Source organism: Lathyrus oleraceus, chromosome 6, assembly GCF_024323335.1.
Source record: "Lathyrus oleraceus cultivar Zhongwan6 chromosome 6, CAAS_Psat_ZW6_1.0, whole genome shotgun sequence".
In the NCBI taxonomy this organism is placed as follows: domain Eukaryota; kingdom Viridiplantae; phylum Streptophyta; class Magnoliopsida; order Fabales; family Fabaceae; genus Lathyrus; species Lathyrus oleraceus.
In genome coordinates, this window is record NC_066584.1 from 123,926,990 (window position 1) to 123,999,078 (window position 72,089).

General features: G+C 36.9%; 3 protein-coding genes across 6 annotated transcripts; 1 reads left to right on the forward strand and 2 right to left on the reverse strand.

Annotated features, from left to right (window-relative positions):
• The first annotated feature begins 12,054 nt into the window (after positions 1 to 12,054).
• On the forward strand, positions 12,055 to 13,108 carry LOC127096160 (auxin-induced protein 15A). The gene has a single exon (XM_051034769.1). It carries the CDS (start codon positions 12,365 to 12,367, stop codon positions 12,740 to 12,742), a length of 378 nt encoding a protein of 125 aa, XP_050890726.1. The 5' UTR covers positions 12,055 to 12,364; the 3' UTR covers positions 12,743 to 13,108.
• A 1,526-nt stretch (positions 13,109 to 14,634) lies between these two features.
• Positions 14,635 to 18,295, reverse strand: LOC127096158 (probable 3-deoxy-D-manno-octulosonic acid transferase, mitochondrial). Of its 4 annotated transcripts, none has more exons than XM_051034767.1 (11): positions 17,897 to 18,295; positions 17,720 to 17,765; positions 17,353 to 17,473; positions 16,953 to 17,014; positions 16,794 to 16,872; positions 16,446 to 16,562; positions 16,022 to 16,119; positions 15,552 to 15,642; positions 15,204 to 15,323; positions 15,055 to 15,125; positions 14,635 to 14,968 (listed from the first exon to the last, which is right to left on the reverse strand). In XM_051034767.1, the coding sequence occupies exons 1-11, from the start codon at positions 18,181 to 18,183 to the stop codon at positions 14,744 to 14,746; spliced, it is 1,317 nt and encodes a 438-aa protein (XP_050890724.1). In that variant the 5' UTR covers positions 18,184 to 18,295; the 3' UTR covers positions 14,635 to 14,743. The 4 variants fall into 4 exon arrangements, with proteins under 4 accessions (XP_050890724.1, XP_050890722.1, XP_050890725.1 ...); XM_051034765.1 differs by having other exon boundaries at positions 16,953 to 17,072; positions 17,351 to 17,473; XM_051034768.1 differs by lacking the exon at positions 17,720 to 17,765 and adding an exon at positions 17,766 to 17,808 and having other exon boundaries at positions 17,897 to 18,293.
• A 41,458-nt stretch (positions 18,296 to 59,753) lies between these two features.
• On the reverse strand, positions 59,754 to 61,831 carry LOC127097163 (protein PSK SIMULATOR 1). The gene is made up of 2 exons (XM_051035676.1): positions 61,666 to 61,831; positions 59,754 to 61,578 (listed from the first exon to the last, which is right to left on the reverse strand). The coding sequence occupies exon 2, from the start codon at positions 61,555 to 61,557 to the stop codon at positions 59,959 to 59,961; it is 1,599 nt and encodes a 532-aa protein (XP_050891633.1). The 5' UTR covers positions 61,558 to 61,578; positions 61,666 to 61,831; the 3' UTR covers positions 59,754 to 59,958.
• Positions 61,832 to 72,089: the final 10,258 nt, after the last annotated feature.

Below are 72,089 nucleotides of genomic sequence, written 5' to 3' on the forward strand. Positions count from 1 at the left end.
CCTTTTCCATGAATATCACCAATTTCAAACTTGTAAAGATCCATGGAGTCTCTCCATTTGCGGGCTACCATTCTATTAAATAAATTTGAGCCTTTATCCAATTCTTTGCACTCTTATTTGTTTCTGTTTAACAAATGTTTGCATGTTTTAACTGGTGAATACCATTGTTTTAAACGAATAAAGTTTTATAAATTGTTTTAAACAAAATGAACATTCACAATGGCTGAAAGGATAGTTGAAACGTCTTCAGTGCTTTCCCAAGGATAGAACGATTTCCAAAAAGGTAAGACATTTATTCACATTCTGGCATGTTTATATCCTCTTCATCAGCTTTCTTGTTGTCTCCTCAGCAGGAAGTCGTCTGGAGCAATTGGTGGAGGGTCAGTTTCTTTTTCCATCCCCAGCATGTCACGTGTGGACGAAGGATTCATTTCCGACTCCCACATCCAAGGCAGTTTCCTTTGAGAATTGCATACAGTTTATCCCCTGCAGGGTTGCTTGACCGGAGTTTGATAATTTTTATCCCCTCCGTGTTTGAATATTTCTCCTAAATATTGAGAGATTCTGAGGAAGATGTGTTGTTTCCTTCCCCAGCGGAGCAAACTGTTATTGTTATCCCCTTTGTTTTGATTGATGGGTATCTGTTTGGCATTTGCTCCCCACGGAACTTCACATCATTCCTTGCTAAGTTCCCTAGTAGAGTTCCTTCTATGACGGATCTTATTGATTTTTAGCCATTTGTTCCCGAGAATTGACAAGAAACCCCTGGCGGTTGGAAGTTGTGACTTTGCCTATCCCCAGAGATGATCGGTGTCTTCCGGTATTTGATTGGCCCCACCAGCGATGAGCTCTCCAGTAGGCCTTGCCCTTCATTTTGAGATGTTGTGCCGGATGTCTATTCTTGATTCTTGGACCTGTTTGTGTTAGATATGTTTGTTTGTCAGCATTAATCATACCCAAATCATGCATATACATTCATAGTTATAGCATTCAGATATTCATGTTGCATTCTTTGCCATATATCCTTGCTTATTATCTTCTGCTATTGGTGAAATATTCTTCCCCAAGCAGATGTTTGTGTCTGATCTCTCCATTTAGAGTCAGCCTCATAGGCAGAAAGTGTCTAGTTTTCCTTCTTTCTTCCCCACTGAGTTAAATCCTCGTGGATGGTTATTGTTTCAGTTTCCACCCCAATTATGTATTGGGATGGAATTATTCCCCCTAAGTTATATCCTCATTGGGTTGAGTCTTGTTTAACTGTGTCTTTCTAGTTTTTTCCTAGACTTACTCCTTTCTTGTTATCCCCTGCAGTTCCTTGTGGTTTAGTTGTTCAATTGCTCAGTAACCAGTAATTGTTCATCCTTTCCTCAGCGGATCTTGTGGCCTTCTACCCAGTAACCGGTAGTTGTAAGTCCTATTTCTGTGGTTTTCTACCCAGTAACCGGTAAATGTAATACCCTCTTTGTTGGTTATCTTTACCCAGTAGCTGGTACGGATATTCCTTCGTTTTTTAGTATACCACCCAGTAACCGGTGATATATCTCCTGGATGATTGCTCTTGTCAAGCAATTTATCCCTTGCGAGTCATCTTTCATTTACCCTTGATTGGTAATGATTGTTTCTCCTTCTGATTGGTCATCATTTTATACCCAGTAACCGGTATCCTGATGTCCTTTCTTTTCAGTCGATTTATCCTTTATTAACCCAGTAACCGGTTGTGGATAATCTTCCATGCGATATTGTTATGACGGTAATATATCTCATGCGCTCTTCAGTCGAAGTCTTTTTCTTCCCCAATTGAGTAAGATTCGTATTTCCTTATGGAATCGAATGTCCATCCTGTAAGTCGAGTTTGCTTTTTCAGCCCTCCTTTCGGATGATGAGTGTTTTGGATTTATTCCCAATTCACGCCTGGTTGGTCACCTATTATATGCCTAGTAACTGGTATCCCTGGTGTTCCTTCCTTCTGCTCCTTATTATGACTTTTGTCCCCTGTGGAGTCAGATTTTCCTGAGTCGAGATGTGCCTTTTGGGTCCTCCTCAGATGTTTCGGACGATTGATATCTCTCACCCTTATATCGGTCTTAGATATTCTTTCTCCTTGAGCGTGTTGTTCTCTCACCCAGTAACCGGTGCTTTGACAATATGTCCCCCTTTGAGTTTATTACCCAGTATCCGATAATATCTCGTTGTTTCTTTCTCAGCTGAGTCCTTTGTGGACATCCCCGTCTGAGTCCGGATTTTTTTATCCGATGTATCCTTTGTGGATAGTTCCCCTGTATTGGCATATTCCCCAATACATGCATCTTTGCGTCAGCCCGAGTCTTTCCACCGATTTATTTTCGTGGAATCTTTTCGTGTCTCCCAGCAAGTCTTCAAGTCGTGACCTGCTCACGCATTTTACCTTATTTCCCTCCAGAGTCTCTGTCTCCTTAGTGAGTGCGTTACTCCTATTGGATTTTTCAGTTTCTTCTGATTTCTTTTCCTTTGTGGCAATTATTCACCACGAAGATTTTATTTTGCATACATACATTTGCATCATGAGGCCTCTTAGGGACCAAAATTCGTCTCTTTGTTATTATTTAAGCCCATTCTATCTCGTCGAGACGAAGATTTTAACCTTCATATCTCCGTATAGAATGACCTTAAATAGGGGAATCTGTAAGACCCTAATTTTGACCCTAAGATCCCTCATGGCATCATACCATTGCTCAGTGCATTGCCTCAAGGATCATAGCATGTTTGGCTCCTTAACCCTAGGGTTGGGACTTGTGTGAGTGGTTTGAGGCCACCAAGCATGCTTGTATTGTATATTATTGCTTTTCTTATTTTGATTACTAACCAAAAGCACAAAAATATGTCACTAACTCTTTTTGTTTTGAAGCTCAAGTGATCATGTGTTCCAAAACTCCTAGGAGGCTCCTAAGCTCAATGAAGTGGCTAGATGAAGATGAGAACAAGCATGACAATGGTCCATAAAGCTCTTAATCAGCATATATGCCTCCCAAGTATCTCAATTTTCCAATTTGATCAAGATAACCCAAAGGGCTTGAGGATTGTTTCCCAAGGAAACCCTAATTCAACTATGCTTTAATTGTGCCTTGATCATGAAGTAACCTCAACCCATGATCAAATTTAATCAAGGGAAGCTCTTTCATTCATTATTTTATGCATATATGAGCCTATATGAGGCCCCTCAATCATTTATTCATCAAGATTGGAAGTTTGGCCTTGAAAAGTTGACCAATCAAGTCATCTGACTAAACTGAAGATCACTGAGATACAACTTTTTATGTGTTTCTCAATCGATGATGACCCCAAGATAAAACTTGTTCTTAAGAACCATATGAACAACTTTCATGTTCATCCAAAATCCATTTGAAACTTGGAAGGTCATCATTCATTTCAAAACATTATAGGTCATTTTGACTAAAACCCTAATTTTGGGTCAACTTCCCAAGGACCTAACTTCCTTAATTTTTATGATTTTGAGGTGATACCAAATTCATTGGAAATCTTAAGATTTATAATTCAAATGTTATGTTGGACAAAATTTCATAATCCTAAAAGAAATACATGTGGTAATACAAAACATTATAGGTCACTTTGGACCTAAGTCATTGAATTTGAAAAATGCCCAACTTCAAATTCCCATAACTTTCTCATGAAAAATCCAAATGATGCAAAATTTGAGTCTAAATTGATAATGTTGAAAATATCTACAACTTTTATGTTGGGGGGTTTTTCATTTGAAGCTTGCATCATTGAAACAGAAGGGCTTGAAGAGGCTTGCTTTTGGTGAAAATTTTCAAAGGTGACTTAAACATGTTTTGTACCCAAACTTTCATAGCCAGTTTTCATTAAGTTCCAAACTCCAAAAGAATTTTTTCCCAACATGACTTTTGTTCCTTATTTCAAGGGCTTTCTAACCATTACTCACATTAATTTTTTGGACTTTCCATGTGTGAGTTACGAAGAGCTCTTTCTTCATGTTCATTTTGATATTTTATGGTGAAAACTTGAAATGCAAGTTGTTTCAGTCCAATGCACACGACCAAATGGTGTTCTCATGATCTCAGCAAACTTTTGCATCCACCTTTGGGCTTTGCACGCGCCTGTACAAGCCCATGCACCAAAATTCAAATGGCCATGCACATGAAAGAAGCGTGGGAATCAGCCACATCCAGCTATAAATAGAGGTGCCTTGAGCTTCATTGAAAAACCAAGTGGAGATCTGAATTGCTGCTGAATTGAAATCCCAACCCTCACTAAAGGAATTTTCAGTTTTCTCTTTCTCTTTCAAGCTTGAAATTCAACATCATTAGTTGATTTTCAAAGCTCAATTCTTTAATCTAGCATCACCATCACACTTCCAGAGCAAAAGCAAATCAAGAGCTTGAAGGATTCGTGGCATTTGAAGCTTCATTTCAGAGGTAGAACCTCAAACTTTTTTGATCTAGATCTTGCAATACAATGTGATTTTCTTTGGTTTGTGTTGTTTTCTGAAGTCCTCTCACATGAGGCAGGCCAGTGGTGGTCTTAATTGTTCAAATCGTGCCATTTCAGTTCACACACCATGATTTTCAAGCTCACATTTCTCTCTAAATAGGAATGGTGAGGATGATCCATGGTTATAGTGGTGATGTACATTACCTCAGCTTCATTTTGATGTCTCCATTTTTCATTTTCATTGCAATTTATTTTCCTGCGCGTGGTGGCCGGAGATTGTTGGATCACCAGAGAAGAAGGTGTTTTCCACCGCCTGCACCACGTGTGCATCTTCAGAACCATTGGATCATGCTTCCACGTTATAATCCTGGTCGTTCCATGTGTTTACTTCTTTTAAATCATTGTGTAACGCGTTTGACCAGGGCATACCATGTATCCGCGCCTTAGAGTTGTTGATCCCTTGCCACGTCAATTAATGAAATGATCTGATGGCGCTGGATTTTTCTATTATTCTTATTTTCTTTTAATTCAGTTATTTTCTTTTATTTTCAAAAATTCAAAAATATTTTATTTGAATTCACAAAAATATGAGACCAATGCCAAAAAAATTCTTGAAAAATCTAGTTTCATATTTTGATTTTTAATTATTTTTGTGACTTCATTTAATATTTTTTGTGAATTATTTGATTTTTAATACATTTAATTCATTTTTAATTACTTTCTGATATTTGAAAAATCCAAAAATATTTTCCTAACACCTATGGATCATGATAAGTCAATGAAAAATAGTCTCATCAATTTCTTATTTTATTTGAGATTTATTTGAGATTTTAATTCATATTGTGTTATTTTTCATTGTTTTTAATTGTTTTTAAATAGTTTCTGATTTCAAAAATTGTTGAGAAAATTTGTCAAAGTTTGTTTGACCATGTTAGACCTATGAGAATTTAATTGGACTTGTTAAAGTTGATTTGAATTAAATTTGAGGTTTGACCATATTTTGTTTATTTTATTTTGCATTTATTTTTTAATTCAAAAATTACCAAAAAAATATGTTTGACTTGTTGACTTGTGATCTTCATTTCTCTTCTGTTCGACATTGATTGATGATGACTTGGTTCACTTTTGACCAATTGAGCTTGATACTTGAATTCTCTTTCCATCCCTTTCATCTTCATCCCATTCTTTTCCTCATTTGGCCAATGAGTTAATGTCTTATGGTTGGTCTTGACAAATGAGAGGTTTAACCTTCTTTGATCTAAACCAAACTCAACTTGATCCAAGATCAAGTGAGTTGTTTTGTGTCCAAGATAGGTTGCTTCTTGGTCAAGCAAAAAACCTAAAGTCCATACAAGGCCCTTCCCCTTTTGTTTTGGCATGGCAAGTTTGTGGAGCTTGGCTTACTAGTCATGATCTCTAACTTGTGTTTATTTGCCTATAGTTTTATTGACCGGCCTCAGGTAGGTGTGACTACTACATTAGTCCACTTACGATTGCTTAACATATCGCTACATTGTCTTATGACAAGCTAACATAACTCCACTAATTACTAACTTTAATTTGAGCTTTTAATTTTTTGCCCTTTACTTTAATGCAACTTATTTCTTGCTCATTTATTCATATTGCTTTTTATTTTGCTCACTTGAGCACGGATCTTATGTTTATGTCATTTTCCTTTTGCTCATTTGAGCTCATTATTGTATATAAATATATTGTTGTCTTGTGATTGTTTTGTCTTTGTCTTGTGTGAACCTAATGCAAAAAGGAGAAAGGACTTAGAATTAGGACATACCCATGCTTAAAGGAGTTCAAGAGCAACTAGGCCTCATGCCTTTAGAATGCTAAATTTGTTGAAGAGCAACTAGGCCCCATGCCTTTAGAATGCTAAATTTCAAAGTTGACTTCAAAGGACTTCCTTTCTGAAACTTATTCTTTGTCCATTCCTCTTATTGTGTTGTGAACTTTTTGATGTTTGCTCTTGTGTGATAGGGATTCCATCTTGAGATAGTAAAGAGGACCATTGTCATGAATAGCCAAGTTAAAAGAGACAAGCCAAATGGAGATCCTAGGATCTTGAATCTAAATTGTTTGATTGCTTGATTGTGTGCTAAGTCCAAAGGAAAGGAGCATCTTGAATCATCTCTATGATTTCAAGAAAAGGGACTCCAAGGGTTTTACCTTCTCTCTTATATTTGTATGCTTTAGGACTATCCATTCTCTTCTTCTCCTCACTCTAACCCAAGCCAAAAGCTCTTCTTGCAAACTTTGACATTGCTTTTCAAACTAGAAACCTAGGCCTTATGCCTTTGATTTTTTCAAAAAAAAAATCATAAATACTCATTTGTGAATAAATCTTAATCCAACTTTGACTTCATTTTGTAAATAAATCTAACTTGTGAATATAACTCACTTCAAGTTATTTTTTGTGGTTCCAATGGCCACTTTATTAAAACCTTTTCATAAACATTAGTCATAGGTTTGAGTTATCATAGTGGTTGATATAAATTTCACCTTATCCTTAGTGATTGGATTATAAGTCTTTCATACTTATTATAGGATTAACCCCTCACTAGTATGTTAAAGCTCTCCTCACATGGTGGATTGTTGGTTTAGGTTGAGTTTTCTCCCTTTGATAACAAAAGACTTTAAGGCTTTTGATCAAATCAATTCACCGATCTTTGTGATTTTTACCCCGAACTACGAGGTTTTGATCCTACCTTTGTGATGGTACGTGGGCAATGGGTTCATCCATTCAAACAACAAAATTTGTACATATAATCTATTCTCTTCTCATCCCTCCAATCTTTTGCACATATTTTCACAAATACCAACCTACAACACATATTTGCAAAAAGGGTCCCCTTAGAGTACTAAGGATGTTTTTGATGCGCAAAACCTTCCTATTTCATAACCAACCCCCTTACCCAGATCTCTGACATTTTTATTAGTTTTTGATTTGATAAAACTTCATACTTGACTTTTGTTCGCTTTTTAGCCTTTCCTTTGGACAAATAAAAGTGCGGTGGCGACTCAAATTGTATGTTTACTTTTGGTTTAGTCAATAAACCTAAAGGTAACGAAAACCCCACTACAACAAGGTATCCTTAGTCCTAGGTGATATCTACTGCAGAGTAAGCTTATGAAAACCTTACCAATGGCAGTCCAGCCTAATTGATAACCATACAACAATCTCGATTGGTCCGAAAGAGAAAGCATTAAACACATCAAAAGATTACCGTAAAATAATATTATAAACGCAATTGTAAACTCATAGCCATTATAATTCTAAATCAAGGACACCCCCTAGCATTGGGGGATTTAGCTACTCATATTATTCAAAACAAATTCAGGATAAAAGATACACATTACAAGTAATTGGATGACTTGGATCTTCAATCGCTTTCGCTCATGAAAACCTTCCGCTCTCCGAATTCCTTGATCTCTGTAATCCTTGCTTGCCTGAAAATGTTGTGTTCGCCTCGTTTCAAGATGATCGTAACTCTTGTAGAAACTTTCCTAATACAGTGAAAAATCCCTAAGCAAAAGATGGAAATCTCCAAAACGTCCCTGCAGCTCAAGCCCGGTGAAAGGCCCAAAAATGAGAAAAATATGTGTCTGGGATGACACAGATGGTTGTGTCATCTCTCTGCCTTGCCTGACACGCCCAAGACGCTCTACCACGCCCTCCAGTTGACCTGATACGGGTCGTGTCAGGCTTCTGTCTTGGTCTTCCTGGGTTGATTTGCCTTCTGCCTGACACGGCCCGTGTCAGGTGACACGGCCCGTGTCAGGTGACACGGGTGGCCATGTCAGGCCTCCTATGCTGAATATTTTTCTTTCCTCAACTGCTGGAACTTCTCATTGTCTCGCATCAAATCCCTTGGATCTTCTACCTGAACCTGGAGGACAAAAACACAGATAACCGACGCATAAAATCGCGAAAACATAAACTAAAATTGACAATTAATAAAAATGCTCAAATAACTTACACAAATGAAAATTGACTTTAAAAGTACCATAATGCGTGCACAGTGTCTCAAAATTCTTGATTTCTTGTCGGATAAGCAACGAAAACATAGTGAAAATGGTGGTTGATCAGTTTCCAAGATCACTTGCTCCTATTAAACACATCTTTGATCTCGTCTCTAAGGTGGGGACTACCCGAATACTTCGAGACAACGAAGAAGAACGGTTTAAAGGTCAAAGCTTTAGTCACAATCCTGAACTTGACTCCATATCTTGTAGCAAGGATTTGGGGACAACTATTTTGAATCGGCTAAAAGGCCCAACAAGACTGACCCAATACGGGAGGATCCAATTCAATACACTCTCATATTAAATCGATGGACATGTGAACTCTCTTAAGGAGGAAGCATATCGAAGTCAAGCCAGTTGTTCATCTTAAGTCATTAGATCCAATTCAACAGTCTTCCACAATCCACATCACGCCAACAGGAAGCAGTTTTAACCACCAACAATATACAAGTTTGTCTACTCACTATATTACAAATACAATTTCATTAATTCTTACAAAATTATACTTCTCTAACCTCATTGACTTTAGCATTATCAAAGACCTACACCACCGTATCAGAAAGTTTTACATGAACACGTCAACAATCTTTTGTTCCACTCCAAAATAAATTTTAATAAAATTCAAATTTACAGCTAGGTTAACTCAAGATGGATAGATAGAATTGTACTATGTTACAAGAGTTAAGTCAGGATGTTAACAAACTTGATTGAAAGTGCCACCCAAAGTTGATAAAAACAGACATATGATTAGTGATTCTTTACTGAACATGATGCAATATGTTAGATTGTCGGTCTTATTTTAGGAGGCATCATCGTATTATCGTTAACACGTGAACACACATGACAAAAGAGCCGCACACTAACTAGTACATATCGCTGGAATTAGTCCTATTTCCGTATCATTTCTACCAGATTTTGCCATTCAAATTTTCTTATTTTATGCTAAGACACGATAACAATTTGTCACTATTCAACAAATTATTCACCAAAAGAAGAAAACAACCATTGTCATTTAGCACAAATTTGATAATTTGAATGTATGTAGCCATAGAAACATCATCATTATGAACAATGAACTAATCAAGTCCTCACAGTTAATAGGCTTAAAATAGATCAAAGATATCTATGTTAGTTCAAAATAGCATAGAAGCCAAAGATATGCTGTCGGTGCAAAGAGCTATTACATGTTCATCATTAAAAATATTTAACTCACAATTGTTACATCATTGTTAATGTTTTGAATATACTTATGAAATATATAATCAAAATTATATAAAAATAAACTGACAACAAATTACACCGCTATCGGTTACATCATCAAAATTATTTAATTTTTACTTTAGCTATTAACAAAGTTATGTTTGTAAATATGGGTGAAATATTGTCTTTAAAACAACCCAGTTAATAATTATGTAAATACAAAAATACATATTTAAATTTGCGACATCCATCCACTTATTCATGTTTGGAAATGTGATATTTCAACAACTAAACTATATATATATATATATATATATATATATATATATATATATATATATATATATATATATATATATATATATATATATATATATTTGGTTGTGATACATCATAATATAAAACTTTTTAATGTTAAGTATGATAATTAGTCTTAACATTTAATCTATTCTATAAAATGCAAGACGACAATAACAAAATTTTATTGTATTAAATAAAATCAGTTATATGAATCAACTTTTGCCATAATATTCTATTCTCGATTATGCTTTTATATAATTGTTATTCTTGAGATCATTCTTAATAATCTTTCTTAATTTTTTTAGATCTTTCTATACCACTAACTATTTGACCACTCTCTATCTGATTTACTCTCCTTACCACATAATTTAAAGATTTTCTTTCACAGTCAAATGACTGAAGTCTATTTTCTATCATTTTTTTACTAAGATGTTATTCCAACACTTTCTAATATTATCATTTTTAATCTTATCATGTCTAATTTTATCATACATTTAATACAACGTTATCATCTATGTTACGTTTACTTTATTCTCATGTTGATTCTTAAGCGTCCAACATTTTATTCCATATAACATCGCAGATCTTATTCAATAAAAGTTTTCTTTGATTTAATCAATCACATAAAATTTATGAAATCCTCCTTTATTTACTAACTAATCATATTACCAAAAAGAAGAAACAAATGTATTTTTAATTGGATAAGACCAACCTTTTTTATGAAACTAAGTACCCTATAAATCCTAGCTTTGGTAAAAAAAAGTTGATTTGTGGAACACTGTAGTACAAACTTTTTTGTTTTTGGCAAACCTAACTAAATATAGAAAATGGAAAGAATTTTGAATATAAATTTAAATAGAAGTGCTAAACACGCTAAACTCGTAGGAAATATTTGTTTTTACCCGCACTTTAGTGTGAAACGGGTTAAGAAATTGGGTCTGCACCTTCTAAAGTATTTGTCCTGTCAAGTCTCATTTTTCTTTTTAAATTTTATATTTTTATTAAGGTGCAGTGACCGTAGATCCGTCATATCACACCCTCGCTTTTTGTGCAAGACGGACCAAGATTTTAGGTCGGTATTCTCAACTACGTTCATCTTTATTTTTGAGATTTTTTATAAAGATAGATCTAAACGAGCCAAGCATGTCCCTTGACCACCTCTAAATTTAAGTATAAGGAATAAAAATAACTACACAGGAGAAAAATTGTCTACGAGATAATATATAACTTTGTTTTTTATAAAACAATACTGAAAAAAAAATGGAATTTATAATTTTAAAAGTGTGATTTTTATGCCCATAACTTTGATGGTTTTAATAAGCTTTATTTTTTTCCCTTGCATAAATTGTTTCTCTTTTTCTCTAAAAATCAGGTATCAAAATTGTAAAACTAATCTTTCAAATTGAGAGAATAGACCTCTGAAAAAATAAGCTAAAAATATTCTTTACCATTTCATCCATAGACTCTTATCATGGGTATTTCTAAAGTGGTGAAGTACCGGTACCGAATAAGCATTTGTACCGGATACCGGATACTCGTATCGTATTCGTCGTTCTTATTTTTTCTCATTATTCTCTCATTATTCTGCTTTGAATGAAATCTCAAATATCAATATAGTATATTGATGTGTTTTAATTTTTTTGTTATTGTATCTTTAACATTATTTTTGTTTTTTTTTCAATTTTTAATATTTGTTATGAACCTAACAAATTAGTTCTCTACTCATACATTTTATAGAATGTTACCTTGATTTTTTTGAAAATGTTGTATCCTGTACCAGTACCCGTATCGGATACCGTACCCGTACCTATGCAGCTCTAAGATCAACTAAGATGGTTTAACAGCATCATTGCTCTTTTTTTATTTGATTACTCCTTATTCAAAACTAATAATATACACACAAAAAAACTATCAAAATAATAAGCAACATTTATCATTTCAAAAAAGAAAGAAAAAACTGAACATAACATAACGATGAAACCAAGTTTGCCAAATAAAAATGTAATTAAACCTAAAAAGTTGATCAAATTTAATTAAGTTACGAAAAAGATAATAAACAACCAACGCACACTCTTGTACCTACATCCTTTTCATTTCATTAAATGCATATTAAAGGTATAGAAATATAATGAAAAATGGAACTAACATGTAACACCATGGAACAAAAAGGACAACATCAAACTACCATACCCAACCTTTGTCAAAAAACGTTACGGATTCAGTTAAGTCGTTTTCCAAACCATACAAAGTGTCTCAAAACTTGTCAGATGAAAAATAAAGTGCTTAATATAAGAGTGTAGACTGTATCAAGTTGTGCAGAGTATAATCCACTACCAAGAACCTCTTCCTCAATATTAATAACACTACAGCTGAAAAAAATATGGCATGCATGTGGCGCAAGAATGCCTGCAGTGGGAAGAAACCACCATCAGATGTGCCGAGAGGTCACTTGGCTGTGACAGTAGGAGAGGCGAACAGGAGGTTTGTGATAAGAACTGACTACCTGAATCATCCAGTTCTTCAGCAACTGCTAGACCAAGCATATGAAGGATATGGATTTAACAAGAGTGGTCCTCTGGCTATACCTTGTGATGAGTTCCTATTTGAAGATATTCTTCATTCACTTGGAGGAGGGACACACACACGCCGATCCTCTTCGCATGTGCTTACAAAAAAGCTAGATTTGTGCTTTTCCAAAGACTCAGTACCACTACTTGAAGCTTTTGACAGCAAAAGGAGCAATAGCTACAAGCATTAACAGTAACCGAAGAGAACAGCTTTCTCCATCACTGTCCTCGGTTGTTTACATTCACTATTGTCCAAGACTAGTTCTTAACAGGCATGTTATATTTTCCAAAATGATGTCATGTCAGATTGTCCAGATGCAATATCTGCTACCTACCTATCTACCTACCTGTTTTTCTTCTGTAGATTAATGTCTGCACTCGTGTGTGCAGCGTGTGTAATTCCCATTCTTCTGTAGATTAATTTCTGCGCTCGTGTGTGTAGCGTGTGTAATTCCCATGTACCTGAATATGTAATGATGCATGTATCTATTTTTAACTGAGACGCTATATGACACAGTCTCTGATGATGCATTAATACAATTAAGTTATGGTTTGAAGCAGTAGAATGATATTTTTAAGCTGAAAAAGGAAGAGAGAAGTATTTGAACATTAAAAAGCAAGCAAGGTCATAAGTTGTTTTAAGAATAATAAAGATTAATAAATCAACAGACGGCTATGTCCCAAGAGTTCAATTTGATTTTTAGTTTCAATCAAACTAGGTTGCAGCCAGCCAGCCAAGTTCAATTTTGAAAGGTTAAGATATGACAGATTATGCAAGTGGCAATCCTCTAGCAAGGAGTTCACAAAACTCAAAGCCACATAGGAAAACATTACATACTATTAGAATTGTAGTTGAGCCTAACTCAAACTTATAAGACCAGTATGTAAAAAGAGAATTGTCTCCACTTATAATATACACCGTCACGCCAACACTATATCGTTTGTAAAGTGAGGATTATCTTCACTTATAAATATATTCATACTACATCACATTTGATGTGGGACTCTTAACACACACCTTCACGCTAACACTAATGGATTTGGTGCATGGATATAAATGGGAAGCCCGATAGCAGAATCCTGATAAAACTAGTTTGTAAAGTGAGGATTGTCTTCACTTATAAACATATTTAGACTATATCACATTCGATGTGGGACTCTTAACACAAACCCTCATGTCCAACACTATTGACTTTGGTGTGTGGATATAGATGGTGAGTAGTCCAATTGCAGAATCTTGATAACAGGTAGTCCAATGGATCTCAACTTTATAAAACTAACTTGTAAGGTGAAGATTGTACATATGTTTAAGTCATATCTTATTTGATGTGAGACTCTTAACATATACATACCATAGGGCTTTTGAGAAATCCTCGTGTATTTGTGCTAAAGTTCCCAAATTGGAGATGATTGTTGTTCAGCTCATAAACTTGATGTATTTAACTTACCACAGTCAGCACAAAATAACTACTCCCACCGGTCTCAAATATAAGCAAAAGTTGGTCGGACCAAAAACATCAATTTTTTTTTACCAACATATGCTTATATTTGAGACTGGAAGGAGTACTTCATCACAATTTCATAACAATGTGATAAGTATTTAAACACATGGAGAACCTTTCTTTGAAAGCTACTCTAAAGGGGGCAGAACCACGTCACTTAAATAATCTACTGAGCATCTCATACAAATCGAAATGGGACTTGGATATCCAATGATACCTAAGTTCCACCATAGCACCTCCCCTGAGAGTTGACATTCCGTTGCATTCTAAGTTGCTTTACTCGGCCTTCCGTAGATAGCCTCTTTTGAGCTAGCAACAATCAGCTCTGGTACCAATTGATAAGTATTTGTGCACTTGGGAAACCTTCCCTTCAAAGTCAGCTATCAAAGGGGAAGAAACGAGCTACGTAAATACTTTATAGAGGATCCCATACTACTAAACGAGGGATTTGGGAACCCCATGATACCAAAATCCCTACACTCATCAAGCTTGCAAACGCAAATCTTCGTAACTAACAAAATGTTAAAGGAGGAGTAAGAAAGCAATAAAGTTTAGAGTTAAATTGACTAATGGCGGCACCATTATGCTAAACTGAATTTTACTTTCAATTTATTAAGAAAACAGACTACCATTACAGGGAAATGGGATAGATATTTGTGCATACTTCTATCGCAAGTTAAATGCTCAGAGTTATGAAGTTTCACTTTTCATAGTCTTAGCTATGATATTAGGAGGCTTCATCTCAGTAAACAATCTACTAAAAATATGAAAATTTAACAAACTCCATATATTTGTAACAATGTCATTGGACAACATACAAATTGCTTCCTTTGCAGCTCTACGACGAGCTTCAAGAAGTGTTGTATCTGTGAATAGCTCAATTAGAGATTTTTCTAGCTCCTGTTTTCCAGAAACCTACAAGCGACAAAAGATAACAGTTTAAGAAGAATTGTTTCATGGTGTTGAGCAACTTCGATTAGCAAATGAGACATCTTTCCCACCTGAAGAACTGACAGAGGATTTGTTTGTTGCATTTCCAGTACCATGTGGGAGAAATGGCCAACATGGCGACCTGAAATCAATTGAGTTTCAGCCACTAAAATACTGTGTTGAGATTTATAAGAACTACAAAAAAGGTCAAATCTTGCACCTGTCAGAATAGCACAGCCAGCTGCTGCAGCTTCTGAGATATTATGGCCAGACAAACCAGGGAGGAATGAACCCCCAATTACAGCTATTGGTGTTAATGTGTACAACTGTCTTAATTCACCTGTTAAACAAGTTGGACGACAGTATATGTCAGGCCTGATATCCATAATAAAAAAAGACAATTTCATTTTCCATAATACATCATGTTCAACGAAAAACATGAGTAAAACATGCTGTCAGCTACCATAGACATACAAACTCTCCCACTCTAGAAATAATGAGGCCTATGTTCCCAGACGTACATAAGACCGTTTTAATTTCATGTCACTGAAAAGAAAAGAATTTTTACCCAAAGTGTCCACCACATAAATATTTGTTTCTGGCTTTAACCTCTCGTGTTGTGACCTCAGAACTACATTATGTCCTTCTTTCTCCAATTTCTGCACTACACCAAGAAAAAGCATAAGGAGTTCCAGAGGCGATAAAAGAACAGGTCATCAAAAAAGGGAGTGATTTTTGCGTGAGCACCAATTCTTATATATGACTAAAGAGAACATTTACAGATAATACAAGTGTATCAATTCCAAACACAATGATTTAAAAATATAATAATTCCTTGGAATTTCATTTCATAAGTAGACAATAGTGAAGTCTTATTTTATCAGTGAAAATATGAAGAAAGGGACCCTTATATTATATTGAGAATGATAGAGAGTGCATAAACAGTTAACAGAAGTCTGTATTGGGAGGAGAGAACAAGACATAAAAGCAGTTATAACAAAGAAGTTTTGAAGGGAAAAGATATAATCAAAAACTGACTTTGGCAATCTCTCGTCCATGCTGTGGATGCCGAGGAACAATAATAGTCACAATATCAGTTTGCAGCTGCATAAGGACAGTGTGAACTCCTAATATTACTGCGGAGAAAACAAAATGAGAGTAAGGAGATGTGCATTCTTAAGAGGAGATGGCAGATACAATGTAAGAAACATGTAACATCTTTCCTGCCTTCAGAGTAAATATACAACCTGATATGATGACTAATTTGACAAAACAAGTGCAAATTATTTCAAAGAAACTCTAAGGACAATCAAACCGCAAATGTGATGTCAACTTTTCTAAATCAAGAATGTCTCTCTCAATGTTTATATCGATCAAAATAATCAGGTATTTCAATGGACTCGAAGGAACAAACGTGTGTTTACAGCATAATGATGGAAGTATAGATGAAGAATGTACTAACTTTCTTCTTCTCCCCTATGAATGGAAGAAGCCATCCAAACCTGCTTGTGAGAAAGTTGTAGTCTTAGATTTTCTGTATTTCTTTTGCCACATTCATTGACTGCAATGTCTTCAATTACTGAATGAAGAGAGTGATAAGACCGGATTAGCACACAGACCATTTTATCACTTTGAGGGGGGGGGGGGGGGGGAAATCAACAATCCATGAAAAAATATGATAGTAATCATTTGCAACTAGTTGTGCTTGAAAAGTTGAAATTTCAATAAAGCAATCAAGAGAGAAAAAGAACACAAGAATGTGATATACATTCAATTTCAGTGATTTTGAATAAAGAACTTTATGACATACCATACTTTAGATCACCAGAGAAGTTTATGATATAAGGAGGGGCTTGCAGAAGCTGAAACCGGAGACCCTGCTCTGTACTCTATGCAATCAAAACGTTCAATAACAGCATAATAAACATATGAACTACAGCAAATGTAAAATAACTAGGATAGTACATACCAAAGGAACAATCAAGGAAAACTTGGATAACATCAATGAAATCAACGGAAGAAATAATGATCCTGACCAAAGATTAAAGGATTTTTCAGAAATCCGAGCATTTAACAGTGCCAGTGTTATCTACAAGAGTAAAATAGGTTATATCATGTAAGATTTGGTGAAACAAAATGACACTGATCACACGATGTACATGATATTTGCACAAGTGAAGAAGATGAATGAACAACAAATTAATCGTCTTCTCTTTTTGCTCCTAACTAAGAAAAACAACATTGACTGCTGTTTAGCTATCACTGTATTCAGTAGGTTATCAGTTTCAATTCTAGAAAGCATGAATAAAACACTCAACTATTTTCCTCTCCTGTGTCTGTAAGTGCTCATAATAAGATTTGACTTACACCATTTTTGGAAGCATCCATTATAAGATTTGGCCAGAGTTCACTTTCCATTAGTACAATCGCATTTGGTTTCCAGTAATGAAGGAAAGAACTAATGCAATCAGGTGTATCAACCGGCGAAAACTGAAAATTTGCATGTTTCAGAAGGCCAAAAGAATGTGTTATTCCTGAATTGAAAATAAGGAAAATGAAGACCAATTGATACTTTTTATAAAGATTTAAAAACATCTATTAAAACTGATAAATATATAGTAAATAATCATCAACCCTGAAGAAACTACTTAACCCATGTAGGCATTGTATTCCCCAACTATTTTGAAAAAATGAATAAATTAATTGTTATCACAGATGTTGGTGCAGGTGACTGACACGGATTTCAGAGGTGTCAGTGCTCCATAGTTCTCCAAAGATGTACCTGTAAAATGACTTGGTTCGGAAGCCAGTTGGTCAGTACTTCACTGCATTACACCAAAAACAAAGGAGCAAAGAAAAAAGTAAAAAGATTGAAATAGTGGTGGAAAAGGTAGAAGCAGAGAAGTGAGTTACAATGCAGAGAGCGTGGTGGTGGTCATGAGCACATTCAAGTGAGGCATCTTCTGAATGCAGTGTTTGATTACAGGAATTGCGATCATTCCTTCGCCCAATGAAACGGCGTGGAACCATACGAGATGACCTGGGCGCCGAGGCTGAGAGGGGTGGCCTAGCCGCTCCGGCCATCTTTGAAGATGTTCCAGGCCTCGGAATCTGCGCCACCGCAGGTGGAGACGGATTAGCGGTGATACACCGTAGCTTAGGGCTCTGTATATCTTGTACGCTACTAAACCGCTCTTCATCCTCGACGGTCACCGCGGACTCCACCGGAGAGAGCAAACAGACCACCACATTGATATGGGCCTGTTCAAGTGGGCCTTTTTGGTTGGGACCTACAAAATACTTCTCTATTTCAAAAACAAAACTCTCTCACCCCACACTTTTAAAAATATAGAATTTCTTAATGCACCCCCTTTGATACTTACGTATCACACAAAAATATAAAAATATCTTTAGATTTTGGAGATACATCTCCAGACGTACTATGCATCAATATTATGGCGCAACAACTGAGTGTCTCCCTAGATGAATACTAAAAAAAAATCGAAGATACATCTCTTAAATTTTCAACAAATATGTTGATAGTTGATCAATCCAGTGTATATTCTAGAGATGCATCTTTGAAAATTTAGGACGGAATTTTAAAATTTGTTGTCACATTAGCATGTCAGATATTTCCGGAAATACATCTTCGGATTAATTTGATAAAACACAAAGCTGCATGATCACACAGCCATACTTCTTTTTCAGTCAAAATCCTCACCAAAAATTCTTCCATTCTCAATCCACATTTTCACTCCAAATTTTCAATCTTGTGTTTTATCACATCAAAGAGAGTAAAAGAAGTTGAAATTCCAGGTAAAGATCATTTATTCCAAGTCTCATTGCTCATATTAATCTTGTTTTCTGTCTGAAAAACAAACGTTTTTTTCGGAGATACATTTTCGAAATGATAATGAATTTACCCAGAAATGCATTTCTGATATCTATCTGTGTTCATTTTTTCAGTTATGTTTACAACATTAGCGTTTATTTGGTGTTTTATGGTAATTGCTTTCATTAGATATGGTGCACCCCGGTGTTTTCCCATAACAACCCATTGTTAAAGGTGTTGGTCTGAAGGCGGTAGATGTTGGCAACCAATTTTAAAACGAGCAAGAGTTTGAATCTCGTGATCATGTGATTCAATGAATTCGTACGGAGGCCTCCAAAATGGGATTTGGTGTGGTTATCGGAAGGTCGGAAAATGGTTCGGATATAAGATGTGTGTTTTGTGACAATGATGTGCAAAAGAAGCGGAAAATATATACTTCATCTCCGAAATTCTAAACGAGACGACACCGGTTCAAGAAAATATGAGTGTCCCTTTAAGGTGTGGAGTTATATGTTAGCAAATAATAACTAGATATTTAATGTCATATATGGTTTGTATAACCATTATTTGTGTGAAAAAGTTTGTCGGTCATCCAATTGTGTGTCACCTCATGCCGAAAGAGAAGGAATGTGTTGTTGATATGACATTGAATTTGTTTTAACCGAAAATTATACTTGCAACTTTGAAACGTAAAAGACCAAAAAAAAATCTCAAATATCAAGCAAGTGTACAACATTGGATACCAAACTAACAAGGCACTTAGGGGGGATAAAACTAAAATGCAACAACTCTCAAAATTGTTGGATGATAACAATTATGTGTCTAGGTACCGAACGTGCGAGGATGGAGTTACCGTTAGAGATATATTTTGGACTCATCCTTATTCCATAAATTTGTTCAACACGTTGTTGGTGTAAGCCCTAAAGGCCAATACTTTGGGTACTTGTATCGAATTATTTATTAATAATAAAAAGTTTTTTCTTTATTATGTTTGTTTAATAAAGTCTCTAGAATAGTTAGTCCATTTAATGTATCAAGTGTGACTTAATCATGAGATCCCATTAAACATTAGGACATTACTCTTAAAGTATTCGTAGTCGAGCTTTGTTGTGAAGTGGGATAACATTAAAGTATTAAGATTATTATGTATATAGACTGATGGTCACATCTCATGGATCATGGATAAAGAGTTATCGAGTCTTAAATATAAGTATGAATATTAGGAGTAATATTTATACTGGATTGACCTGCTATGAGAATACTACATAGAATGTTATACAAAATGTCATAGGTTATTCTCATGGTGATAGTGGTGTATACCACCCTTCGACTTGAAACCACTATGGACCCTAGATGTAGAGTCGAGTGTTTTATTGCTGATCAAACATTGTCGGATGACCATAAAGACAGTTGATGGACACTCCACGAAGCATGCTGAGGGACATGAGTGACCTAGATGGAATTTTCTCATTCTACATAACATGATAAATGTCTAAGGGCCCAATACTGAACTAGACAAGGATGACACGATCTATGTCTTGTGTTCAATATAGACATAAGGGGAAAAAAAGGATAATTTTACACACAAGTATTATCACAAAAAAGATTTGTTATATCACATGACATGTTTGTGTCTTGGGTAGCAGTGATGTGTTGCTAGATACCGCTCACTGTTTATTGTGTTAAATACGTGATTTAATATAATTGCCAATGTCGCGAAAACCTAAAGGGTCACACACAAAAGGACGGATTGATGAGAGATAGAATAAATAAGGAACGCCGTAAGGTACGGTGCACTTAAATGAATTATAGAACATCGTAAGATATGATGCATTTAAGTACAATACGAAATATGGTAAGGTACCACGTGCTTAAGTGATTTTCGGTATACCATAAGATATGGGCCACATACACTTAAGTGGGTTTTTTAGCTTGCATCCCATACAAGTGGTTCTATTAATAGAACCCTTGTGTAGAAGCATTTCATTAGGTGAAAATTCATTTCTCTCTCTCTCTCTCTCTCGCTCTCTCTCTCTCTCTCACACACACACACACACACATACACACACACATACACACACTCAAAGCCTTCATTCGTAGAAGCTAACACTGAGACTGAAGGAATCCGTAAGTATGGACTGAGTAGAGGCGTTGTCACCATTCAACGCTCGTGATCACTCCTTAGATATGCATCAAAGGTTTCAATCGCCACAAGAGGTAACGATCATTGTTGATCATGCTCATTCGTAAGGATCACTAAAGGAGAATTTTTAATTTTCGCTGCATTTTGGATCACAATTTTCCTTTAGTGGTATCAGAGCCACTTACGAAACCATGCATTTAATAGTTATTTATTTTCTGTATTTTCTGTATTAATACGATTGAAAGACAGAATGAATTAAATAATAAACGAGTAATTAAATTTGGCATCATGTGTGTATGATTTGGATGATTGATGTTGACTATGCTTCGGAATCCGACGTTAGTATGGTGAAGCAGCGATACATCGATCGTCCATAGGTTACACAAATGAGATCGATCAATTTATATATATGATATAAGTAATTCTAATGTAAAATATGGTATATTTGATATATTATTTCTATTATGTTCATTCAAACACTTAATGATTGATATTCCTTTGAGTGATCAATGGTCATTTGCTTCGGAATCCTACATTAGTATGGTGAAGCAATGACGTGTTGATCAATCATATTGAATTATCAATCGAAGTGTGTTTGACGGTATAAAATTGTTGCATTAGGGTTCATGACAGTACAAGGGTTGTGATGTCAAAGAGTTATGCGATTTGGGTTGTGACATCACAAGAGTTGTGCTTTAAAGTATCAAGTATTGATGTGAAAAACAACGTCGATTTCAAATGAATTGTTCATTAAAATCCCGCAGGGGGGGCTGCCCCCTTGACCCCCGTCCATTGGCGGGGCAGCGGAACCCTCGACTAACTCTGCGTAGTGTGATCAATTGCCGAAATTTAATTTGGTTTTGTCGCATCCTGCGAAAAATCAACCGGCGGGACTCAAATAAAAACACAACACAGAGCCGCCACTGCGCGTTATTTATCCCAAGATAGGGAAAGGAAACGCTCAGAGAAACCTGGAAAGGAAACGGTCTTGCGACCAAAGAGAAAGGGTAAGGGAGTCGGTTACGCAAGGGGAAGGTATTAGCACCCCTCACGTCCGTCGTACTCGACGGGATCCACGTTCTAAAATAAAGAATAGGTTGCTAAAACATCACACACACACACGGGGAACGCAGGTGGGGTTAAGAGAAGGGAGCTCGATAGGGTATCGCACCCTAGGCCTACATATCTTGTCTGGAACAAGAATCAGAGCCACTGTAGTTCGGCTTACGCACGCCAAACAACACAAAACACACAAACAGATGGCAAACATGGAGCCCGACCACCACTTAATGGAATTACGTCAGCATCCGAACCAAAACACACTCAAAAGGGCAAACGTGGAGCCCGACAGCCAATTCTGGGCTTACGTCAGCATCCGAACCCAAAACACCAAACAACACATAGCAAACAAGCAAACAAACAACAACATGCTAAGGAGTCGGGGACTCGAGCCTAGCATCTGTCAAACAACACACGCAAATAAAGAAAAAGGCGCCCGGAGAGGTCTCGCACGACCTCCTGCCTACATACCTCGTCTGGAACGAGGATCAGGGCGATGTAGTTCCCCTTAACAGGGGAGAAACTCTCCTAACCAGAAACCAGGGGAAGACACGACACTAGGGAGACTACGACTCGAGCCTAGATGTTGTCATGCAAAGTCACCCTAAGTTCAGGTTTTTTATCCTACTTGCATAAGCAAGCCTATCCTAACCAGGAAAGAAGTAAGCACACAAGCAAACAACATACAAGCATACATCAGATGAGAACAAGCATCTCAAACAAACATGTCAATCAGATATCCACATAGCACCCACTATAGCCAAATAAGGGGGCTCAATCAATAGGTTTGACTGCCTCAGCAAGTCGTCTGTACAGGCTGGTTTTGCTCTTAACCTTGCCATTGCGAGGCTAAGGTGAAGCAGATGAAAGGATGAAGTGAGGATAAGACCTCACAGCTCTTATCCCTGACCAGGGAGAGCTTCTGACAAACGAGCATGGGTCCAGAATAGGGGAACCCTTCTATACTCAGAGACTCTGACACAACAGATCTTGGGCTTGGATCTCAATGCTACAACCATGTAATGGGAGCAAGGAGAAGACTCACAGAGTAGTGGGGGATAGATTGCTTATCCCTACCTTCCACCAATTGCCTTATTAAAAGGACTTTTCCTGCTTGGGACAAAATGTAAACATACACAATCATTGCCTCTTAAGGAGGACTTCAGACATTTATTTGCCCGGTCAAATAACAGACCGGGTCTCCAGACTACATGAAGTTAGGAAGTTATACCTCAATGCAAGTTGCTTAAGCAAAGCAAAGCAAAAGTTCACAAGGAACTGAGCAACTAAAAGTACCTGGAAACAGTCAAACACAGTTAGTACTCAGACAGACAAACCATAAACAACAAGTGTTCAATCAATCAAACTATACAAAGCAATGCACAACAAGGCAAGCTCAAAGCTTAAGCCTAAGCTTCACAACCTACAAAACAATGTTATGTTAGTGTACAAACATCAAACAACGTCATTTCAATTTAACTTGGTTCATTCTCCATGTGCATTATGCTTTTGATCCTGAAAAATCAAGCAAACATTAGCAACAAGACCACTAGGCTAAGCCTAGGGTCCAAAGGCAAGAAAAATTCCTAAACAGCAAGGTATTCTCAAACCAAAGTCAAATTAATGTCAAACAAGAGCAAACACACTTGGTCTCATGTTTATATCATTCATCATGTTCATGTTATGCACAAAACAAGGCAAACTAGCTCAAATGAAGCACCAAACATGCAAACAGAACTATTGCATTCAAATCCACATCAAGACAATTCCAAAAATTCTCAAATAATTTACACCTAAACAGGGGATATTCAAGGTCTACCATGTCAAATTTGAGCTCAATTGGGCCAATGGAACCATGTCAATGAAAATCAACAAAAACAGACACAATTATAGGCTCCAAATCACAACATCAACACATGCTTCCACTTCCAAAATTCATAACTCAATGAGAACAAAAAAGAAATGGATGAGACCAAAACAGGAATGTCACACAATGTGTCTATTACAAGCATATCAAATTTCATGATCATACAATACCATATGAGCATTTCACAAAAGATTTGGTAAAATGTATCACATGAACTTGCAATTTCAACCACCAGAGATGAAAAATACCAAACAATTTGAAAATGCAATGTAAAATTCCACAAAAATTCATATAGCATCTCAACATGTTAATCAACCATCATGCAAAATTTCACATTATTCTACCAAGCCTAGGTCACACAATTAAATCCAGCAAATTGACATAATGAGGTGTGACACAAATTGTCACACCTAAGTTCCAAAATTCATAACTCAATGATCAGGTATCAAAAATTCATGAAATTTACATGTAAATAAACATTGATGTGTCTAGAACCACCACAAAAATTTTCAAGAATTTCTTTTAGAATATGAGCATTTCACAATGGAATTGGCACAATGTATCAAAAATGCACATATGTGAAACATCCCTAGGTCAAACATATTTTCTACCATGCACAACTTCCATCAATAGGTCAAAAAAATTCTACATTCAAAAAGAAAGTCAACACAAAAATTCCTATATTTTTCTGATTTTTCTATGATTTTTGGTGAATTTTTAAAGGTCATTATGATTTTTAACAATTTTTAATGAATTAAATTAATTAATTAATTAACCAATGGTATTTGTTACAGGCGGGGGCGGTAAACGCCTTATTTGAATTTTCAAACCGGATTCAAGATCAAACACACCTTCCATCATCACTTTCGCTCAGATTTTCCAGAAAACTCAAAACATGAAGATCCATGAATCGTTACCAAAATGAACAAACGCATAACCGTTGGACTCGTCTAAGAACACACAATCCGAATATCAACCTATTTTAACCTAAATGTTCCTCTATTTTCCAAATCGTGTGAGTTAGGGTTTGGACACGAAAATTCAATTCCAGATTTCTTCTCCTATAGTTAACCATTTGCTAAACCACAAGCATCATTGTAATCTACAATCAATGGACTACAAAACTCCTATAAGTATTCAGAGAATCGTGACGATCGAAACTCGAAGTACCTGTTATGGCAGCGAGGAAATTGGACGAGTTGGCGCGTGTTAGCTCCAAACAGATGCAGCCTGACCTCGAGGAAGTTGATTAATGCGCCCAGGTTCAATTGTAGTGGTCCCTAATGCTTGCAATTCGAATTCACCATTGAAGATGCAATGTTGGACAGTCACGAATCCAAGCCTTTTCCACTCCAAACTCCACAAACAGATTGAGATGATGATGAGATGAATTCAAATCCAAAGGAATTTCGCCAATTGAGCAAGAAATGAAGAAGTTCTTGTCAATTTTTGGTTTTGGTGTTCTTGAGAATTTGAGAGAATGTGATGAGTTTTTGATCTGACTTTGGGATTGTGAATTTTCTGTTATGATTAGAATGAGATTATGTTTATATACCAATGCTTAATCATCACTTAATCATGTTAATTAACCAAGTTGAACATGTTAGTGAAAATGCTAATTTCCAAGTGAGGGCAAAAATGGAATTTCATAAGCCAGCTCATTGCCACCTCTTTGACAGCTCACACACTCTCTAAATGCCATGTGTGAGCTGTTGCAACTTGTCCCACTCTCATTGGATGTGTAATTTTGAAATTCACCATGTAATGCCACTTTGTCCAATTTTGCAATTTCATTTTAATGGCCAATTTTCAAACCATAAGCCTTTTCCATAAAATGATAATTCCAACAAATTTCAAATGCCATTCATGAGGTGTTGCAAAAATCCCCACTCAAAAATTCCAATTATTTTGAAAGTTGGACAATTTTGCCCTTGGTCCAATTTAACTGTCCAGTTGAAAATTGACTTTTTGCATTGACCACTTTTGGAAAAATACAATTATGCACCATGAAAGTACATGTCAAATGGAGTTTGTGCATATAAAGAACTTGCAATTTGGACAAACCATGTGGAAATTATGACCTCCTGATTATGGGTCATTTTTGAATTTCACTGAGCCATAATTTTCCAACCATACATGGGAATTTCAAGTTCTTGGACTTTTTGGAAAGGTGAGAACAAGATCTACAACTTTCATGTTGAACAATTTTTCATTTTAAGCTTCCTTGGACACGTGGCTTTGAGGTCAAAAACTTTCCATTTTTGGAAACTTCCATTACAAGTCACTTTCTATTTTTGGCAGTTTTTTGTCCTGACTTGATTTTCTTCATTCTTAAGCTTTGCAATGTCAAATAACACTTGTTCCAACATGAATGAAGTGTATCCAACTCATTTCCACCTCCACATCCATCAGACCATGTACAGTTGACCACAGTTGACTTTTTCAACTGACAGATGAATTTTGCCATGCATAGATCAAATTGAGCCCCAATCTTCAACTGAAATGGCTCAAGGGTGAAACCCTAGCCTCAATAAGCACAATATAACCAAAGAATGAACCCCATATCCATCACAAACCTCATCTCCTGAATAAGCCCCGACTGGCCCAATGCACCTGATTAGGGTTGACCAGTGGTCAAAACCCTAATCTCAAGGAATGAGCTTCAATCTTCTGATGACATCCAACCATGATGATGATGATGTATCATTGCAATCAAGATGAAGACCAATGTCCTTGGAGAATCACAAAAACCCTAATTCACAGTCCAATCCTCAGATGGCCAATGATCAGTCAATAAACCCTAGCTTTGCTCTTTGACTTCTCCATCTTCTGATCAAGACTTGGGAGAATGACTTGCACAATGTAACCACATGATATGCAATATGCAATGCCTAATGACCTAAAATGATATGCAATAGATGTTGAGCTTAGTCCCAAGAGAGGAGGGCAAATTTTGAGGTGTTACAGCTGCCCCTATTCAATCCACTGTGAACCTGTCGATACGAGTAGCCTCGGCGTTCGGATGATCAGGATGAAGAGTGATTGAATACCAAGAACAGACGAACAATTTGCACTCTGATGGGATAATAATTAACAACGCCTGTCAGCATCGGCGAAGAAACAAACTCGAAAAACATCGACATGGATACCAAAATAAATGGTAACGCAGGGATAACCATGGTCTGATCACCACACATCCGCTCGGGATTATTATTCTCTCTTCTTTTTATGCTTTTCTTGAACCCCGAATTTTTCTTTCGCGCAAATGATCCCAGATCACTGCATTTGAACCCCGAAATCTTCTTTCCTTGTGATAACTCCGCTGGCAATCGTCGGAAATAACACCAATCACCACTCTGATGGCGACGTATCAAAGGGTACATCTTCAACCAGACACTGACTGATGACTGGGAAGAAACTCGATGTTTACAGGCATCGGACGATGATGTTTTACAGGACACCAAAGAAAACTCGACCAAACATTAAACAATGACTGGGAGAAAACTCGATGTTTACAGGCATCGGACAATGATGTTTACCAGACATCAAACAATGATGTTGACAGGACATCTAACAATGATGTGGACAGGCATCAAATAAGGATGTTTACAGGCATCTAACAATGATGTTTACAGGCATCAAGCAATGATGTTTACAGGCATCAAACAATGATGTGGACAGGCATCAAATAAGGATGTTTACAGGCATCTAACAATGATGTTTACAGGCATCAAGCAATGATGTTTACAGGCATCTAACAATGATGTTTACAGGCATCAAGCAATGATGTTTACAGGCATCAAACAATGATGTGGACAGGCATCAATTGATGTTTACAGGCATCAAACAATGATGTTGACAGGCATCAAACAATGATGTTGACAGGCATCAATTGATGTTTACAGGCATCAAACAATGATCGACCAGACACTAACTGATGACTAGGAAATGACGCGACGTTTACTGGACATCGAAGGATGATGTTGACTGGACACCAAAGAAAGCTCGACCAGACACTTACTGATGACTGGGAAATACTGTTGTTCCAAACTCACAATGCTGAACTCCTCGGAGTATCGTCTTCACTGTCCGGCAAAACCAATCCTCAAGCGGTAACCACAGCTCGAATCGCGCTGATCGCGTAACGTCCTCTGATTTTATTTCCATCTCTGTCCGACGGAAACATTTCCTCCAATATCGCACTACTGGGGAACATTGCTGACCCGACGTCGTGATGCTAAACCCCTCAGAGTAACATCTTCACCATCTGATGAAACCAAACCTCCAAGCGGTAACCACGGCTTGAATCGCGCTGATCGCGTAACCTTCTCATCTCTGTCCGACGAACAAAACCTCCTCCAGTATCGCACTACTGGGGAATACCTTGATCAATCACAATGCTGAACTCCTCGGAGTAACACCTTGCTCGGCAGATGAAACCACCTTTCAAACCATAACCGCAGCTTGAGACTAGCTTATGCTTGCAATGATGCATGATTGATTTTTTTCTGCGTAATGCTCCATAATCATGGAAATGCTACGCGATTTATTATTTTTCTATGCAATATGCTATGCTATTCTACATGATGAATGCATAAAATAAAAACATCCCCCTCAAGGGACTCTTCTGGGGAGTACGAGACACTCTGCTGAGGAACTCGTCAGTATTCCGATTCCACCCTGCTGGGGAATAGCACTGCTGCTGGGAAATAGGCAACCCTTGCTGGGGAGGAACCTCCTTTGCACCCAATCCATTCGAGAAACTGCTGGGGATAAGCACCACTAACACTCTGTGGGGACACAACAGTCTTTGACTTGCTAGGGATATCAATCCTGACTCCGCTTCGGGAAAACCCTCACAGAAACCTGACGACTTCACTGGGGAATGCTCTCAGATACTCCGCTGGGGAAATAGCAATCTCCAGGCCTGTCGACTGGGGAAAGTATCAATCTAACACCGGCTGGGGATAACCACCTTGACCCTGCTAGGGAAACGAATGCTACTCCGCTGGGGACAACCCATGCAATCCATATGTAGAATCAACTCGGCTGGGGATGCCGATATCTGTCCACTACGGGAACTTGTTCAATCCTCTGGTAGGATGAACACTGTTGGAGATATATTTCTTTGAAAAAGACCCGCTCCACTCGGGGAACAGCAACCTTCTGGCCTGGCTACTGAGGAAACACCGTTTTGAACCTGTCGGGGACAACCATCACGACTCGGCTGGAGAAAGTCCACAGACATTGGATCTGCTGGGGATTTGGTCCTTTAATTCTGCTTGGGGATATAGCTGGGAAATGAGAACAGTTGGTACAGAACACCCGTCGACTCGTCGAACCACAGTATTCACCTCCTAGTCTCGTACCGACTTTCCACTTTTGAGAATTCCCAGACTCATCTGGACCTTTTCTGCTCCATCATCTTGTATTCCAAATCGCCCCGCGCTCGACGAGAAACATACTCCTGGTATTTATACAGAAATTTCAATTTTCCGACTTTGAAGAGTCTTCTTGATTAATTTCAAGGGTCGTCGGACGTCTCGTCGTCTCTCCGTCCTTTCATCCTTATTCGTTCCTGATCGGACTCTGCGGGGAATTACACACTTTCAAGTCTTCCGACTTTGAAGAGTCTTCTTGATTACCATCAAGGATCGTCGTGCGCCTCAATGTCTTCGTCATTCTTTCATATATTCGTTCCCGCGCGAACTCTCTGGGGATCTATTACAAAACTTCCACATCACAACCTGCAAGTGAGTGAAGAATATCTAACAGTTCCTGCAAAACAGATCGTTAGATAAAACTGTGCCCCAGGCGTGTCAAGATTTCAACACTTGGGTCACTCAACCTTCCAAATAAGATTTCAAGCCTTCAATCTTATAAACCTGCATTGGAAGGGACCTGTATGTCTTAAAATGCAAAATTCTTTATCAAAATAATCGGATGTTTTTGCAATCAAAGCGGTAATGAAAAACAAAAACAAAATTTTTTTGACTGAATATGCATTTTATTGATTGAAAAGGTGTGCGGCTCAAATGAGCAATACAAAGGAAGCAATTCCTGAAAAGAGGTAATTGCACAAAAGGAAAAATCTATCCTAATGGCAACGTGAAACCCGTAATCTCATCGAGTTCCAACTCAGTTACACCCCATATGTCCTCAGACTCTCCATGCCTTCTGCCTTCTGAACAAGACGATTCTGATTGATCCCTACCGGGTATTATCCATGATGCTTTAACCAAAGCGCAAACGATCATGCTAGACGCAGTTGTTCGTTTCAATCCCTCTTTTGCCTGGACCGCCCTTTCGGGTTTTCAGTCCACCGGGATACCCTTTTTTGCCCAAGTCGCCCTTCCAGGTTTTCGACTTGCCGGGTGTACATTTTTTCATTTTATCCCTAATTTTTGCCCGAACCTTTCTTTCTGTTTTTGGTTCGCCGGGATGCCCATTTTTGCCTGGACTATTTTGTTCTTTTCGTCCAGCGGGTCTTTTTATACGAAGTATTTTTTAACTGCGTCCGCATTCACAGGGGATGGAAAATCTTCACCATCCATGGTCGTTAACAACAAGGCTCCGCCAGAGAAAACCTTCTTGACCACGAATGGACCTTCATAATTCGGTGTCCATTTGCCCCTTCGATCGTTTTGAGGAGGAAGGATCCTTTTCAGCACCATATCACCCATGTGATATACCCGAGGTCGCACCTTCTTGTCAAAAGCACGCTTCATCCGTTGTTGGCACAACTGCCCATAACAGATGGCTGCTAGCCTCTTTTCCTCTATCAGACTCAACTTTTCACATCGGATCCTTACCCATTCAGCCTCTTGCAGTTTCGCGTCCATCAGGACTCTCAGAGAGGGAATCTGAACCTCAACAGGTAATACAGCCTCCATCCCATATACCAATGAGAAAGGAGTTGCCCCAGTAGGCGCACCGAGGTTCAATACTCAGGATACTAGTTTCCTACTCAATCACACCGTCGGTGCATTCAAACGTTATCCGGGCAACAAAAGCTTATTCACCTTAACCTCCCCATCAGACATCAGAATCCGTTCGGATTCAGGGTCAGGCCCCTCCTCCGGGATCGGCTACTCTCCATCTTTCGATCAGAGCACCTCGAGATGTCCTCATCAGGGAACTCAAACTTCATCGGTTGATTATCCTCCACGGGTTGCTAGACTATGTAACCAGACCATACCCCTTTGCTGGCTTTCTGAGAGTATACTGATCAGTCAACATTCTTTTACACTCTCGCAACCCGTCCGGTCAATGTTGGATTTTCAAACCCATGCTTGATCGGATCCATCTTGGAAATCCACAAAGTGGTACGAACCAGCATACACTGTCTCAGTCGGCGAGCAGCCTATGCCAAAGTACATCAAGTTTTCTCGAACAGTGAATGTACTGTTTCACAGTCGATAAACTTTTTGCTAAGGTAAATTGCATGCTCTTTTCGACAAGACGTGTCATGCTGACCCAATACACCTCGTAGACCCCTCGAAGGCCGTCAAGTACAGATTAACAATTGTTCATTCCACAGAAGGTATCAGAATCAGAGGTTCCTGCAACTTTCCTTTTTTTTTATTTTTCAATGCCCCTTGGCAATCATTATTTCACCCGACCGTTTTTTCTTTTTTTTTTTTCCAACATCTTGAATGGGTTCCTACGTGGCTGTTAGATGAGATGTGAACCATGACAGGTAGTTCAATCTTTCTAAGAAACCACAAACCTCTTTCTCTGTTCTCGGTTCAGGCATTTTTATTTTTTATTTATTTATTTATTTATTTTTATTTTTATTTTTATTTTTATTTTTATTTTTGCAGGATGAACCTCGATTCCTCCCTTACAATGAACCCCAACAGCTTACCGGATCGCACTCTGATAGTGCACTCACTTGAATTCAACCTCAGTTTGAATTGTCTCAACCGGTCAAACGACTTGCCTCGGTCAGCCAGATGCCCCACTTCTGTATGGGACTTTGTTATCATGTCAATATCATAGCATTTGATTCCATGATGAATCATATCATGAAACAAAGTCACTCCGATACGTGACTCTCTGATACAGGCACTGGCGTTCTGCTTCTTTAGAGGACAATCTTCTCTCCATGGCAGCTTGTGCACAATGACACCGGTATCCGACCCTGGCATATCCTGACATGACCAGGTGAAGGCATCCACATGCTCTTTCAACAAGGCTACCATTCTGCTCTCGATTCGCCTCTGAAGCGGCCTCATTTTCCTATTTCCTTCCTGACCTCGGCGGTGCTTGGAATAACAATCTCAATCCGCTTCGCCTGCGGCTGAATCACCTCCTCCTCTTATTTCAACAACCTGGCTAATTCCAGCAGATCACAATCTTCTTCGCCTTCTTCTTCAGCCTGATCGCTCGGTTTATCGAAGTCATATGAGGTGTAACCAAATTATTATCAACGAGATCCGGAGAATTATTTTTCGACTTTGGGACGAGACAAATCAAAAAAGAAAAATGAAAATAACATTGCCATTTTTATTTGTTTTTAAACTGCAAAAATAAATGAAAAACAGGGAACACCGTTTTTTGACTGAAAAACATCCATTTATTAATGATGCAGAAAATGCAAATTTAAACATGAGGTGGCCCTTACAATGGACCATTACGTGTCGGGCGACACGTATGGCTTTCATGCAGATAAAACTGAAAACAAGAAATTATTACTCTCCAGGATGAGTGTCAGTGCTGATCTTTTTAAGCCTTCCAGCTTCCCGGTATGCACGGCTTTATCCAACCACTGAACTTGCAGTCACTGTTGTTCTCTCCACCCATTGCACAGGCGTGATCCGAATCTTCAGCAATTGCACTCACCATCGCCTGACCATGTGCCGGCATGGGATTAGCATTAACATTCGGTGATGGTGCAAAATTAATAGCCTTGGAGTCTACCAGATCCTGGACGACGTTCTTGAATGCTCTACAGCCCTCAATGTTATGCCCCGGCGTTCCAGAATGAAATTCACACTGGGCGTTCTCATCGTAGTTGGGAGGCCTCTGATCTGTTCTAATCGGAACCATCGCCCTCGGCTGAACCAACCTAAGATCCATCAGCTTCTTGAATAAAACAGCATATGTCACAGGCGGCTTGTCAAAATGGCGATCAATCCCTTTACCCCTTGCTTGGTACCCGGCTCTCTGTTGAGGTGGCTGACGTTGCTGTCGTACTGATTGATTACCAGCATGGATAGTTACAGCAGCAGCGTGCTGGTGGTAACGATCCCTACCATGTTCTCTCTGAGCATACACAGCACTCGATTCTCCGTCATTCTTCCTTTGGCCATTTCCGAAGGGCTTCTTCGACCCTGATGACAAAGCATTACCCTGTATCTTCCCCATTTTTAGCCAACTTTCAATTCTCTCCCCGGCCACCACAATATCAGCAAAGTTGGTTACCGGACAACCCACCATCCTTTCAGCAAAAACCCCTTGCAATGTACCCATGAACAGATCAGACATCTCTCTGTCCACCAGCGGAGGTTGAACTCTGGCAGCCAATTCCCTCCACCTCTGGGCATATTCTTTAAACCCTTCACTATTCTTCTGAGACATACCCTGCAGCTGGGTACGACTCGGAGCCATATCAGCGTTGAACTGATACTGTTTAAAGAATGCATCTCCCAAATCCTGCCAATTCTTGATGTCAGCAGATTTCAGCTTGGTGTACCACTCCAAAGATCCTCCAGACAGACTGTCTTGGAAGAAATACATCCATAGCTTCTGATCTGTCGTGTACGCAGAGATCTTGCGGACGAAAGCTTGGAGGTGAGTCTCTGGGCAAGAACTCCCATTGTATTTGTCAAATGCAGGCGCTTTGAATTTCTGCGGGATCACAATCCCCTCAACCAGCCCCATGTTGGACATGTTGACAAACCCCGGAGTGGCGTGGCTTTCCAGAGCTTTTACCTTCTCTGCTAGCAACTGAATCTCTTTGCTTTGTGGCGGATCATTGTATTGACCGAATGGCTCATTGTGCATGGAGAATTGATCAGCTTCTCGGTCCTCCTCCCTATCCTCATCGAAGCCATAGAATGGAGGTACAAAATTATCCTTCGGATTCTGCCCCGGTTGACCACCAGCACCAGTATTATTCACCACACCAACAGTTGTCCTCTTTCCGCCGTCTCGAGACCCCTGCCCCTGGTTGGAGACTCCATCCAGGTTAACCCCGCTGTTTGCTGCAGAAGCCCGCTCGAGCTTTTCAACTTTGTCTGCCAGAGCCTTCTGACCAACTGCAAAGCCTTGCATGATGTTGATCAGCTCGTTCATTTTATCCTTCAGCTCGAGGAGATCTGTGTTGGGAAGATCCATGAGTCTAGGAGTATTGCGCCTGGTGAAGTATCTGTGAGGGCGTGTTGAGTGCAAAGGTACAGTTCTGCGAGCGTGAGCAATGATTCCTGCAAAACAGCAAACAGGTTAATATGCATGAGTGCAACGTCTGTCCATATGAGGAAGATTCTGTCCTTTGATTCCGGTTTCATCGAGACAGATAAAATTTTGACATCCACATTCCGACATTCAAGATGTCTCTCAACCAGATTCTCAATCTATAATACTCCCCATATGGCTAGACGTAGGTTCGATGCAGATGAATGCAAAGTGAGAATGATGCAGATGTATGAATGCAATGCACTGTGCCATCCTCCAAGTCATCTGATCATCTGTTGCTCTGAATCACAGCCCTGATTTCTGAACCGATCACAACCATCTGAGGGGGCAAGTAACCACAAATCTGACCCACGGGTTCCGAAATAAACGGAAGACAGATACATCATCATCATCATCAGTCCGCCTCTGAACAGATACCCATCATCACCTGAATCGGCCCGGGGAATCCGAAATAAACGGATCCCCACTGATAAATATCTCGGCCCGGGGAATCCTGAAATAAACGGATCCCCACTGATAAATCACGGACAGCATTCCGGCGTCTCGGAAATAAACGGCCATAAATCCGACTTATAAGTATGACTCTGATCATTGGAACAAAAAGTCACCATCTGAGTCACCAACAGAACATGCATCTGTAAGAATCACCCTCCCCTCACAGGTAAATTCTAATCAGGTCATCCTAAGGCGGATAATAGTCTCGACAATCGGGCAGAGATACTCAATGGGTTTGCCCTTTCGGGTGTGCCATTGTAGCTCCCTTAAGATCGTCTAAACCAAAGATCCGGGAAATGATCGGTCACCAGAGTCAACAGCTCAAATGAAGTGACTCAAACAAAGTGGAATGTCCACAGAGAAGAGCACTATCAAATGAGCCTCGTCCGGCTTGTGGTATGTCACGTTGCAACATTATACTAAAATAGCAAATGAGGAACGTGAGACCACACTAATCCTAGGTGTACACTCGGGCCTGGGTTTTAGCCCCACTCAGAACACCTACCCCAAACAGAGGAACCACCTGCATAGAGGACGGCAACAACATGATAGTATGATGCATGCAGACATTTAATGCAAATATAGGCAATGGTTAGAATAATAAATGCAATAAATAACACAAGCAAGCAACCTAAACTAATCCTAGCACGCTAGGAGAGACTCGCTTAGGGACCATGGACCAGCATAGGTCAACATGTTCGTAGTCCCCAGCAGAGTCGCCAGCTGTCGCATCCTGCGAAAAATCAACCGGCGGGACTCAAATAAAAACACAACACAGAGCCGCCACTGCGCGTTATTTATCCCAAGATAGGGAAAGGAAACGCTCAGAGAAACCTGGAAAGGAAACGGTCTTGCGACCAAAGAGAAAGGGTAAGGGAGTCGGTTACGCAAGGGGAAGGTATTAGCACCCCTCACGTTCGTCGTACTCGACGGGATCCACGTTCTAAAATAAAGAATAGGTTGCTAAAACATCACACACACACACGGGGAACGCAGGTGGGGTTAAGAGAAGGGAGCTCGATAGGGTATCGCACCCTAGGCCTACATATCTTGTCTGGAACAAGAATCAGAGCCACTGTAGTTCGGCTTACGCACGCCAAACAACACAAAACACACAAACAGATGGCAAACATGGAGCCCGACCACCACTTAATGGAATTACGTCAGCATCCGAACCAAAACACACTCAAAAGGGCAAACGTGGAGCCCGACAGCCAATTCTGGGCTTACGTCAGCATCCGAACCCAAAACACCAAACAACACATAGCAAACAAACAACAACATGCTAAGGAGTCGGGGACTCGAGCCTAGCATCTGTCAAACAACACACGCAAATAAAGAAAAAGGCGCCCGGAGAGGTCTCGCACGACCTCCTGCCTACATACCTCGTCTGGAACGAGGATCAGGGCGATGTAGTTCCCCTTAACAGGGGAGAAACTCTCCTAACCAGAAACCAGGGGAAGACACGACACTAGGGAGACTACGACTCGAGCCTAGATGTTGTCATGCAAAGTCACCCTAAGTTCAGGTTTTTTATCCTACTTGCATAAGCAAGCCTATCCTAACCAGGAAAGAAGTAAGCACACAAGCAAACAACATACAAGCATACATCAGATGAGAACAAGCATCTCAAACAAACATGTCAATCAGATATCCACATAGCACCCACTATAGCCAAATAAGGGGGCTCAATCAATAGGTTTGACTGCCTCAGCAAGTCATCTGTACAGGCTGGTTTTGCTCTTAACCTTGCCATTGCGAGGCTAAGGTGAAGCAGATGAAAGGATAAAGTGAGGATAAGACCTCACAGCTCTTATCCCTGACCAGGGAGAGCTTCTGACAAACGAGCATGGGTCCAGAATAGGGGAACCCTTCTATACTCAGAGACTCTGACACAACAGATCTTGGGCTTGGATCTCAATGCTACAACCATGTAATGGGAGCAAGGAGAAGACTCACAGAGTAGTGGGGGGTAGATTGCTTATCCCTACCTTCCACCAATTGCCTTATTAAAAGGACTTTTCCTGCTTGGGACAAAATGTAAACATACACAATCATTGCCTCTTAAGGAGGACTTCAGACATTTATTTGCCCGGTCAAATAACAGACCGGGTCTCCAGACTACATGAAGTTAGGAAGTTATACCTCAATGCAAGTTGCTTAAGCAAAGCAAAGCAAAAGTTCACAAGGAACTGAGCAACTAAAAGTACCTGGAAACAGTCAAACACAGTTAGTACTCAGACAGACAAACCATAAACAACAAGTGTTCAATCAATCAAACTATACAAAGCAATGCACAACAAGGCAAGCTCAAAGCTTAAGCCTAAGCTTCACAACCTACAAAATAATGTTATGTTAGTGTACAAACATCAAACAACGTCATTTCAATTTAACTTGGTTCATTCTCCATGTGCATTATGCTTTTGATCCTGAAAAATCAAGCAAACATTAGCAACAAGACCACTAGGCTAAGCCTAGGGTCCAAAGGCAAGAAAAATTCCTAAACAGCAAGGTATTCTCAAACCAAAGTCAAATTAATGTCAAACAAGAGCAAACACACTTGGTCTCATGTTTATATCATTCATCATGTTCATGTTATGCACAAAACAAGGCAAACTAGCTCAAATGAAGCACCAAACATGCAAACAGAACTATTGCATTCAAATCCACATCAAGACAATTCCAAAAATTCTCAAATAATTTACACCTAAACAGGGGATATTCAAGGTCTACCATGTCAAATTTGAGCTCAATTGGGCCAATGGAACCATGTCAATGAAAATCAACAAAAACAGACACAATTATAGGCTCCAAATCACAACATCAACACATGCTTCCACTTCCAAAATTCATAACTCAATGAGAACAAAAAAGAAATGGATGAGACCAAAACAGGAATGTCACACAATGTGTCTATTACAAGCATATCAAATTTCATGATCATACAATACCATATGAGCATTTCACAAAAGATTTGGTAAAATGTATCACATGAACTTGCAATTTCAACCACCAGAGATGAAAAATACCAAACAATTTGAAAATGCAATGTAAAATTCCACAAAAATTCATATAGCATCTCAACATGTTAATCAACCATCATGCAAAATTTCACATTATTCTACCAAGCCTAGGTCACACAATTAAATCCAGCAAATTGACATAATGAGGTGTGACACAAATTGTCACACCTAAGTTCCAAAATTCATAACTCAATGATCAGGTATCAAAAATTCATGAAATTTACATGTAAATAAACATTGATGTGTCTAGAACCACCACAAAAATTTTCAAGAATTTCTTTTAGAATATGAGCATTTCACAATGGAATTGGCACAATGTATCAAAAATGCACATATGTGAAACATCCCTAGGTCAAACATATTTTCTACCATGCACAACTTCCATCAATAGGTCAAAAAAATTCTACATTCAAAAAGAAAGTCAACACAAAAATTCCTATATTTTTCTGATTTTTCTATGATTTTGGTGAATTTTTAAAGGTCATTATGATTTTTAACAATTTTTAATGAATTAAATTAATTAATTAATTAACCAATGGTATTTGTTACAGGCGGGGGCGGTAAACGCCTTATTTGAATTTTCAAACCGGATTCAAGATCAAACACACCTTCCATCATCACTTTCGCTCAGATTTTCCAGAAAACTCAAAACATGAAGATCCATGAATCGTTACCAAAATGAACAAACGCATAACCGTTGGACTCGTCTAAGAACACACAATCCGAATATCAACCTATTTTAACCTAAATGTTCCTCTATTTTCCAAATCGTGTGAGTTAGGGTTTGGACACGAAAATTCAATTCCAGATTTCTTCTCCTATAGTTAACCATTTGCTAAACCACAAACATCATTGTAATCTACAATCAATGGACTACAAAACTCCTATAAGTATTCAGAGAATCGTGACGATCGAAACTCGAAGTACCTGTTATGGCAGCGAGGAAATTGGACGAGTTGGCGCGTGTTAGCTCCAAACAGATGCAGCCTGACCTCGAGGAAGTTGATTAATGCGCCCAGGTTCAATTGTAGTGGTCCCTAATGCTTGCAATTCGAATTCACCATTGAAGATGCAATGTTGGACAGTCACGAATCCAAGCCTTTTCCACTCCAAACTCCACAAACAGATTGAGATGATGATGAGATGAATTCAAATCCAAAGGAATTTCGCCAATTGAGCAAGAAATGAAGAAGTTCTTGTCAATTTTGGTTTTGGTGTTCTTGAGAATTTGAGAGAATGTGATGAGTTTTTGATCTGACTTTGGGATTGTGAATTTTCTGTTATGATTAGAATGAGATTATGTTTATATACCAATGCTTAATCATCACTTAATCATGTTAATTAACCAAGTTGAACATGTTAGTGAAAATGCTAATTTCCAAGTGAGGGCAAAAATGGAATTTCATAAGCCAGCTCATTGCCACCTCTTTGACAGCTCACACACTCTCTAAATGCCATGTGTGAGCTATTGCAACTTGTCCCACTCTCATTGGATGTGTAATTTTGAAATTCACCATGTAATGCCACTTTGTCCAATTTTGCAATTTCATTTTAATGGCCAATTTTCAAACCATAAGCCTTTGCCATGAAATGATAATTCCAAAAAATTTCAAATGCCATTCATGAGGTGTTGCAAAAATCCCCACTCAAAAATTCCAATTATTTTGAAAGTTGGACAATTTTGCCCTTGGTCCAATTTAACTGTCCAGTTGAAAATTGACTTTTTGCATTGACCACTTTTGGAAAAATACAATTATGCACCATGAAAGTACATGTCAAATGGAGTTTGTGCATATAAAGAACTTGCAATTTGGACAAACCATGTGGAAATTATGACCTCCTGATTATGGGTCATTTTTGAATTTCACTGAGCCATAATTTTCCAACCATACATGGGAATTTCAAGTTCTTGGACTTTTTGGAAAGGTGAGAACAAGATCTACAACTTTCATGTTGAACAATTTTTCATTTTAAGCTTCCTTGGACACGTGGCTTTGAGGTCAAAAACTTTCCATTTTTGGAAACTTCCATTACAAGTCACTTTCTATTTTTGGCAGTTTTTTGTCCTGACTTGATTTTCTTCATTCTTAAGCTTTGCAATGTCAAATAACACTTGTTCCAACATGAATGAAGTGTATCCAACTCATTTCCACCTCCACATCCATCAGACCATGTACAGTTGACCACAGTTGACTTTTTCAACTGACAGATGAATTTTGCCATGCATAGATCAAATTGAGCCCCAATCTTCAACTGAAATGGCTCAAGGGTGAAACCCTAGCCTCAATAAGCACAATATAACCAAAGAATGAACCCCATATCCATCACAAACCTCATCTCCTGAATAAGCCGCGACTGGCCCAATGCACCTGATTAGGGTTGACCAGTGGTCAAAACCCTAATCTCAAGGAATGAGCTTCAATCTTCTGATGACATCCAACCATGATGATGATGATGTATCATTGCAATCAAGATGAAGACCAATGTCCTTGGAGAATCACAAAAACCCTAATTCACAGTCCAATCCTCAGATGGCCAATGATCAGTCAATAAACCCTAGCTTTGCTCTTTGACTTCTCCATCTTCTGATCAAGACTTGGGAGAATGACTTGCACAATGTAACCACATGATATGCAATATGCAATGCCTAATGACCTAAAATGATATGCAATAGATGTTGAGCTTAGTCCCAAGAGAGGAGGGCAAATTTTGAGGTGTTACAGGTTTATTTAATCAACAGAATTTAAATTATTAATAATATTGTGTTTATTATCATTGTCTTGTGGTGATCAGTTATGGCCTTAGTTTTCCTTTATTTTGTTTTTGGGATTTTAAAATACGGCATGCGTGTCGTGCCTCTCTTTTAATCTCTTAATGTAACTTATTTTTTCATCTCACTCCCTCGTATATAAAACGAGTTTCTTTTATGTAATGTAATATTATGAAGAAAAAAAAGAATACAATATCAGAGGACAACCTTGAAGATCTTGCTTGGAGAAACTTAGATCGTTATTAGGTTAGCTTAGGTTCTTTTATTGGCTTGGGAGAACAATTGCGCTAGGGGTCATACTGTTTCATTTTATATGTATGTTGATGCATGTGAGAAATGATTTATATGGTAAATAAGTCGGTGAGATCAAAATAATTGCAAATTCCCTCAAATTAAATATTAAGTTTATAATTTCCAAGTTTTAGCACTCATCAAGACTAGCATCGAATAATGTAGGTTTCGCCTACGCGGGATGCATGTTCTATATTAGTAAGGTACGATAGGATAATTGTAATATCCAATTGCTAAAACAATGGGTCAAACTTAACTAAACAAATTATAATAAGATTATATTCGTTTAGAAGCAAGAGTTAGAAATGATCCATATGATGGATTAGAATAATGAGTTATTCACCTAACTAAAATATTCGAGAGTTGTATTAGATACAATTGGAAGGAGTTCCTACCTAAATAACCTAGTTTTGTGTAATCTGCCTACGCGGACTTAAAACAAAGTGAGATGTGGATCTCGACCCACTTGAAAATCTTCCAACGGGATTTTCCGAATCAAATGGTGAGGGTCATTTGTTTTGAGTAAAATAGTGGGAGCATATTTAATTAAAGGCCTAATTAAATATGTTATTTTAATGATACTTATATTTTCATATTTTTCATGTAGATTACCATGACAACGAACACCTCTAACAACATTTTGTGATTAATCTTTGATAAGGAAAAATTGTCTGGGACAAATTTTCTAGATTGGCACTAAAATCTGAGGATTGTCCTCAAGCATAATAAAAAGTTGTATGTCTTGGAGGAACCTATTCCTAAATAGGAACCTCCTAGTTCTGCACCTAAGGCAGAAAGAGATGCTTATAAGAAGCATGTCGATGATGCCAATGAAGCTACTTGTCTCATGCTAGCTACCATGAACTCGAAGTTGCAAAAGCAACATAAGAACATGGCAGTGTTCGATATGATCAAACACCTGAAGATGCTCTATCAAGAGTAGGCAATGCGTGAAAGGTTTGAAGTTTCAAAAGCCCTTTTTCAAGGCAGGTTAGCTGAAGGAGCCCTTGTAGGTCCCCATGTGCTCAAGATGATTGGGTATGTGGAGAACCTTGAGAGGTTAGGTTTTCCCCTTGGAAAGGAACTTGCGACTGATTTGATCTTGTAATCATTGCCCGAGAGCTTCAGTCAATTTGTCCTTAATTTTAACATGAATGATATGAACAAAACTCTTCTTGAACTGCTAGGCATGTTAAGAACTACTGAGCAGAATCTAAAGTCAAAAGGGAAGTCCATTCTGATGATCGGAAATGGAAAGAAGCAGAACAAAAGGCCCACCAAGCAAGGTGGTAAAGGGAAATGAAAGGAAGTTGCAAAACCCGAACACACTACTCCTGCTTTGAAGCCTAGTGGAGGCATAGCAAAGTATGGCACCTGCTTCCATTGCGGTAAGACCGGACACTGGAAGAGAAACTGCCCAAAGTACCTGAAAGATAAGAAGAATGGAGTAGAGACTTCAACTTCAGGTATTTTTGTTATTGAAATTAATCTATCTACTTCTGCATCATGGGTATTAGATACTGGATGTGGTTCTCACATTTGTACCAATGTGCAGGGGCTAAAAAGGAGTAGAGATTTGGCAAAAGGTGCAGTTGACCTACGAGTTGGAAATGGAGCAAAGGTTGTTGCTTTAGCCGTAGGAACTTATGTATTGACTTTACCTAGTGGTTTAATAATTCAGTTAGAGAACTGTTATTATGTACCTGCAATTAGCAGGAATATTATTTCCGTTTCTTGTTTGGACAAGTTTGGTTTCTCATTCATAATAAAGAATAATTATTGCTCCATTTATTTGAATTATATATTCTATGCTAATGCACAAATGAACAATGGACTATATGTCATTGATCTTGAAATGCCTATTTATAACATTAATACTAAAAGGTTGAAACCTAATTAGTTAAATCCAACTTACCTTTGGCATTGTCGATTAGGCCACATAAATGAGAAACGCATTTCCAAACTCCATAAATATTGACTCTTGGACTCTTTTGATTATGAACCATATGAGACATGCAGATCTTGTTTAATTGGAAAGATGACAAAGTCTTCATTCACGAGAAAAGGTGAAAGTGCTAATCATCTTTTGGCCCTCATACATACTGATGTATGTGGTGTTGGTGTAAGCCCTAGAGGCCAATACTTTTGGTACTTGTATCGAATTATTTAATAATTGAAAGGCTTTTTCTTTATTATGTTTGATTAATAAAGTCTCTAGAATAGCTAGTCCGTTTAATGTATCAAGTGTGACTTAATCATGAGATCCCATTAAACATTAGGACACTACTCTTAAAGTATCCGTAGTCGAGCTTTATTGTGAAGTGGGATAACATTAAAGTATTAAGATTATTATGTATATAGACTGATGGTCACATCTCATGGATCATGGATAAAGAGTTATCGAGTCTTAAATATAAGTATGAATATTAGGAGTAATATTTATACTGGATTGACCCGCTATAAGAATACTACATAGAATGTTATACAAAATGTCATAGGTTATTCTCATGGTGATAGTGGTGTATACCACCCTTCGACTTGAAACCACTATGGACCCTAGATGTAGAGTCGAGTGTTTTATTGCTGATCAAACATTGTCGGATGACCATAAAGACAGTTGATGGACACTCCACGAAGCATGCTGAGGGACATGAGTGACCTAGATGGAATTTTCTCATTCTACATAACATGATAAATGTCTAAGGGCCCAATACTGAACTAGACAAGGATGACACGATCTATGTCTTGTGTTCAATATAGACATAAGGGAAAAGGGGTAATTATACACATAATTATTATCACAGGAGGTTTTGTCAGATCACATGGCATTTTCGTGACTTGGGTAGCAGTGATGTGTTGCTAGATACCGCTCACTGTTTATCATGTTAAATGCGTGATTTAATATAATTACCAACGTCGCGAAAATCTACAGGGTCACACACAAAGGACGGATTGATGAGAGATAGAGCAACTAAGTAACATCGTAAGGTACGGTGTACTTAAGTGGAATACGAAATATGGTAAGGTACCAAATACTTAAGTGATTTTGGCATATTATGAGATATGGGCCAAAATACACTTAAGTGGGCTTTTTAGCTTGAAGCCCACACAAGTGGTTCTATAAATAGAACCCTTGGGTAGAAGCATTGTCACAGAGACTCAACTCAAGTGAACTCTAATTGGAATTTCGTTTCCCTCTCTCTCTCTCTCACTCAAAGCCTTCATTCGTACTAGCTAGCACTGAGATTGAAGGAACCCGTTCGTGTGGACTGAGTAGAGACGTTGTCATCGTTCAACGTTCGTGATCGCTCCGTGGATTTGTATCCAAGGTTTTGATCGTTACAAGAGATCTGCACCAAAGGTTTGAATCGCCACAAGAGGTAACGATTCTATCACTGATCATGCCCATTCGTAAGGATCACTAAATGGAGAAATTTTTATATTCCGCTGCGCCTTGGATGGCAATTCTCCTTCATGTGGACCACTAAACATACCAACCAGAGGAGGTTTTCAGTACTTTATCGCATTTACTGATGATTTCAGTAGATATAGTTATGTGTATTTAATGAAACACAAATCATAGTCCTTTGAAAAATTCAAGGAATTCAAGAATGAAGTACAAAACCAACTAGGTAAGAATATTAAAACTCTTCGATCAGATCGAGGTGGTGAATATTTAAGCCTAGAGTTTGATGACCATCTGAAAGAGTGTGGGATTCTATCCCAACTTACTCCTCATGGAACACCCCAATATAATGGTGTATCTGAAAGAAGGAATCGAACCTTGTTAGACATGGTTTGATCCATGATGAGTCACGCCAATCTTCCAAACTCCTTTTGGAGACATGCATTATTGACAGCAACTTATACACTTAACCGTGTTCCATCCAAAAAGTTTGAGAAGACACCATATGATATATGGAGTGGTAAGAAACCACACATGTCTTACATGAAGATTTGGGGTTGTGAAGTTTATGTGAAACGACAAATTTCAACAAAGCTTGAGCCCAAATCTGACAAATGCTTATTTATGGGGTATCCTAAAGAAACAAGAGGGTATTACTTCTATAATCCTTCTGAGGGCAAAGTGTTTTTCGCTTGAACTGGAGTCTTCATAGAAACATATTTTATTTCAAAAGGAATCAGTGGGAGGAAAGTAGAGCTTGAAGAAATTCAAGAATCACAAAGCATTGATACACCTATGGAGGAATTAGAACAGGAAACCTAAGTAGTTGTGGAAGAGCAACCTGCTCAAGAAGAACAAGACCAATGTAGGTTAAGCAGGATATGCCACCTACCTAAGAGATGTGGATATCTCATAACTTATCAAGGTGATGTATTACTCATGGATCAAGATGAGCTTGTGACCTACCAAGAGGCCATAATTGGTTCTGAGACTGAGAAGTGGCTAGAAGCCATGAAATCTTAAATGGATTCCATGTACACAAACCAGGTTTGGACCTTGGTAGAGCCTCATGTAGGAGTTAACCCTATAGGATGCAAGCGGGTCTTCAAAAAGAAGACTGACATGGATGGTAAGGTACATACCTATAAGGCAATATTGGTTGCAAAAGGATATAAACAAATTCATGAGAATGACTATGATGAAACATTTTCACCAGTTGCAATGCTTAAATATGTTCAGAATCTTCTTGAGGATATGTACATGATACAACCTAAAGGATTTGACATACCATAAGAAGCCCAAAAGATATACAAGTTACAGAGATCAATCTATGGATTGAAGCAAGCTTCCAAAAGCTGGAATCTTTGTTTTAATGAAATAGTAAAACAGTATGAATTCATCAAGAATGAAGGTGAGCCTTGTGTCTACAAGAAGGTTAGCGGGAGCATGACCGTCTTCCTGATATTATATGTAGATGACATATTACTCATTCGAAACGATGTCCCTACCATGCAACAAGTAAAGACTTGGTTGGGGAAATGCTTTTCTATGAAGGACCTAGGTGAAGCAACCTATATATTAGGAATCAGGATCTATAGAGATAGATCATAAAAGCTACTTGGCCTAAGTCAGAGTACATACATAGACAAAATGTTGAGACGCTTTAGTATGCATGATTCCAAGAAAGGATTCATACATATGCAACATGGCATATGTCTATCAAAAACACAATACTCTTCAACTAAGGAAGAAAGGGATCACATGAATAAGATTCCATATGCATCTGCAATAGGATCTATCATGTATGCCATGTTATGTACTCAGTCAGATGTCTCGTATGTTTTAAGTGCAACGAGTAGGTACCAATCTGATCCCGGTGATGCTCATTGGGTAGATGTCAAGAATATACTTAAGTATTTGAGAAGGACTAAGGACTAATTCTTGATATATGGAGGTTAGGAAGAGCTTGATATAATTGGATACACAGATGCTAGCTTCCACACAGATAAGGATGATTTTAGATCGCAATCTGGTTATGTGTTCTGCTTAAACGGTGGCACTGTGAGCTGGAAAAGTTAAAAGCAAGATACAATTGTTGATTCTACAATCGAGGCCAAGTATACTGCCGCCTCAAATGCAGCAAAGGAAGTTGTTTGGATCAAAAAGTTCATTAGTGAACTTGGCATAGTTCTTAGCATTGTGGATCCCATTGATCTCTATTGTAATAACAATGGTCCTATCGCACAAGCTAAGGAGCCTATATCTCACCAATGATCCAAACACATAATTAGGCGTTATCACCTCATTCGAGAGATAATAGATAGAGGAGATGTGAAAATATGCAGAGTACCTACACTTGACAATATTGTTAACCCACATACAAAGCCTCTTGCACAACAGAAGCATGATGGCCATATTAGATCTATGGGTATTAGGGGTATGCCTGATTGGCTATAGTGCTAGTGGGAGATTGTTGGTGTAAGCCCTAGAGGCCAATACTTTTGGTACTTATATTGAATTATTTATTAATAATAAAAGACTTTTTCTTTATTATGTTTGTTTAATAAAGTCCCTAGAATAGCTAGTCTGTTTAATGTATCAAGTGTGACTTAATCATGAGATCCCATTAAACATAAGGACATTATTCTTAAAGTATCTGTAGTCGAGCTTTATTGTGAAGTGGGATAATATTAAAGAATTAAGACTATTATGTATATATACTGATAATCACATCTCATGGATCATGGATAAGGAGTTATCAAGTCTTAAACATAAGTATGAATATTAGGAGTAATATTTATACTGGATTGACCCGCTATGAGAATACTACATTGAATGTTATGTAAAGTGTCATAAGTTATTCTCATGGTGATAGTGGTGTATACCACCCTTCGACCTGAAACCACTATGGACCTTAGATGTAGAGTTGAGTGCTTTATTGTTGATCAAACATTATCCGTAACTGGATAACTATAAAGACAGTTGATGGACACTCCACAAAGCATGATGTGGGACATGAGTGGCCTAGATGGAATTTTCCCATCCAGCATAACAGGATAAATGTCTAAGGGCCCAGTATTGATCTGGACAAGGATAACACAATATATGCCTTGTGTTTAATATAGACATAAGGAAAAAAAAGGGTAATTGTACACACAAGTATTATCACAAAAAGGATTTGTTAGATCACATGAGATTTTCGTGTCTTGGGTAGCAGTGATGTGTTTCTAGATATCGCTCACTATTTATTATGTTAAATATGTGATTCAATATAATTGCCAATGTCGCGAAAACCTAAAGGGTCACACACAAAAGGACGGATTGATGAGAGATAAAGTAAATAAGGAACATCGTAAGGTACAGTTCACTTAAATGAAATATAGAACATCGTAAGGTACGGTGCATTTAAGTAGAATATGAAACATGGTAAGGTACCACGCGCTTAAGTGATTTTCGATATACCATAAGATACGGGCCACATACACTTAAGTGGGCCTTTTAGCTTGCAGCCCACACAAGTGGTTCTATAAATAAAACTCTTGTGCAGAAGCATTTCATTAGATGAAATGTTGTTTCTCTCTCTCTCACTCAAAGCCTTCATTCGTAGCAGCTAGCACTGAGACTAAAGGAATCTGTTTGTATGGACTGAGTAGAGGCGTTGTCACCATTCAATGCTTTTGATCACTCCTTAGATATGCATCAAAGGTTTCAATCGCCACAAGAGATAACGATTACTATCACTGATCATGCCCATTCGTAAGGATCACTAAAGGAGAATTTTTAATTTCTGCTGCGTTTTGGATCACAATTTTTCTTCACACCTTTCCTATTATGCTCATACTTGATTCAACATGTAAGACCAACAAGTATAGACTTTCATTATAGAGATGGTCGGTGTCACCTCTACTGACAAGACGTATTCTATCGGGCTTGCATTTCTAGAGAGCAAAAAAGATGAGAATATTACTTGGGCCTTAGAGGTGTGTTGGATAATGTTTAAGGACCAAGAAGAGATGCCTAAAGTGATTGTTATCGACCGCGATACCAGCTTGAGAGCACAATTCTTTACCATGTGAAGGAGAAAATTGTTTGTGCTTGGACTAATCAGGTTAGACACCTTAGAAATACAACAACTAACCAAGTTGAGTCTGCCCATGCTACATTAAAGAATTGGTTGGGAAATAGTAATGGTGATTTGTATAGAGATTGGGACTCCATGAACCAAATGATTCAGAACCAGCATAATGAGATACATACATAATTTTGTCGAATCATCACAGTTTTGGAACACAAATTTAAAGACAACAATCTTTATTCTCAGTTGGTCGATAACATATTTTGAACGGGTTTGAATTATATTTTTTATGAAGCTAAAAGTGTTGATAATGTAGGCTTCGGTAGTAGAAAGTGTGGATGCACATTTGTGAAAACATATGGGCTCCCATGTGTTTGTGTTATTGCAAAAAAAAGGTAAAATTTGGTAGCCCGATAAGAATGTATGAGGTTTGCACTCATTAGAATAGGCTTAGGTTTGATGATGATGGTGTCATGAAAGACGGTAAATCAAATATCTCTATCTTGACCGAATGGGAAGTGATACAAGATAAATTTTTAAAAGCCGATAACAACATGAAAATCTACATTAAAGAGCAATTGAGGAAGATTGTTTATCCATAAACCACCGACTTGAAACCATCATCTCAACGGTAAAACCAAAAGGTGCTCCAAAGAAGCTCAGACCTACACTGAGTGGAAATTCAACGGTGAGGTCCCCTTCGTATTTTGAACATGTTGAACACGTTTTTTCGGACTCACCAACTCCGAAATCTCAAAAAAAGTGTTTTCAAAGAAGCTCACATTAGCAAACCACCTCCTACGCCGCCTCCACCAAAGATTACATTCATTGATGAGATGTCGGTTTCTATGTACAAATACATCGAGAGGATCATCAATGTTGAGGGGAAAGGAAATTACGGTTATCGAGTTGTCTCAGATTTACTCAATAAAGGAGAAGATAAACATACACTTGTCGTCATCAACTTATCTAAGAGTTTAGGACTCATAAAAAATCATACAAACGATTGCACAGAAAGAAAGAAAAATTCGATGAAGTTTATGAGTCTCTTGTTCCTTGCCTTAGTGGGTTGGCACCGGAGGAAAAATGGATGTGCTTCCCTAAAATGGGTCACCTCATAGCATATACGTATGATAGAGTGTATGTTGATCTTCCACAAAACAATTTTTTGGAAACCTTTTTTCCACTACGTACCACCCCACCTCAAAATACAAATGAGTGTATTATGTGTATTTGGTGGCTTTCAAAATCAAAGCATTTTTTCAAGTTTACTTGAAACCAGGATGCCCTATACCACTTGCATCACCGGAGTCGACGACTCATTCAACAACAAAATCAGATACTTAGTCGAACCATTTTAGGGAAAAGACGCAAGAGTTTGAGAAATTGAGCAACATTGAAAGATAATCAAATGCACAAAAGTCAAAGGGGGTACCACCCATAGATTTAGTCGGCGAAAAATGTTTCGATTCGTTGTAATTTCCTGTTTAGTCAGACTAATAAGTGTATGTAATTGTGTCTCAATATTAATGAAGTGTAATATATTCAATTTCTTAATGTTTTAATACATTTTTTATCTTTCCCATAACATTTATTCATTTGTAAAAAAAATCTTCAATTAAGTTCTGTTTTCAAAGGTTTTGGTTTCTGCCTGTTCAGGAGAAGTTTCGGAGATGCATCTCTAGAACAAGATGATAGGATGCAAACCCAAAGATATATCTCTAGAACCATCATGACAGGTTTTGAATGGTTCATATTTCTCTACAACTTCTATAAAATAAGGTGCTCTTCTTTTTTATTTCACACAAACTGAAATTGTCTCAAATGTCACAAATAAACATCATCTGGTATGTCTCAAATGTCTCTTTCTCAAGTGTGAAACCTGAGCGAAAGTTTAAGCTCAACGAGTATACCTCTCTTGCAGATATTAAATACAAAATCCATAATCTCTAACCTTACGAAGACAATTGAAGAATTGTGAAAACCGGGTACCGTTCACCGTCTATTGACAACAGAGGGAAGATTAAGTTCAACAATTTTGAGTTCAAGATGGATGCAGATGTAAGGGCTATGTGGAATACATATTTCTGTTTTGAAACAAAAGTTTTGCTCAAGTTGGAAGCGATGATTTCAAGATTGGTTGAAGATATTGCTAAGATGTTGAAGCGTCCACCTTGATGTTGAAGTGTAATGTTGCATTTTATGTTGAAATCATATATGTAATGCTTATGGTATTTTATGAATATTTAATTTATTTTGTCAACTTACAAGTTTTTGGTTTCTATCCTTGCTACTGTTATGTATATATTACAAAAATGTATCTACAAAAATATACCGGAGATGCATCTCTAATATTAAAAAACTCCAACTAATAGGGCGTCACTCATAATAGCTTACATTGAGTTTGTATTGGGTGTGTCCGAAGATGCATCTCCGAAATCTGATGAGCATTTTAGCATTTTCTTATGGTCTGTAAGTAACATATATGATGCATCAATAAAATCCCTAAAAATAAACCCTCATTATTTTCCCTCTTCTCCCTCTTGAAATGAAGGCCATCCCAGTTAGGGTTGTTCAAGAAAACCATAAATTGAATTGAAATACCGAACCGAACTAAACTAAAGTTAAAATAATTGAACTATTATGTTTGGCTAGTGAATCAACATATTGCATTAACAGTTCTAGAACCGAACCTAAACTGAAATCGGACTAAACCAAAACTGCAATCAAACCGAAATAGAACTAAAAACAAGTTTTATTTTTTTAAAATTAAAAACAGTTAACGATTCAGTTCTTTAATAAACTGTTCGGTTTGGAAAAAATTAACTTCTAACGGTTTGGTATAGTTCGTAATTTTGAAACGGTATACTAAACTAATGATTATAGTTCAGTTGGAGTATATTTTTTCTATAGTTTGGTTTGGTTCAGTTCAGTTTTCTAAGTAACCATACCATGAACAACCCTAATCCCAACCCAATTTATCCTACAAGCACTGATCAGATGAAATATTAGACCATTTTAGATTTTCTAGAAATTTTATTCATATTAAGTAAACAAATAGATGTTTCAAACTCACAATTCATCTTTAATTTAAGGGTTAAATATGTTTGTGGTCCTTCTTAATATCTTAATTTTCATTTTTAGTCCCTTTAAATATTTTCTTCAAAGAATGAACATCCTAAAATTTCCCATCCACCCTTTTGGTCTCTCCTGCAAATTAGTGACGGTTTTTACAATTTAGCGGTTGAATTAGCAACGGTTTTAGTGACGATTTATTACTTAGCGACTGAATTAGTGATAGTTTTAACGTTGATTTTAGTATTAGGGACCAAAAGTATGGATGGAAAATTTTAGGAGGACCATCCTTCGAAGAAAATATTTTGAGGGACTAAAAATGAAATTTGAGATATTTAGGAGGACCACAAACATATTTAACCCTAACAAATTTTAATTTCAATGTCGCAGTTACTCGGTGGGAAAAACACAAGAAACAAAGAGTGTGTAAATTGCACTGACGTTTAAGAAGTTTTTCCGGTTTATTTACAACAAAACTCAGTCAATCAGAAATGTTTTTTTAAGGATCAAATATATTTGTGGTCCTCCTAAATATCTCATACTTTACTTTTAGTCCCTAAAAAAAATTCTTTAAAGAATAGTCCTCCTAAAAATTTTCATTCACACTTTTGATCTCCCCTGCTAAAATCGTCATTAAATAGTAAAGCATCGCTAAAACCGTCACTAATTTCGTCGCTAAGTTGTAAAAATCGTCGTTAAGTTGAACAATGGACCAAAAGCGTGGATGAAATTTTTTAGAAGGATCGTTCTTTAAAGGAAATAGTTTTATGGACTAAAAATGAAATATGAGATATTTAGGAGGACCACAAACATATTTAACCCTTTTTAAATTGTTGGTTTATAAATATCAACAATTTATTTATATTATGAATAAAAATAAACAAATGTTACTGATAGGGATTAAATCCTCTATCCACAAATTAAACTCATTTAACTCAACTACCTCATTCACCTAGTCAACCACAAACATTGACATAAAGAATCTATCCTAATTCACCCCACAACTTAGAGTTACATTCAGTTCACTCACATTAGAGTTTTTTACTATAACTCAACCGGCTACTAAATCACTAGGATATTTTCTCGTCCGACCTACCTATTTTTTAAATTTCTTAAATACAAAGAATATATCTCAACTGAGTCTCTTTATCTTCTTAAAGAATTTTGACTAACACTTGTCCAACTTACCATAATTTTAATAGGGTGTTATTAAATATTACTCAATAGAGGAAGTAAACAAATCTAAACACAAACACAAGTGTTTGAGTTTTTTAACACAAAATGTATACAATGAAATCACTTGTGTGTTTTCTTAGTTCTTTCTTTCTTTCTTTCAATAGAGCTTCTTCTCTAATTGTTATTTCTTTGAAATTTTTTATTTCCTTTATTTTATTCTCAAATGTTGATTCAAAATTTTGTTCAATGTTGTGTAGTGTAATGAGTAAAACAATGAGAAATGAGTACTTATATAGCTTCATTTTTGTTGACTATTGTTTTATTTGATCTTTGATCAAGGAGTCGTAATTTTTGCATTATTGCATCCGACTATTCTAATGTCCTTTGTACACATAACATGTCTTTTCACACAAGACGTCGCAGATTGTGTATTATTGCTTAGTTGTTTTTCAAATTTAAAATATTTTCCTTGACAGAGGAATCATGTAAGTTATTCTTCAAAGAATAAACTTAAGGAATTTTTACTAATGTTCATTAGATGAACTAACCCAGTAGAGGATGATAACTTGGTATTCTAATAGAGGATCAAACTGTTGACTTTAAGTATAGAGATAACTATAGGAAAATGATGATGATTACTTAGATTACTCATCTACAAATGATAGTGTTGACAACATATACCAAAAAGTAACAGAGTAGAGTCTTCATGACACGCGTCAGATGATTCAACTGATGCAATAAGATGCTTAATGAATATTGTGTTAGATGATATATTTCATATTCATCTTTGGTTCAATAGTTGCATATTAATAATAAATCATCTACATATATGCATATGAGCAATATATAACTATCTTCATTGTCTTTCACATACACATCATGGTCAACACTACACCTTTTGAAGCCTTGTTGAACAAATATCTTATTTATTCTCTTGTGTTATGATCTTGAGGAAAATATCAAACCATATAATATCTTACAAAGTCTATACAACATATCATTTTTTCCTTTAATCTGAAACATTATAGGTTAATTAACAAAGACAAATTTTTCTAATAGTCCATTTAAAAATTCTAACTTGACATCTAAATGGAATAAGGGCCAACTTCTACAACAAACTAGAGCAATGATTATCTTTATTTTCTCATGTTTATCCACATATGAGAAAATTTCACAATAATATAGGTCTTACCTCTACAGGAACCCTTTGTTTCACCAATATTGCCTTATGCATCAATAGTTTTTTTTTTTGTAGATCTTCAATCTTGACTTCACTTAATTATTTTGTTACTTCAATTGTCACTACCATGTGATCAAACTTATTGGTCAATGTTCTCAAAACCTTATCAAATACCACTTGCTCTTTCACAACTTATGCATAATACTTAATTTGATTGGTGAGGGTCGCCAACCTTATGAAGTAGTCAGCCATATTTTCGCCATTATTTATTTTTATCAATTCATATTGTTATCTCAAGGCATAAAGCTTCACTTTCTTCACCTTTATATAACCTTCATAGATTTTTAGTAGCATATCCCAAGCATTCTTGAAGTCTATTAATTTTAGAATTTTCTTTAACACTTTGGCATCAACACATTGGTGAATGAGAAACAAGGTTCCAATATGATTTGTCTTTGTATCCTTGTGAGCATTATTTTGAGCATCTAATGAGTTTGTAGGAAGTGGCTTCACACTATTGGTCACATGTTTGTACACCTCATGAAAGATAAAAATAAATTTCATTTGTCTAAACCATCTATCTAAATTCCCACTATTACGAAAAATAGATTTTACTATTGGAACAAATTGAACAATTAGGGTTTCAAGAAGAATGAAGAAGAAAGAGAGAAAAGATAAGAGAGAATTAGAAAACCTATTTGAAACTTGTAAATTTGTTAAACTATAATATTTTTAAAACTATACAATGCCATTCATATTTATAGGCAATCAAGGCCTAAGCCCAAAACGTACAATCAAAGCCCAAAATATACAAAGTTGTATTTTGGCTGCGACACAACAGCTATATGATTTATTCGACTCTATCGAATACATATGACTCCTACTCCGACTAGGTCAGACACACCTTAGTCGAATACAATTTATTCTACAAACCAATGAATTACAACTTCTAACATATCACCTAACTCATGTTTCCGAGACTTCTCATCCCGATGATTTCTTTAACTTATCGAACCTGACTTTCTTCAGGGGTTTGGTGAGTATGTCAACTAGTTGTCATTCTCTCTTGCAATGCTCAAGTTCAAGCTTTCCTTTGTTAACTTGATCCCTAAAAAAATGATACCTCATTTCTATGTTCTTACTTCGACTGTGACACACTGGATGATTCACCAGGTCGATAACAGACTAGTTATCGACAAACAACTTCATTTTCTTAGGCTCCATTATCTTGAATTCTTTGATCAACATCTCTATCCATGTTGCTTTACATGTTGCATATGATGTAACCACTTACTCAACTACACAAGATGACAAATCCATAATGCTTTTCTTCCTTGAGCTCCATGATATTGAAGTGTCTTCAATTATAAATATGTAGCCTACAATAATCTTCTTCCCATCTTGATCTCCACTAAAATTTGAATAAGTGTAACCATATACCTCTACATTTGTGTTGGTATTCTTCTGCCTTGGCATCAGCAAACCATGATCAATAGTACCTTTGATGTATCTTATCACTCTCTTAATTGTAATGAGATAACACTTTTGGGATTTCTCTATGATTCTGCTTAACAATCCGACACTTTGACAAATGTCGTGTCTGGTATTGTAAAGATTCAAGGATCCAATGATTTGTTTGTACAATGTTACACTTACAAACTCATCATTTGTTTCCTTTTTCAACTTTGCTCCATTCTCCAATGGTGTAATGGGTGTATTACATTTGCTTATTTTGAACCTCCTCAAGATGTCTCGAGCATACTTTGTTTGGTGCAAAAACACTCCTTCACGTGCGTCTTTAAACTTCACCCCTAAGAAATATGACAAGCTCCCTAGTTCAGACATTTCAAACTCATGTATCGGTTTCAACTTGACTTCTTTTATTTCTGCTTCATTTATACCTGTAATCAACAAATCATCCATATACAAGCATATGATGACTCGACTAAGCCTACTTGCATTGTTGATATACACTCCATATTCTGAGACGCATTTTGAGAAACCTGCTTAGATCAAACAACTATGTATTCTCTTATTTCAGGTCGTTGGGGTTTACTTTTAACCATAGAAAGCCTTCCTCAATTTGTATACCTTTGACTGCTTCCCTTGGATTTTAAATCTTGGTGGTTAAGTGACATACACTTCTTCTTCCAAAGGTTCATTCGGAAATTATGACTTTACATCTAGTTAATTTATCTTCAAATAATCCTTTGTATGTTGTAGTAGATACAACAATTCTGATGGTTTCTAGCCTTGCCACAGGTGTGTAAACTTCATTGAAATCAATACTAATTTTTTTTAGATAACCTCTTGCCACCAGTTTTTCTTTATGCTTTGCAATCTCACCATTTGGCCTTAACTTTAACTTGTAGACCCACTTCACATCAATTGGCTTCTTGATTTCTTTTTCGACAAGTTTCTAGGTCTTGTTCTTCTCGACTTCCTTGAGTTCTTCTTGCATGGATGCTAACCAATTCGAATCATTCATGGATTGATCCAAATTGATTGGTTCTGATTGAGCCATTATCATTAATTATTCTATTAAGTCAACATCTACATCGACTGCTTGATCTAGAAATATCTCATATCCAGCTAGCCTTGTGGAATAAGTTCTTGCTCTAGTCGATCTCATGATCTTCTGCTCAGGTGGTTCTTTGTTTTGATTGGTTGTGACTTAATTTTATTGGTCTTCATCAAGAACAATTATGGTTGTTTCTTGCTCGTGTCAAACTAGCCCTTGACTCAAATCCCACCTTTGCTTTCATCCACTAGAACATCTCGATTGATCATAACTTTATCATTATTTGGTAAATACCGTTTGTATGCACCAGTCGGATGATAACCTATGAGCACCATAACCTGACTTTGATCATCTAGTTTCATCCTCAATTGTTCTGGTACATTCCTGAATCATATTGATCCAAAGACTCCAAGATGAATAACATTTGGCTTTTGTCCTGTCCAATCCTCATAAGGTATCTTCTCGATTATCTTCTTCATTGGGCATCTTTTTATAATGTATACTACCATCGAAGTTGTTTCACCCCCAAATCTCTTTGGCACTTCTTTAGCTTTCAACATGCTTCTAGTCATGTTCAGTATAATTATATTTCTCCTCTCAGCTATACCATTATGATAAGGTGTATATGGTGCAATGACCTCATGCTATATACCTTTATTAGTGCAAAATCTTACAAATTCTCTAGAGGTGTATTCACCTCCACCACCAGTTCTCAGTTTCTTTAACTTGCATCCACTTTGTTTCTCGACATGCAATTTAAACTTCTTGAATTGTGTGAATACCTCACTCTTCCTTTCAATAAGGTAAATCCATGTATATCTAGTGAATTCATCTATGAAGGTTAGGAAAGATCAGTTACCTCCATTCGACCTTATATAAAAATGTCCACATACGTCAGAGTGAACAAGCTCTAGCTTTTCTCTCGACTTCATGGATAAGTCATGTTTGAATGCCTTCCTAGCATGCTTTTCTTCGCAGCATCCCTCACATAATTGACTTGGTTCTTTCACTTGAGGTAAGTCATACACCATCTTCTTATGGGTTAACATACCTAGACCTTTGAAGTTTAAGTGTCCATACCTGTGATGTCATAGCCAGTTCTTGTCTTTGACAGAAGATGGAGCAAGACACTAATGGTCAACCATGTTGATCTTAATCTTGAAGGTTTTGTTATCTTCCAACGGTGCCTTCAGGATCATCCTTCCTTCACCATTATACACCTTTATCAATTTTTCTTCCAACTTTATGTTATACCCTTTGGCAAGTAATTGACCTATGATTATCAAGTTACTTGTCATTGAAGGTACATACAATACGTTAGTAATGCTAGATCTTCGACCATTTCTCCTCACGATAACTATGTTTCCTCTTCCCTCTTATGTAACATGCCTTCCATCTGCAAACTTAATCACTTTCTTGACTGATTCATCTGACTTGGTAAACTATTTTTTATTTCCAGTCATGTGGTTGCTGCATCCTAAATTCAAATACCACATGTAGGTTTGCTCATTGTTTGACTGAGTATTTTCCATGAGCAACATATCATCATAGTCGCTTTCTCCAGCATGTGCATATTTCGTCATCATCTTTTGCTCTTGATTCCTTCTTTCTTCAACAATTTCTAGCACAAAGACAAAATCTTTGATAGTTGTAATACGACACCTCCCTCATGTCAACTTTCTTCCATGCATACTTGTTGCCTATGACTTTCTTTGACTCTTCAATAAAGACTACAATGTAATCAAAATTTGTAGTTAGAGATCTCAACACTTTCTCAATCTTCTGCAAAATTGTTGATTGATTCACCATCCGCCTTCATCTGGTTTGTTAGCGATACCACACGTGTAAAGAACTCTGAAACTGACTCGTCTTCTTTCATTTGAGTCATCTCAAACTGCTTTTTCAGCGTATATAACTTCACTCTCTTCAAATTTTCATCTCCTCCATACAAGTTCTTTAACATGTCTCACACTCCTTTTACTGTTTCTTCTTCAATGATCTTCTCAAACACGTTAGGATTCATACATTGATGGATTAAGAACATATTTTTTTCATCTTTCTTTCTTCGTTCCTTGTGTGCAGCTAGCTGAACATCATTCACATTCTCTTCCATTGTAGGTACTCCATCATTCACGATTTCAGCCACATCTTGAAATATAAAGATGATCTTCATGATGCAACCGACCTCTCGTAGTTCTCCCATTTGAAAACGAGTACATATTCTCTCTAAGTCGCAACCGGCCTCGTTGATACCAATTTATTGGAGCAAATGGAACAATTAGGGTTTCAAGAAGAATGAAGAAGAAGGAGATAAAAGATAGGAGAGAATTAGAAAACCTTTTTGAAAACTTGTAAAACTTAAAATTTTAAAACTATACAATGCCATGCCTATTTATAGGCGATCAAGGCTCAAACACAAAACATACAACCCAAACCCAAAATATAAGTTATATTTTGGCTTCGACACAACAACTATATGTTGTATTTGACTCTGTTGAATACAATTGACTTCTACTTCGACTAGGTCAGACACAACTCGATCGAATACAACTTATTCTACAAAATAATGAATTACAACTTCTAACATTTATCTCAGTTGAGAAAGGACTATTACCTTGGTTGGGGTCTGAGGTAACGAAGAGTGTTATGGAAAGCGCGCAATTTTCACCTCGGGCCATTAGTCTAGACGAAAAAATGGAAAGTGCACAACTTTTCCCTCGGTTGGGGTGTGAACCGAGACAACAATTGAAAAAAAATAAATTAAAAACTGCCGTTGTTGGAATTCAAAGAGTGTTTCCGAAGGACTTTTCTCATCGGTTATTTGTCAAACTGAGAGAATAGATTATTTAATTTTTAATTTTTAATAAAAAACAAAAAAAAATGCACCAATTAAAAAAATTGCAATTGCTAAGATTTAAAGGGACTTTTTCTATCGGTTGACAGCCCAATCGAAGGAATAGATGGTTTTATATTTTTAATTAAGAAAAAAGAAGATGCCGATTTAAATAGATTATACATCGACTGAATATTCAACCGAGATGAAAACTTTTAAGAACATCTATATTTTGTTGTAGTATTTTCTCATAAAAAATGAAAAGGTTACATAAAAATTGTCATTTTCTTTAAACATGATTTGTCATAAAATCTTTCTCATTTCTTGAAAGATCAATAACCCTTTTGATCCTGCATACATCTTGGGATGGAAGAAGAAATGAGAGAGGAGAGTTTATAAAATTAAAAGTAGAAGAATGAATTATCGATTACAAGCATTGGTTATATATTTATATAGGTTTTAGCAACACTCAAACCAGTTTACTGTGATGCAAGTAAATCACTAGCCAAATTTAAGTAAACGTAAGTAACCTCTAACTTACCAATTAACTTGTAACTAACATAAAGCTAACTCTATGGTTTGAATTAGAACTAACAAAATTGCAATGAAAAGTAAATATTAAAATCCTTGAAAATAATGCAAAATGAACATTACTAACAAATAGCATATTGTAATGATTTTTACACTATTCTTTCCAATTTGTAAGCATATCAATCAAACAATGTACAACACAAAATTGTGTCTCCAATGCATATACCAAATGTACAAAACAAAAATATTGTCCTATGAGATAACACAATTATTACACAACTAACTCCTTCTTAAGCGATCTATATACCCTTTTCTATCAACCCTGCATACATAATGGAGACCAACAAGGAGTTCAACAATGGCAGCTTCAGTTTTTGTTTGGTTTGCAAAATAAAGAGTTTGTACAAGTAAAACATTTGCTTTCAAACAAGTATGTTCCTTCTCAAAATTCCTCTCACAATGCCACTTTACCATATTGTTTGCAAGTGGAGCTAGCCACTCCAATATCTGAGTTATTACCACATTCCATTCTACTGCAAGATTATCACCATTGACAGTAGCATACCATTTAAGCTTACCCCTTAAAGCCGTTCTTATAGTCGTCGGTAGCTTATTGTATAGATCGTCTCTCATTCGAAGATTGATCTTATTCGTGCGAGGCGATGACACTATCTTCTCTATTAATACAATCACATTTGCATAATGTAGAGCTAGACCTGCATCTCCAAGTGTTGATGGAACCGGCTTTAACTTCTCCTTGAGTGATAGTTTGGAGTAAACTCTACTTCTGTGAAAGAGAGACGGTTTATCAAGTATCGGTTTCGTGTTGACATCAATGTTTTTCCTCGTAGATCCACCGTGCGAATCGTTTCGAACCAATATGCACCCTTTGAATGATCCAATGTATTTCAATTGCTTGCCTTCCAAGGGAAGAAGCCTTTCATATGAATCTTGTGAATGAAGCACTTGTTGCTCTTTCTTCTTTTTCTTGCTCTTGCTCTTTCTTCCAATAGGCCCCGAAGAATATTCGTTTAGATTCGTCTCGGAAGGATGAACCGAAGATTGCATGACATTGAGAGAAGGGAACGAATGGTTGCGCCCGAGACGATTATTAGTATTGTTCATTGATATTGAGGAATCATTTTGATGGTTTTCAATTGGTAAATGACTATTTCCAAACACAATAATGATTCTCTCCAGAATTGTGAACAATGATCTTGCTAACAATCTAACAACATAATCATAACTTCTACTCCAAGGAGACAAATCTCTAATATTTTGCACTTGATTCCTCTGCCACATAACCTTCTTCTCAAACTCGAGCAATTTCGTCTTGTTAACAACCTCGCGATATCGATTCAACTTCATTCTCCTTAGAGTTTGTTCACACTCAGCCAACACTTCAATCTCTTGTGACAAAAGTGACATAGAACCAACAAATCTTTCCATTTTCTTCACCTTCCTCTCCATCTTTTTCCATCTATATTCCCAACCTGACCATTGAACATAATTCTCAAAAGGGTTGTGAACAAAACTTTCATAGCTTTGATATATAGGATCCTTACACCTTTTTCCTAACCTTGCCACAGATTGTGTTAGAGATTGAAAGTTATTGAGTATCTCATTCCATGTAAGTTCCATCAAGAAATATTCATCATCAGAAACAAGCATTTTGACACCAACTGAATTCACTAACCATTCTCTTAGATTCATTACTTCATTGTCACTCAAAGAATGCCAAAAGTTAACCACTTTTGACATCAACCCTGCAACTTCAAATGCCATAATTCCAACTCCATCTTTTTCATCTGAACCACTCTTGCGAGAAACAGGCCAAATACCACCGAGCCATGTCGTGTTTACTGCTTCACCCTTCATTGATCCAATAGACACGTTAATCTGAATATTAACAAAATAAAAAACACATATTAGAAACTCAAAGACAAAAGCTATGGCAGAAGAGAGGGAGAGAGATTAGAAACATACCCTTTAAGAGAGGTGAAGAGGTAATGAGGTGAAGGAGAAGAAAATGAGGTATTGTTGGTAGAGAAAAGAGAGAATTGTAAGGTGAAACACACGAGTACAAAAATCCGGTCAAACCGAGGTAAGAATGTGGGTCTGTCTTTTACAAAAACGTGGGTTTATGTTACTGTTGGCAGTGGTTGATTGCGTTCGGTAATTGGATTCCTCCTGCTTTGTTTGTGTGGGATCCACATCCTCATTGGAAAGAGAGACACGAATGGAAAATTGGTAGATATAAATAACATCAATCAGAAACGAGTTTCAATATGAGTATATGACCATATGGATCCTCTCTATTTTTTAAGGCAAAATAATATTATAAAAGAGACAAAAATTATGCACAATAGTATAAAATAATCTTACATTGGCCACCAATCATCATATATAAAATAAATTTTTATTAGATGACAATCACTACGTTACATTTAATCTCTTTATAAAATATTATGTGGCAAATATATTAAACTGTAAATAATAATTTATAATATTAATTTAAAATTTATAAAATAAAACTTGTTAAGTTTATTTTTTATCTATTTAAGTAAAATTATTTTAATATTGTAAATATAATTTATATATATATAAAATATTTATTTATTAACATGCGATCAAAGTTTGGTTTAAGATTTTTTAAACTATTTACTATTTTACAAAATAATTTTAGCTTCTGACACCTATATTATAATGAGTTTGAAGGAGTGAATTTTGTTCCACATAATTAGAGATATGACATGTGAAATATTCATAAAGATTGAGCAATTTTCACCTTACAACTATCTGTTGTAAGTTTTATAGGTCAAACTATTTTGCATCAAAAATATTAAATGTAAGGGAAGACCCTCAAACATGAGAATGAATAATATTAAATAGTTTAACATTTTTATTAAAACTACAAGGAAAAAAACAAGGTTATGTCTTGCTAATTGGCAAACATCATATTTAAAGGACTCAATTGAATTGACTATTATAGAAATAAAGAGAAAATATTGACTTGATTATATAAAATGGAGGATGTCCAAGATACTTATGTTAAAGGCAAATGTGTGAGTTGTTGTGGATGAAACAAGTTTTAGATGACTATGAGATGCAACGTGAAGACCCCATGAAATTATTTTGTGATAATAAATCAGACATTAGCATTGTACATAATTTTATTCAACATGACAGAATAAAATGCATTGAGATTGATCAAAATTTCATCAAAGAAAAGTTGGATATTAAATAAATATCGACTAATTTATTATTATCTTTATTCAAAATATTTTTGACTCATACTATTTATTAGAATATATTAAAACTGAGTCTCACACTATTTTATTGACAACTCATTTGCTTACTTACCACATCACTAAAAATATGATACGACACATTTTCAAACACACCTTTTCAAAACTTCTTTTATTTATATAAGAAAAATGTATTACAATTCATTTATAAATTATTTTAATTAAAACACTTCTATTTTCATGACTTGTCTCCTTCTATTCCTCTAATTAAAAATCATGTATACTTATTGATTTATTTATGTTTCTTCTCCATTCCATATATAATGTTATATACACAAATTGTACATCCACATCATACACTAAAACTCAAACTATTAAATTTTTATTATATTTTCTACTACAAACTCTAATTTCTATAAAAAAAATTAAATTAATTAATTTTCAAATAATTCGATAAACACTATGAGAGTTGATTCAATTCTTATAAAAATAAAATTAATCAATTTTCAAATAATTCGATAAAAAATTATGAGAACCAATTTAACTCCTATAAAAATAAAAATATTTTTTATCTCTTAATAAAAATGATAATATTATTATTATTCAAATCATTCATAAAAAAGAAATAATCGATTTTGTAACAATAATTATAAAGATACTATTTATTTTATTTTTCTTATACTAATCATGACTTTTATTTTTTAACAAAAAGTAACACATTATAATGTTTAAAATAAAGTAGTGAAATAATACTTCTAAATTGGCAAACAAATCTTGAATATTCTTTTTAAAATATAATTCTTATTTACAAATGCGGTTATATGTTACAAAATTTGAATTTTTTACTAAAATAATCCAGTTTTTCAAAAAAAAAAACCTTGATTTCAAAAAAATTCTCAAACTACCCCATTTTTAGGAGGAGACGCCAATCCAATTGGCGCCTCCTCTTAAAATTATACAGGAGGCGCCAATTGGATTGGCTAGGGCACATGGTGCGGCCAATTCAATTGGCACTCATGTGTACGGGTTAAAAGGAGGGGCCAATTGGATTGGCACCTCAGTGTATTTTATAAAAAAAAAATCAAAAACAATCTACGTGATACATAATTTCGAAATCGGACCAATTCATATTAATATAAATTCCCGTTTACACAAAAAAGACTAATGTTGATGACCGGGATCACCTAACCGACTTCCGATCCCACATCCCCTAGCTACCCGAACACGTCGCCCTAACCCACCTTGATGATTCGCCACTGGTGTTTGACCATCTGAGGGGCCATGAACATCACTACCAACTGCAGGAGATGACATGTTGAGATAGTCAGACAAATCAGCGTAGTCTTGAGTATGCATCGAAGGTGTACCTCTATAGCTGAGTTCATGACCTATGCCAGAGTAGTTGGGTTGTGTTTGACTTGTTGGTGGACGACCGAGACGGTTGAAGGGAGACATTAGTGTGAATGATGCGTCGAGGAAATGTTAGAAAGATTGTTGTGGTGTTTGGTAGAGATAGGGTTGTTGAAGGTTTCAGTTTTGTGATGTTTGGGCTTCTTGGCTATGGTAGGAGGAGGGACGGTTGGTGTTAAATGATCGTTGAGTGTTCTGGCTAAGGCGGCTTTGGTAGGATGATGTGTTGGGTGTGAAGCGATGTTGGGTCTCTAGTTGATGATCTATTTGTTGGTGGTGGTACGGGGTATGCTCTTGGTATTGTGATTGGGTGTATGGAATGTTAGGGTTGTATGTTTGTGTGTTTGTGGAACGAAAAGTTTGACAAATATGGGGTTGTGTGTAGTCGGTCTGACAATGTTGTTAGGGGTTAGATATTGAGGTGTATGGTGTGTAAGTTTGATGGCGTGGGTCGTATAGGTACATATCCTCAACGATGAACTCAAAACCAACTGATCTGTACCAAGCCATATAAGTACGACTTGGTTTTTCTTCATTTGGCATCACTGCGTCAGTTAAGGCATGGTCATGACGGTGCTTCCATTTGCGACACTCAGATCTAGCGAAGCTTTGCCATGGGTTGAAGTTCCATTGGTCGTTAACTTTGCGTAGATTCCATTCTCCTAGGTTTACTAGGGGATCTGGGATGTCTTGAAGCATACCGAACTGCAATTTCACATGATCACTGTTGTGCATCTCCACAGTTGTGAATCTTATGATCGATGTGCATGCAGTCCTTACGGCTGCATCGTCTTCGTTGATTTCATGGTCATGATCCAAATTTAGGTATGGACGCCAAATGAACTGAAATGTGAACGTATGTTAGATTATAAACTTGGTAGAAGAAATTAACAAATTATTACGAAATAATTAGGTTATTATCCATGCATTTGTCGGTCGAAGGTGATCCAAGAGATTGTGATACTGGGTAATACAGTGTCTAGGACATCGGTTATAACTCATACCACGTGCCGACCATCTACACCATAAAGGTAAAAATATTAGTTAGAGATAATAATCGGTAAAGCAAGTAAATATATAACATTTTAAACAACTTACTTTTGTGCATATGGGAATGTGAAAGGGTTGTTGTTGACGGGCACTAGGGACGGTAGTCTTGACCAACCCCATGCTTGGAGCAAAACAACACATCCAGAAAAGGTAGATGTGTCTTTGTGTGAATTTTTACACAATGAGCTATAAAGATAGGCCAGACAAACGGATCTCCAACTGTAACTTCCTATTCTATCTACATGTCTTAGTAAAGGTAAATACATAACATGCATACTAGAACCACTACCTTCGGGAAATAAAAAAGAACCAATTAAAAGTATAATGTAACACCTAGTTTTTATTATTCGAGCCTCTTTGGTAGAATGCTCATCTAAATGTAAACTGTTATAGTATGACTTAAGGCGTGAAAGGAGTATACCTTGACCTCTTGAGTTATCATCTAACAAATCAGTATCCAAGAGGTCCATGCAAATTGAATTCGCATAGTTGGTTTTACGATTTACAACTTTACCTTCAATAGGCAGTCCCAATAGCATGTAGACGTCTTCTAACGTCACGGTACACTCACCGGTTGGAAACCAGAATATGTGTGTCTCGGAACACCATCTTTCACATAATGCAAGAATGAATTTATTATCCACCGACCAAGACATAATTTTGCTTATATGTCCAAAACCGGCGAGTTCGACATATGGTTGAATCATCGGGTCCATGTGGACATATTCGTGGACCCGATTACGGAACCTTGAAACATCCTATAAAAGAAATAACAAAACACTTTACTAAGTTGATATGTTATTAAAAGGTATTCTAGACAAATAACAAAAGAATTAAACGCTTACATAAGTTATTATGTTTGCAACTGTTCCTCTGTGCGATTCGCCCATTGTGAGGATAGACATCTTGTAGGAGATGAAAGAGGTTGTTACAGATGAAAGATTTGATGTTGTAGAGGAAGTAATGAGTGTTGGTGTGGGAGAAATGTTAGAGTCACCTTCCTATTCATATGGTGTGACATGCAAAAGTGTGGAAGCTTGGAAAAATGTGATTGCATGTGCTAGCCAAATGAATTTGTGCTCATGTGCATTTGCTACATGCTAGCGTCATTCAAATTGGCACCTCCCTAGGCTCATGCATGACACATCTAGCTCTGCATTCTTGGTTACAAGGTCTGCATGCATGCAAGACATGGTGTCGCCAAATGAACTGGCGCCCATGTGCAAGGATTGCAAGGAGGCGCCAATTCATTTGGAGCTAGGGCTTGCATGTGTGATACGTGGATTTCCTCTCTCTTGCATGTTGGACACATCACTTCTGTCTAGCTTCCATGTTTCACACATCACTTCGGACTTGCTTGCATGTTAGACACATCACTTCAGACTTGCTTGCATGTTAGACAAATAACTTACCTATTTAAGTGTCTTACTATCAACATCCAACAATCAACACACATTAATCTGCAGCAAGAAATTATTTTTCATTTGCACCAGAAATATTATAATGTCATCTTCACCGAAATATAATGTTAATGTTCATTGCAATGGTGAGACATATGAGTCTGAGTTATACGGGTTTTGTTTTCGAAACACCGATACCATTCGACTTACGATCAAGAGAAATGCAAATTTATTGCATTTGAAAAAATGAATTCAATCCTGCATAGGATCTAGTATTGTGTCAAAGATCACATATCAAAATCCAATTTTTTTAGAATAGTCAATGCAAATTTTCCTGCTAAAGATACGGGATGATAAAGATGTTGAATACATGTTTGTTAGTCACGAAAATTCTGGCTGCAATTGTATTGAGCTGTATATTACTCTTTAACCAAGTATACCATCTCATCAATCTCAAATAACTAATCAGGATGAATCTGATGAATTTGATTCACAATACTCAGATGACTTTGACCCAGAAGCAAAAGCAGAAGTCAACGTCGTTGATGAAGAAGAAGAGACCGAGACACAGGTCGATCATATGTTGAACAACAACATTGAAGATGTTGATCAACCAGCGTTATTACCTCCAAGTCATGTCTACAATCCGCCTCAACATATGACAAACATGGATCTGCATGACGATGAAACGTCCAATAGTTTTTTTTATAACCCGTATCCACGATCAGAAGGCGAGTTAAACGTGGGAGGTATGTTCCGCACTAAAGAAGAATGTGTGCGAGCTATCAAAAAATTTCACATGAATAACTCTGTTGATTTCACAGTGAAACACATTGATTCGAGAAGGTATGTCATCGAATTCCGTAACATCCTTTGTAAGTTTCGGTTGGATGCGTCTCACAAAAAGAAAAGCGACTCTTAGGAGATAGCTTCAATAAGCCCACCTCACAGTTACATTGCAACTAACGTTGAACAAGATCATCGTAAATTAAGCGCCACATTGATATGTCAAGACATTTTTCCGCATGTTAACAAAGACCCATCAGTGAAGGTGAGTATAATTATATCTTATATTAGAACAAGATATAATTATACTCCATCTTACAAGAAAGCGTGGATTGTGAGGACAAAGGTTATTGAACAGGTATTCGACAACTGGGAGGATTCATACAAAGAATTGCCACGGTTTTTATGGGCACTAAAAACATACGTGCCAAGAATTGTTGCAATTATGGAGACATTGTCAGCAATGACTGTTGGTGTAAGCCCTAGAGGCCAATACTTTTGGTACTTGTATCGAATTATTTATTAATAATAAAAGGCTTTTTCTTTATTATGTTTGTCTAATAAAGTCCTTAGAATAGATAGTCCGTTTAATGTATCAAGTGTGACTTAATCATGAGATCACATTAAACATAAGGACACTATTCTTAAAGTATCCATAGTCGAGCTTTGTTGTGAAGTGGGATAACATTAAAGCATTAAGACTATTGTGTATATAGAGTGATGATCACATCTCATGGATCATGGATAAGGAGTTATCAAGTCTTAAACATAGGTATGAATATTAAGAGTAATATTTATACTGGATTGACCCGCTATGAGAATACTATATAGAATATTATGCAAAGTGTTATAAGTTATTCTCATGGTGATAATGGTGTATACCACCCTTCGACCTGAAACCACTATGGACCCTAGATGTAGAGTCGAGTGCCTTATTGCTGATCAAACATTGTCCGTAACTGGATGATCATAAAGACAATTGATGGGTACTCCATGAAGCATGCTAAGGGACATGAGTGACCTAGATGGAATTTTCCCATCCTGCGTAACAGGATAAATGTCTATGGGCCCAATATTGAACTGGACAAGGATGACATGGTCTATGCCTTGTGTTCAATATAGACATAAAGGCAAAAGGGTAATTGTATATATAAGTATTATCACAAAAGGATTTTTCAGATCACATGACATTTTCGTGTCTTGGGTAGCAGTGATGTGTTGCTAGATACCGCTCACTGTTTATTATGTTAAATACGTGATTTAATATAATTGCCAATGCCGCGAAAACCTGCAGGGTCACACACAAAGGACGGATTGATGAGAGATAGAGTAACTAAGGAACACCGTAAGGTACGGTGCACTTAAGTGAATTGTAGAACATCGTAAGGTACGGTGTACTTAAGTAGAATATGAAATATGGTAAGGTACCACGCGCTTAAGTGATTTTGGCATATTATAAGATATGGGCCACATACACTTAAGTGGGCTTTTTAGCTTATAGCCCACACAAGTGGTTCTATAAGCATTTGTGCAGTTGAAATTTCATTTCTATCTCTCTCTCACTCAAAGCCTTCATTCGTAGCAGCTAGCACTGAGATTGAAGGAATCCGTTCATGTGGACTGAGTAGAGGCGTTGTCATCGTTCAACGTTCGTGATCGCTCCGTAGATCTGCATCAAAGGTTACAATCGCCACAAGAGGTAACGATTCTATCACTGATCATGCCCATTCATAAGGATCATTAAAGGATAAATTTTAAATTCCGCTCTTCTCCTTCAATGACGCCAGACGGAACTTGTGTTGCTGGAAATGAATCTTTCACCGTCTCTTTTGGGCGTTTGACCCATGCATCAAAGGTTTTGCATTCTGCATACCTATTATTCAAATTGATGGAACATGGTTATACGACAAATACAAGGGTACTTTGCTTATGGAGGTTGCACAAGGCGGCATCAAAAATGTCTTTCCCATTTCCTTTGCTCTAGTTGAAGGTAAAACTATTGGTGGTTGGGGTTTCTTTCTTCGACATCTCAGAACACATGTGGCTCCACAAGCCAATCTCTGTTTGATTTCTGATAGACATGCTGCCATTGAGAGTGCTTACAATAACCATGACAACGGATGGCATGATCCTCCTTGTACCCATGTCTATTGCATTAGACATATTGCACAAAACTTCATGTGTGCAATAAAAGATAAGAACCTTCGTAAGAAAGTGGTGAATGTTGGGTATGCTCTAACTCAGCCATCATTTCAATATTACCATGATGAAATTAGATTGTCTAATGAAGATGCAGGAAGATGGCTGAATAACATACTCGTAAAGCAGTGGACAAGGGAATTTGACGGAGGCTGTCGATGGGGCCACATGAGAATAAACCTTGTGGAATGCATGAATGGCGTATTCAAAAGCATTAGAAATCTGCCAATAACCACCTTGGTCAGATCAACCTATTATAGGTTGGCTTCTACCTTCACAACCAGAGGTGAAAGATGGAGTGCAGTGTTAATGTCTGGGAAAATATTCAGTGAGTGTTGCATGAAAATGATGAAAGAGGAGAGCATCAAAGCTAGCACACACACGGTAATAATATTTGACCGTCATAGGCAAAATTTCAACGTGCAGGAAACAATGGACCATAATGAGGGGAGACCAAATTTATCCTATGCTGTCAAACTAAACAGAAGTTGGTGCGACTGTGGAAAATTCCAGACCTTCCGTATTCCTTGCTCCCATGTCATTGCAGCATGCGTACATACTCGCCAGGACACTTACAACCATCTATCTGATGTTTACAAGGTCATTACCGTCATGAATGTCTATAACAAAAGCTTCTTCGTGCTACCAATGAAGGAATAATGTCCTCCATATGAAGGTGACATAGTTTAGCACAACGAAGAGATGCGTAGATAGAAAAAAGGACGGCCAAACAACACACGTATCAGAACAGAAATGGATACGACTGATAAAATGATAAGACTATGTAGTATCTTTCGTCAACCAGGACACAATAAGAACAACTATCCCAATCAAGGAGCATCATCTGAGTCATAATCTTTTTGTAACATTGGATTTTTGTAACCTTCAATTTTTATATATCGTTAAGTTTTTGTTACAACAAGGTTCACAACAAACATCACTACAATATAAGCAAACCGAAAACAAAATCTTTCTAACTGATTACAACAATCAAAGTGATTCCATCTCGTCCAAACATCATTTCCCTAGCCTCCTTATCAGTTTTCATTCGCACCCAACCAAATATACTGTCGATTCTCTCAATACTTCTAATTTTTTTCCCTTTTGGTATTTTTCCATCTAACCAATGAATCAGCTCCCTCTTCAGTTGATCGAAAGTAGTGATGTTCCAGAAGAGCATCAACATCTGAGGTTTATCTCTCGAATAAATCACATTTCCATAGCGACGGCGAACACCAAACATGTTTGAAAAATCATAAAATGAGATGTGGAAAAATGATTCACACAACACCTCTATTTATAACAAAAAAAAATTGCACTTTGCACTGAGGCGCTAGACCAATTGACACCTCCTCTTAAAAGTAACACATGGGCGCCAATTGAATTGGTTGCACCATGTACCCTAGCTAATCCAATTGGCGTTTCCTCTCTAATTTTAAGAGAGACGCCAATTGGATTGGCGTATCCTCCTAAAAGTGGGGTGGTTTGAGAATTTTTTTGAAATCAGGTTTATTTTGGGATTTTTTTTTAAATTATGAGTATTTGGGTAAAAATTTTACAAAATTTACCTTCAAATATTAAATTTCATTACAATGCTAAAAAAATTATTAAACAACTCTTTCAAATTTAACTTATTATTTTCAAATAGACGAACAAATATTTCAAAATGTTTCTAATATATTATTTTGATTTATAATTGCATATACTTATTACAAATTAAACCATAAATTTTCAACTATAGTTTATAATTCATTGTATAACAATGTCCTATAATATATTATTAAATTGAAATAATTGAAGTTGAAAGGGTAATTCAATTGAATTAAATCAACGGTAAATGTTGAAAATTAATAATAAAATAAAATTTAAATTATATAATATTAAAAACTGATTTAAGCGTGGCGCGTCGCGTGAGTCTCAATCTAGTTACCAATTAAATTTAGGATATATTCGGGTGGATAATGGAGATCATCGTGAGGAGCATAAGAGATAAACATCTTTGTCAAACACTATCGTTAGTTTGACACTAAGTAAAAACAACCTTGAAGTTGTCGTGACTCTTTAAAATTACTCTACATCATCGATAGTAGAATCATATTATAATTTATTATAAGTTAGATTATAAATTTCGCTAACCATTTTTGTTAAGCTAAAAAATGACATTTGTAAGACTTGTTACCAAAATTCACTGTAGTGTATTATAAATGTCACAAGAAGAGAGCTGGTCATATTTCGATATTTTCTTTCTTCAACCGTTTTTCCTTCCACGTCCTTATAAAGACTACATGAAGTTCTAATAGGAATTTGAGATAGAGTT

Excerpts from the sequence above, each read along its gene's own strand:
- LOC127097163 (XM_051035676.1), bottom strand. The coding sequence starts at position 61,557 with ATGAAGGGTGAAGCAGTAAACACGACATGGCTCGGTGGTATTTGGCCT.
- LOC127096158 (XM_051034765.1), bottom strand. The coding sequence starts at position 18,183 with ATGAAGAGCGGTTTAGTAGCGTACAAGATATACAGAGCCCTAAGCTAC. Across the intron at positions 17,474-17,719 it reads CTGACACCTCTGAAATCCGT|TTTTCGCCGGTTGATACACC; the intron begins GTCAGTCACCTG and ends GCAAATTTTCAG. Across the intron at positions 17,073-17,350 it reads TGGATGCTTCCAAAAATGGT|ATAACACTGGCACTGTTAAA; the intron begins GTAAGTCAAATC and ends TTACTCTTGTAG.
- LOC127096160 (XM_051034769.1), top strand. The coding sequence starts at position 12,365 with ATGGCATGCATGTGGCGCAAGAATGCCTGCAGTGGGAAGAAACCACCA.